This window comes from Musca domestica, unplaced genomic scaffold, assembly GCF_030504385.1.
Source record: "Musca domestica strain aabys unplaced genomic scaffold, Musca_domestica.polishedcontigs.V.1.1 7, whole genome shotgun sequence".
Lineage (NCBI taxonomy): Eukaryota > Metazoa > Arthropoda > Insecta > Diptera > Muscidae > Musca > Musca domestica.
The window spans coordinates 26,351,300-26,423,388 of NW_026712383.1; the positions used below are offsets into that span (position 1 = coordinate 26,351,300).

A 72,089-nucleotide genomic window follows, 5' to 3' on the forward strand; every position below is an offset into this window, starting at 1 on the left:
ACCAAGTCTGAATGGAATCGGATGTTAAATTCCCGTTTTATGAGCTTGATGGATATTCAAAATTTTGAGCCCTTTGTGGTGGAGATACCAGAAGGAGTGGATCGAAATATCCCATCTTCACACCAGACCTTGGATTAATAAAAATATTGCGATGTGTGTAATTTGAAGAGAACCGGATGCTAATTTCAGATTTTATGATCGTTTTGGTTGTTCAAAATTTTGACGCTTTGTGGGGTAGGTACCAGAAGGAATGGTCCGATCACTACCATCTTTACAACAGATCTTGTGTGGATAGAAATATTGAGATTAGTCAAGTCTGAATGTAATCGGATGTTAATTTCGCGTTTTATGAGCTTCATGAATATTCAAAATTTTGACCCTTTGTGGGGGAGGTAACAGAAGGAGTAGATCGATATATTCCATATTCATAGCAGACCTTGGGTTAATAGAAATATTATGATGTGTGTAATTTGAAGACAATCGGACACTTAAATCACATTTTATCAGTTATATAATTATTTAAAATTTTGAGTTTTTGTGGGGGAGGTACTTGATAGAGTGAGCCGGTAATGTTCATTTTCGCACCTGACCTAGCACTGATGCAAATATTAGGATTTGCAAAGTTGGAGCAAAATCCTTTCTCTTTCTATGCAGTAAATTATTTTCTTTGAAAATTTTGACATTTTGTGGGGGGAGGTTCCAGAAAAAGTGGACCGATGTTGCCCATCTCCGAACACGATATAAGTTTGATAATAAGATTATGATGTATCAAGATTGGGCCAAATCGGGTACTCCCTTCGAGCGTTATCGTGTGCAGCTGCCAGAGAGACAGACGGACGGACGGACATCGATAGATCGACTTAGAGATGTCCGTCTGTCCGTCAGTGGAAATCAACCTAGCTTCCGAACGAAATTAAGTAATTTGATAAAAGGTAAGTCAAATGTATATTTTGGTATATGAAAATGGGCTATGTAGGTCCACGTTTTGGTACAGCCCCCATATAACGGTATCTCCCGATATTCGGTATTTTGATGATTTTAGCGACATTATTCACCGGAGTTGTTTCAAATTTGGTATTTGAAGTTCGTAATGGATACCACAGCCTAAGACAGAAAATTTTCAGTGCCGGTTCACGTCTTCGTATAGCTTCCATATAACGGTACCTCCCGATATTCAGTATTTGGATAATTTTAGCGACATTATTCACCGGAGTTGTTTTAAATTTCGTATTTAGAATTCATAATGGGTGATACAGCCTATGACAACAACTTCCGTATGCAAACTCAGGTCTTCGTATAGTCCCTATTTAGCGGTACCTCCAAATATTCGGCATTTTAATGATTTTAGCAACATTATTCGCCGGAGTTGTTTCAAATTTCGTATTTAGGGTTCGTAATGGGAATTACAATCTATGACAGAAATTTGTCTATGCAGGTCCAGGTCTTCGTATAGGCTCCATATATCAGTACCTCCCAATATTCGATATTTTTATGATTTTAGCGACCTTGTTCACCGGAATTGTTTCATATTTGAAGTTTCTAATGGGAACTACAGTCTATGACGGAAAATTGTCTATGCATGGTCCAGGTTTTCGTATAGGCCCCATATATTAGTATCTCCCTATTTTCGGTATTTTGACGATTTTAGGTACAATATTCACCGATTTTTTTTTTCAAGTTTCGTATTTGAATATTGTAATGGGTTATGACAAAAGTTTTCTATGGAGGCCCACGTCTTCGTTTAGACCCCAATATAACGTCAATAATCGGATAATCGGATTTTATTTTTTTGACATTTTCCAAAGTAGTTCCAAATGATGGAGAGTATTTAAAGTTCGGCCCAGCCGAACATAGTTGATTTTTTACTTGTTTCTTTTTAATCGTTCTTCTTCATAAATGGTTTGCAATGCCAAAAATTGTTAGCATTTATTGTCTTTGAAAAATACTAGACAGCAGGGAAAACAATCGACCCAGTAAGTGTGTGACAATAAAATACAACTCTGATTCAAGACAACTTGTCCTGTGTAAACACCACATAACGGTCGGTATGTGATTAATAATACATTTATTAAAAAACATCGCCATTTGAGGAAACTTAACTCTTCAGTGCTTTATTTTTCACTGCTAAGACAATAGGCAAGGGATATAAAAATTCCGAAAGCTATTTTACCAACGTTTCCAAATAGGTATTCGGTGGCTATATCTAAACATAAAGCTCTCGTTTTCCCTTAATGCATTTTGTGTGTGTGTGTATGTATATGTATCCGGGAAAATCTATACAAAACATGAAAAACTTCCACACTTCATGGAAATACAAGAAAACCAACCCAAAGCAACGACAACAACAGCAGCACATCCTAAAGATTTCTTCCCTGTTAACACCACACACTTAGTCTCTGTACCCTCGTACAATGTTTACCGTTAAGGTCAATGCCCGGCAAATGTTTTTTTTCTTTTTTGTCATTTGTTGTTGTTATCATTCTAGTAATAATACCCTCCTCTACAACAGAACACCACCACACCGCAACAGCGCCCAGCAAACATTACAAAATTTACGCACGCACCGAAAAGCGGGCCATAACATAAACTTGTAACAAAAAAAGTCAACGAAGAAAGCAAGCCGCAACAACAACTACTACTACTCTTGGCGTTGCCATCAATGGTAAAGGCATTACAGCAACAACAAAAAAGAACAAGAGCAATTACACATATGAACGGTCCCATGCACACACACACACTAACACTCTCTCGCAACGCCACCATCCATCCATCCACATTTACAAACAATTTACGCACTTGTAAATAAAGAAAGGAAATCATGAAAAGCAAACGACGCATTTCCCTATGTTACGTCACTTTATGTTTTGGTTGGTGGTGTTGTTGTTTTTGGGCCTCCACTTCTTCTGTTTCCTCGTGTGCCATTCTCCAACAACAGAGAGGTGGTGTTAATTGTGTTACATGTATAGCGGGCGGAGAGAGAAAGAGCGAGAGTTTTATTATTGTTACATTGAGTAATGTTTGAGGAGAGAGACAGAGTTTTGTTATTTTTATTACACGAGTGAGAGGAGAAGGTGTGAGAGTGAGTTTTGTAAAGAGGAGACGAGGAAAATGCGTATTAATGTTACAAAAATAACAGGGAAAACAGTATAATGATGGAGTGGTGAGGTGATGAGAGCAGGGCATTGCTTCAATGTCGTTGAGTGAAATTTTATGTTGATATTTGTGCTTTGTGCTTTCTAATGCATGCTGCTGTTGTCTGCCTGTCAGTGGGTCAGGGTTAATAGTGGGAAATGCGAAGATGGGTGAGTGAGAGTGGATTGAGTGGGGAAAGGGAATTTTTGGGATTTCTTATTAGAAGAAGTTACACATTATTTGTTTAGAAAAATATGGGGATATTCGCCAATGTTTTGGGTAATTTCTCGAAGGATGATTTGTGAGGTGAGGATTTTTTTTTAAAGATTTTAACCTTTTTAGGATTTTTAGAAGGATCAATATTCACAAAAACATGGATTTTACAATTTTTTTTAAAGGACCCAATATCTTCAAAAAGCTTGGATTTTTTAAAGATTTTTAAAAGGACCCAATATCCAAAATAAACGTGGATTTTTTAAAGATTTTTAAAAGGACCCAATATCCAAAATAAACGTGGATTTTTTAAAGATTTTTAAAAGGACCCAATAGCCAAAATAAACGTGGATTTTTTAAAGATTTTTAAAAGGACCCAATATCCAAAATAAACGTGGATTTTTTAAAGATTTTTAAAAGGACCCAATATCCCAAAATAATCGTGGATTTTTTAAAGATTTCTTAAAATCCAATATCCGAAATAAACGTGGATTTTTTAAAGATTTTTAAAAGGACCCAATATCCCAAAATAATCGTGGATTTTTTAAAGATTTTTTAAAATTCAATATCCGAAATAAACTTGGATTTTTTAAAGATTTTTAAAAAGACCCAATAAAATCAAAATAAACGTGGATTTTTTAAAGATTTTTAAAAGGACCCAATATCCAAAATGAACGTGGATTTTTTAAAGATTTTTAAAAGGACCCAATATCCGAAATAAACTTGGATTTTTTAAAGATTTTTAAAAGGACCCAATATCCAAAATAAACGTGGATTTTTTAAAGATTTTTAAAAGGACCCAATATCCAAAATAAACGTGGATTTTTTAAAGATTTTTAAAAGGACCCAATATCCAAAATAAACGTGGATTTTTTAAAGATTTTTAAAAGGACCCAATATCTAAAATAAAAGTGGATTTTTTAAAGATTTTTAAAAGGACCCAATATCCAAAATAAAAGTGGATTTTTTAAAGATTTTTAAAAGGACCCAATATCTAAAATAAACGTGGATTTTTTAAAGATTTTTAAAAGGACCCAATATCCAAAATAAACGTGGATTTTTTAAAGATTTTTAAAAGGACCCAATATCCAAAATAAACGTGGATTTTTTAAAGATTTTTAAAAGGACCCAATATCCAAAATAAACGTGGATTTTTTAAAGATTTTTAAAAGGACCCAATATCTAAAATAAAAGTGGATTTTTTAAAGATTTTTAAAAGGACCCAATATCCAAAATAAACGTGGATTTTTTAAAGATTTTTAAAAGGACCAAATATCTAAAATAAACGTGGATTTTTTAAAGATTTTTAAAAGGACCCAATATCCAAAATAAACGTGGATTTTTTAAAGATTTTTAAAAGGACCCAATATCCAAAATAGACGTGGATTTTTTAAAGATTTTTAAAAGGATCCGATAGCCAAAATAAACGTGGATTTTTAAAGATTTTTAAAGGGACCCAATAGCCAAAATAAAAAGGGATTTTTAAAAGGACCCAATAGCCAAAATAAACGTGGATTTTTTAAAGATTTTTAAAAGGACCCAATATCTAAAATAAACGTGGATTTTTTAAAGATTTTTAAAAGGACCCAATATCCAAAATAAACGTGGATTTTTTAAAGATTTTTAAAAGGACCCAATATCCAAAATAAACGTGGATTTTTTAAAGATTTTTAAAAGGACCCAATATCTAAAATAAAAGTGGATTTTTTAAAGATTTTTAAAAGGACCCAATAGCCAAAATAAACGTGGATTTTTTCAGAGTTTTTTAAAAGGACCCAATATCCAAAATAAACGTGGATTTTTTAAAGATTTTTAAAAGGACCCAATATCCAAAATAAACGTGGATTTTTTAAAGATTTTTAAAAGGACCCAATATCCAAAATAAACGTGGATTTTTTAAAGATTTTTAAAAGGACCCAATAGCCAAAATAAACGTGGATTTTTTAAAGATTTTTAAAAGGACCCAATAGCCAAAATAAACGTGGATTTTTTAAAGATTTTTAAAAGGACCCAATATCCAAAATAAACGTGGATTTTTTAAAGATTTTTAAAAGGACCCAATATCCAAAATAAACGTGGATTTTTTAAAGATTTTTAAAAGGACCCAATATCCAAAATAAACGTGGATTTTTTAAAGATTTTTAAAAGGACCCAATATCCAAAATAAACGTGGATTTTTTAAAGATTTTTAAAAGGACCCAATATCCAAAACAATCGTGGATTTTTTAAAGATTTCTTAAAATCCAATATCCGAAATAAACGTGGATTTTTTAAAGATTTTTAAAAGGACCCAATATCCCAAAATAATCGTGGATTTTTTAAAGATTTCTTAAAATCCAATATCCGAAATAAACGTGGATTTTTTAAAGATTTTTAAAAGGACCCAATATCCCAAAATAATCGTGGATTTTTTAAAGATTTTTTAAAATTCAATATCCGAAATAAACGTGGATTTTTTAAAGATTTTTAAAAAGACCCAATAAAATCAAAATAAACGTGGATTTTTTAAAGATTTTTAAAAGGACCCAATATCCAAAATAAACGTGGATTTTTTAAAGATTTTTAAAAGGACCCAATATCCGAAATAAACTTGGATTTTTTAAAGATTTTTAAAAGGACCCAATATCCAAAATAAACGTGGATTTTTTAAAGATTTTTAAAAGGACCCAATATCCAAAATAAACGTGGATTTTTTAAAGATTTTTAAAAGGACCCAATATCCAAAATAAACGTGGATTTTTTAAAGATTTTTAAAAGGACCCAATATCTAAAATAAAAGTGGATTTTTTAAAGATTTTTAAAAGGACCCAATATCCAAAATAAAAGTGGATTTTTTAAAGATTTTTAAAAGGACCCAATATCTAAAATAAACGTGGATTTTTTAAAGATTTTTAAAAGGACCCAATATCCAAAATAAACGTGGATTTTTTAAAGATTTTTAAAAGGACCCAATATCCAAAATAAACGTGGATTTTTTAAAGATTTTTAAAAGGACCCAATATCCAAAATAAACGTGGATTTTTTAAAGATTTTTAAAAGGACCCAATATCTAAAATAAAAGTGGATTTTTTAAAGATTTTTAAAAGGACCCAATATCCAAAATAAACGTGGATGTTTTAAAGATTTTTAAAAGGACCAAATATCTAAAATAAACGTGGATTTTTTAAAGATTTTTAAAAGGACCCAATATCCAAAATAAACGTGGATTTTTTAAAGATTTTTAAAAGGACCCAATATCCAAAATAAACGTGGATTTTTTAAAGATTTTTAAAAGGATCCGATAGCCAAAATAAACGTGGATTTTTAAAGATTTTTAAAGGGACCCAATAGCCAAAATAAAAAGGGATTTTTAAAAGGACCCAATAGCCAAAATAAAAAGGGATTTTTAAAAGGACCCAATAGCCAAAATAAACGTGGATTTTTTCAGAGTTTTTTAAAAGGACCCAATATCCAAAATAAACGTGGATTTTTTAAAGATTTTTAAAAGGACCCAATATCCAAAATAAACGTGGATTTTTTAAAGATTTTTAAAAGGACCCAATATCCAAAATAAACGTGGATTTTTTAAAGATTTTTAAAAGGACCCAATAGCCAAAATAAACGTGGATTTTTTAAAGATTTTTAAAAGGACCCAATAGCCAAAATAAACGTGGATTTTTTAAAGATTTTTAAAAGGACCCAATATCCAAAATAAACGTGGATTTTTTAAAGATTTTTAAAAGGACCCAATATCCAAAATAAACGTGGATTTTTTAAAGATTTTTAAAAGGACCCAATATCCAAAATAAACGTGGATTTGTTAAAGATTTTTAAAAGGACCCAATATCCAAAACAATCGTGGATTTTTTAAAGATTTCTTAAAATCCAATATCCGAAATAAACGTGGATTTTTTAAAGATTTTTAAAAGGACCCAATATCCCAAAATAATCGTGGATTTTTTAAAGATTTTTTAAAATTCAATATCCGAAATAAACGTGGATTTTTTAAAGATTTTTAAAAAGACCCAATAAAATCAAAATAAACGTGGATTTTTTAAAGATTTTTAAAAGGACCCAATATCCAAAATAAACGTGGATTTTTTAAAGATTTTTAAAAGGACCCAATATCCGAAATAAACTTGGATTTTTTAAAGATTTTTAAAAGGACCCAATATCCAAAATAAATGTGGATTTTTTAAAGATTTTTAAAAGGACCCAATATCCAAAATAAACGTGGATTTTTTAAAGATTTTTAAAAGGACCCAATATCCAAAATAAACGTGGATTTTTTAAAGATTTTTAAAAGGACCCAATATCTAAAATAAAAGTGGATTTTTTAAAGATTTTTAAAAGGACCCAATATCTAAAATAAAAGTGGATTTTTTAAAGATTTTTAAAAGGACCCAATATCCAAAATAAAAGTGGATTTTTTAAAGATTTTTAAAAGGACCCAATATCTAAAATAAACGTGGATTTTTTAAAGATTTTTAAAAGGACCCAATATCCAAAATAAACGTGGATTTTTTAAAGATTTTTAAAAGGACCCAATATCCAAAATAAACGTGGATTTTTTAAAGATTTTTAAAAGGACCCAATATCCAAAATAAACGTGGATTTTTTAAAGATTTTTAAAAGGACCCAATATCTAAAATAAAAGTGGATTTTTTAAAGATTTTTAAAAGGACCCAATATCCAAAATAAACGTGGATTTTTTAAAGATTTTTAAAAGGACCAAATATCTAAAATAAACGTGGATTTTTTAAAGATTTTTAAAAGGACCCAATATCCAAAATAAACGTGGATTTTTTAAAGATTTTTAAAAGGACCCAATATCCAAAATAAACGTGGATTTTTTAAAGATTTTTAAAAGGATCCGATAGCCAAAATAAACGTGGATTTTTAAAGATTTTTAAAGGGACCCAATAGCCAAAATAAAAAGGGATTTTTAAAAGGACCCAATAGCCAAAATAAAAAGGGATTTTTAAAAGGACCCAATAGCCAAAATAAAAAGGGATTTTTTCAGAGTTTTTTAAAAGGACCCAATATCCAAAATAAACGTGGATTTTTTAAAGATTTTTAAAAGGACCCAATATCCAAAATAAACGTGGATTTTTTAAAGATTTTTAAAAGGACCCAATATCCAAAATAAACGTGGATTTTTTAAAGATTTTTAAAAGGACCCAATAGCCAAAATAAACGTGGATTTTTTAAAGATTTTTAAAAGGACCCAATAGCCAAAATAAACGTGGATTTTTTAAAGATTTTTAAAAGGACCCAATATCCAAAATAAACGTGGATTTTTTAAAGATTTTTAAAAGGACCCAATATCCAAAATAAACGTGGATTTTTTAAAGATTTTTGAAAGGACCCAATATCCAAAATAAACGTGGATTTTTTAAAGGACCCAATATCCAAAATAAACGTGGATTTTTTAAAGATTTTTAAAAGGACCCAATATCCAAAATAAACGTGGATTTTTTAAAGGTTTTTAAAAGGACCCAATATCCAAAATAAACGTGGATTTTTTAAAGATTTTTAAAAGGACCCAATAGCCAAAATAAACGTGGATTTTTTAAAGATTTTTAAAAGGACCCAATAGCCAAAATAAACGTGGATTTTTTAAAGATTTTTAAAAGGACCCAATAGCCAAAATAAACGTGGATTTTTTAAAGATTTTTAAAAGGACCCAATAGCCAAAATAAACGTGGATTTTTTAAAGATTTTTAAAAGGACCCAATAGCCAAAATAAACGTGGATTTTTAAAGATTTTTAAAAGGACCCAATATCCAAAATAAACGTGGATTTTTTAAAGATTTTTAAAAGGACCCAATATCCAAAATAAACGTGGATTTTTTAAAGATTTTTAAAAGGACCCAATATCCAAAATAAACGTGGATTTTTTAAAGATTTTTAAAAGGACCCAATAGCCAAAATAAACGTGGATTTTTTAAAGATTTTTAAAAGGACCCAATAGCCAAAATAAACGTGGATTTTTTAAAGATTTTTAAAAGGACCCAATAGCCAAAATAAACGTGGATTTTTAAAGATTTTTAAAAGGACCCAATATCCAAAATAAACGTGGATTTTTTAAAGATTTTTAAAAGGACCCAATATCCAAAATAAACGTGGATTTTTTAAAGATTTTTAAAAGGACCCAATATCCAAAATAAACGTGGATTTTTTAAAGATTTTTGAAAGGACCCAATATCCAAAATAAACGTGGATTTTTTAAAGGACCCAATATCCAAAATAAACGTGGATTTTTTAAAGATTTTTAAAAGGACCCAATATCCAAAATAAACGTGGATTTTTTAAAGGTTTTTAAAAGGACCCAATATCCAAAATAAACGTGGATTTTTTAAAGATTTTTAAAAGGACCCAATAGCCAAAATAAACGTGGATTTTTTAAAGATTTTTAAAAGGACCCAATAGCCAAAATAAACGTGGATTTTTTAAAGATTTTTAAAAGGACCCAATAGCCAAAATAAACGTGGATTTTTTAAAGATTTTTAAAAGGACCCAATAGCCAAAATAAACGTGGATTTTTTAAAGATTTTTAAAAGGACCCAATAGCCAAAATAAACGTGGATTTTTAAAGATTTTTAAAGATATTTAAAAGGACTCAATATCCAAAAAAAACGTGGATTTTTAAAGTTTTTTAAAGATATTTAAAAGGACCCAAAGAGGACAATAAACGTGGATTTTTTTAAAGATTTTTAAAAGGACCCAAAGGGGACAATAAACGTGGATTTTTTTAAAGATTTTTAAAAGGACCCAAAGGGGACAATAAACGTGGATTTTTTTAAAGATTTTTAAAAGGACTCAATATCCAAAATAAACGTGGATTTTTTAAAGTTTTTTAAAGATATTTAAAAGGACCCAAAGAGGACAATAAACGTGGATTTTTTTAAAGATTTTTAAAAGGACCCAATATCCAAAATAAACGTGGATTTTTTAAAGATTTTTAAAAGGACCCAATATCCAAAATAAACGTGGATTTTTAAAAGGACCCAATATCCAAAATAAACGTGGATTTTTTAAAGATTTTTAAAAGGACCCAATATCCAAAATAAACGTGGATTTTTTAAAGATTTTTAAAAGGACCCAATATCCAAAATAAACGTGGATTTTTTAAAGATTTTTAAAAGGACCCAATATCCAAAATAAACGTGGATTTTTTAAAGATTTTTAAAAGGACCCAATATCCAAAATAAACGTGGATTTTTTAAAGATCTTTAAAAGGACCCAATAGCCAAAATAAACGTGGATTTTTTAAAGATTTTTAAAAGGACCCAATATCCAAAAAAAACGTGGATTTTTTAAAGATTTTTAAAAGGACCCAATATCCAAAATAAACGTGGATTTTTTAAAGATTTTTAAAAGGACCCAATAGCCAAAATAAACGTGGATTTTTTAAAGATTTTTAAAAGGACCCAATATCCAAAATAAACGTGGATTTTTTAAAGATTTTTAAAAGGACCCAATATCCAAAATAAACGTGGATTTTTTAAAGATTTTTAAAAGGACCCAATATCCAAAATAAACGTGGATTTTTTAAAGATTTTTAAAAGGACCCAATATCCAAAATAAACGTGGATTTTTTAAAGATTTTTAAAAGGACCCAATAGCCAAAATAAACGTGGATTTTTTAAAGATTTTTAAAAGGACCCAATAGCCAAAATAAACGTGGATTTTTTAAAGATTTTTAAAAGGACCCAATAGCCAAAATAAACGTGGATTTTTTAAAGATTTTTAAAAGGACCTAATAGCCAAAATAAACGTGGATTTTTTAAAGATATTTAAAAGGACTCAATATCCAAAAAAAACGTGGATTTTTAAAGTTTTTTAAAGATATTTAAAAGGACCCAAAGAGGACAATAAACGTGGATTTTTTTAAAGATTTTTAAAAGGACCCAAAGAGGACAATAAACGTGGATTTTTTTAAAGATTTTTAAAAAGACCCAATATCCAAAATAAACGTGGATTTTTTAAAGATTTTTAAAAGGACCCAATATCCAAAATAAACGTGGATTTTTAAAAGGACCCAATATCCAAAATAAACGTGGATTTTTTAAAGATTTTTAAAAGGACCCAATATCCAAAATAAACGTGGATTTTTTAAAGATTTTTAAAAGGACCCAATATCCAAAATAAACGTGGATTTTTAAAAGGACCCAATATCCAAAATAAACGTGGATTTTTTAAAGATTTTTAAAAGGACCCAATATCCAAAATAAACGTGGATTTTTTAAAGATTTTTAAAAGGACCCAATATCCAAAATAAACGTGGATTTTTTAAAGATTTTTAAAAGGACCCAATAGCCAAAATAAACGTGGATTTTTTTAAGATTTTTAAAAGGACCCAATAGCCAAAATAAACGTGGATTTTTTAAAGATTTTTAAAAGGACCCAATAGCCAAAATAAACGTGGATTTTTTAAAGATTTTTAAAAGGACCCAATATCTAAAATAAACGTGTATTTTTTAAAGATTTTTAAATAAACCCAAAGAGGACAATAAACGTTAATTTTTTGAAGATTTTTAAAAGGACCCAAAGAGGACAATAAACGTTAATTTTTTGAAGATTTTTAAAAGACCCAATATCCAAAAAAACGTGGATTTTTTAAAGATTTTTAAAAGGACCCAATATCCAAAATAAACGTGGATTTTTTAAAGATTTTTAAAAGGACCCAATATCCAAAATAAACGTGGATTTTTTAAAGATTTTTAAAAGGACCCAATAGCCAAAATAAACGTGGATTTTTTAAATATTTTTAAAGGATCCAATAGCCAAAATAAACGTGGATTTTTTAAAGATTTTTAAAAGGACCCAATATCCAAAATAAACGTGGATTTTTTAAAGATTTTTAAAAGGACCCAATATCCAAAATAAACGTGGATTTTTTAAAGATTTTTAAAAGGACCCAATAGCCAAAATAAACGTGGATTTTTTAAAGATTTTTAAAAGGACCCAATAGCCAAAATAAACGTGGATTTTTTAAAGATTTTTAAAAGGACCCAATAGCCAAAATAAACGTGGATTTTTTAAAGATTTTTAAAAGGACCCAATAGCCAAAATAAACGTGGATTTTTTAAAGATTTTTAAAAGGACCCAATATCCAAAATAAACGTGGATTTTTTAAAGATTTTTAAAAGGACCCAATATCCAAAATAAACGTGGATTTTTTTTAAGATTTTTAAAAGGACCCAATAGCCAAAATAAACGTGGATTTTTTAAAGATTTTTAAAAGGACCCAATATCCAAAATAAACGTGGATTTTTTAAAGATTTTTAAAAGGACCCAATATCCAAAATAAACGTGGATTTTTTAAAGATTTTTAAAAGGACCCAATATCCAAAATAAACGTGGATTTTTTAAAGATTTTTAAAAGGACCCAAAAAGGACAAAAACGTGGATTTTTTAAAGATTTTTTAAAGGACCCAAATGAAAAGGATTTGTCATATATAATTTGGAGAGTTTTCAAAGTCCTTTGTTTCAGTTGATTATTTCCTTTTCCTTTCTTACAAACAATTGAGATGTGAATAATTTATTTCCTTTTTCCTAATAACTACCAAAAATAGTTTCGGAAACTAAGTTTATGGTTATGTTTCCAACTGTTAATGACCGTGAAAATTGTCCAGAGATTATGTCAACAAACATATGCCCCCCCCCCCCCCCCCTTGTCCGTGGCAGACATTTATGTTGGCTTCCAGACTAATGTAGTTACCCCTCGCCCCCATTCATTCCTCATAAAAACTTCCAAAGCTCTATGAAGTTATTTGCCTTTGGGGGACAATTGCAAATGTTTGTCTATTTTGCTTACATTGCAGGGTGGGTTTCCTAGAAGGGTTGGATGGCACAAAACTAAAACTGAAACTATTTCTCTGACCTATTTTATGGTATTTCATATTAAAATAGTCTTAAAAGTTTTTTAACTTAAGGGTAGTAAAATGTGGTCGAAGGGGATTTAGAAAAAGACGAACATTTTGTGAACAGTTAGAAATAGAGATTTGGAGGTGATTATATTAAAATATAAAAAATTTAAATAAAATATTTACCTCAAAAATCCTTGAAAACGTTTCTTAGATTTCAAATCAGTTTGTCCCTTCGTAGGTGTAGCCACTTCGTTCCTTAAAAATTATTTTTTTATTTTAAATACCATTTTTCCTATACAAAAAACCCTACCAACCATTCCCCCTTTTTTCCACCCCCCAAACATCCACCCAGAAATTTGATTTTCAAAAGCTTCCAAAACAACCCAAAAAAGTTCATTGAACTCCGCCGTGAAATGTGGTGGTTTTTTGCCTTCCCGGCAATTTCCCCAAAGAAAATCAAACAAAAATACTCAAAACATGTCAAAGGAAAAGCCAAGTTTTCTTGGAAAAAGCTATGTTGTCCACCCACCAAAAAAAAATACGAACACCGGTAGGCCAATAACTTTTGCTACCACCACCTCCACCATCATCCACAAAAACTGCACCATCACCATGTATACCATTAACAACATGCAATCAATCTATTACCACCCACCCCCACACTTGGGGGGATGGTGTGGTGTGGAGAACTCCAACAGCTTACCGGCAAAACATAAACAACAACATGGGGATGGGTGCAACTATTTTTATTCGGTCAATAGGCAGTTTTTGGAAAATTTATGACACGAGGCTAAAAGATATTATGGCACGAGCCTTGGAGGTAGAAATTTATAATGGATAATTTATAAAAAAATATATATATAAAAAAATAAATATAATTAAAAAAAGTATTTAGGCTGGTTTAAAAAATGTCTAATTTTTCAAAAATAAACAAAAATTTTTTTCAACAAAAATTGTTGATATTTTTCATGGTACATATTCAAGATACGAATTTCTTTTGTTTAGAGACCCACAATGAAATTCGATTTAGAATATTTCTTACATTGACACTTGGTCCGAAAACTGAAGTTTTAAGGGAGATTTTGACTTAGAATTGAAACGTGTTGAATTAGCAGTAAAAACATAAACACATAAATTTCACTTTTAATACAAACTCTTCGAATGTAATTTTCTTAAAAACTATTAAACCTAGATATAAAATTTATTCTGGGACTTATCGTAAAATTTTGTATAGAACATGTCTCTCTTTGACACTTTCTACATGAAACGAAATTTTATTTGACTTTCAGGTGTCAACTCGAAAAAAAACCGAGAAAAAATTGATTAAAAACTTAGGTAATATTTTCGAGTTTTTTGGCAAAATTAAGACAATTATTTTTTTGATATCTAGTGGAAAAAAGTTTATTTTCTTTACTAACCTATAGTAAAATTTTATGAAGAATAATTTTGTCTTTAACACTCTACCCAAAAAATGAAGTTTTAAGGGAGTTTTGACCCAGAATGGGAACATGTTAAATTAACCGTAAAAAAAAATAAACATATATGTTTTAGTTGTGGTACATAAATTTCGATTGTAATTTTCTTGAAAACTATTAAACCTAGATATAAAATTTATTCTGAGACTTATAGTGAAATTTTATGTTGAATAATACTTCTTTTGACATCTACTGCCTAAAATATGACTTTATGTTACTTTCAGGCATTAATTCGAAAAAAGGCCCAGGAAAAATTGATCAAAAAATTAGGAAATATTTTCGATTTTTTTGGCAAATTTAACGGAAATATTTTCTTGATATGTAATCTAAATAGAGATATTTCCCCTTTGATAACCTATAGTAATAGTTGATGAAGATCAATTCTGTCTTCGACACTTTCCCTAAACAATGAAGTTTTAAGGGAGATTTTAATTCAGAATTGAAACGTGTTAAATTAAAAGTAAAAACCTAAACACATAATTTTAACTTGTAGTACATAACATCCGAATGTAATTTTCTTAACAGCTATTGAGCCTAGATATATAGTATATTCTGAAATTAATAGTGAAATTTTGTGTAGAATATTTCTTCCTTTGACACTATGCGCATAAAATGAAATTTAATGTTTCTTTCAGGCGTCAACTCGAAAAACGCCGAGGAAAAAATGATCAAGGAAATTAGGGAATATTTCGCGTTTTTTTTTTTTCAAAATTGATGCAAATGTTTCCTAGGTATCTAGTCGCAATAACAATTTCATTTCTTTGGTAACCTATAGTGAAATTCGATGGAGAATATTTTCATCTTTAACACTTTACCCAAAAAATGAAGTTTTAAGGGAGATTTTCACTTAGAATTAAAAAGTGTTATATTGGCATTAGAAAACGTAAGCACATATTATTCACTTGTAATGTATAAATTTCGAATATAATTTTCTTAAAAACTATTAAACCTAGATGTATAATTTATTCTGAGATTTATACTGAATTTTTGTGTAGAGTATTTCATCTTTTGACACTTTCTGCCTAAAGTAACATTTAATATCACTTTCATGCATCAACTCAAAAAAGACCCAGGAAAAGTTGATCAAAGGTATTAAAACATGTTTTCGCATTTTTGGCAACAGTGATGGCAATATTTTTTAGATATCTAATGAGAATATTGACTTCATTTTTTTAGTGACTAATAGTAAAATTTGGTGAAGAATAATTTTGTTTTAAACACTTTCCCCAAAAACTGAAGTTTTAAGGGAGATTTTGACATAGAATGAAAACATGTTAAATTAACAGTAAAAAAGCAACCACATTATTTTCAGTTGTAATACATAAATTTCAAATGTAATTTTCTTAAAAACCATTAAACCTAGATATATAGTTTATTCTGAGATTTATAGTGGAATTTTGTGTAGAATATTTCTTCCTTTAACATTATCTGGCTAAAATGAAATTTTATGTTGCTTTAAAAACACCAACTCAAAAAAGGCCCAGAAAAAGTTGATTAAAGAAATTCGAGAATATTTTTGCGTTTGGCAAAATTGATGCAATTATTTTCATGATATAAAATTGAAATAGAGATATCTTTTCTTTGGTAACCTATAGTAAAATTCGATGAAGAATAATTTTGTCTTTAGCACTTAACCCAAAATCTGAAGTTTTGAGGGAGATTTTGACTTAGAATGGAAACATGTTAAATTAACAGTAAAAAAGCAACCACATTATTTTCAGTTGTAATATATAAATTTCGAATGTAATTTTCTTAAAAACGATTAAACCTAGATATATGGTTTATTCTGAGATTTATAGTGAAATTTTGTGTAGAATATTTCTTTCTTTATTTCTTTGACACTATGTGCCTAAAACGAAATTTTACATTACTTTCAGGGGTTAATTCTAAAAAAGTACGAGAAAAAATTGATGAAAAAATTAGGAAATATTTTCTCATTTTTTGGCAACATTGATGTAAATATTTATTAGATATCTAATGGAATTAGAGATTTCATTTCTTTGGTGACTTATAGTTAAATTTAATAACGAAGAATTTTATCTTCAACACTCTCCCCAAAAAATTAAGTTTTTAGAGAGATTTTGAAATAGAATGAAAACATGTTAAATAAACAGTAAAAAAGCAACCACATTATTTTTAGTTGTAATACATAAATTTCAAATGTAATGTTCTTAAAAACGATTAGACCTAGATATATGGCTTATTCTGAGATTTATAGTGGAATTTTGTGTAGAATATTTCTTCTTTTGATACTTTCTGGCTAAAACGAAATTTGATGTTACTTTCAGGTGTCAACTCGAAAAAAGGCCAAGGAAAAATTTATCAAAAAATTAGGAAATATTTTCGCGTTTTTTGGCAACAATAATAGAAATATTTTCTAAGAATCTAATGGCAATAACAATTTCATTTCTTTCGTAACCTATAGTGAAATTCGATGGTGAATATTTTCATCTTTAACACTTTACCCAAAAAATGAAATTTTAAGAGAAATTTGGACATAGAATTGAAAAGTGTTAAATTGGCAGTAAAAAACGTAAGCATATATTATTCACTTGTATTGTATAAATTTCGAATATAATTTTCTTAAAAGCTATTAAAGCTAGATGTATAATTTATTCTCAGATTTATTTTAAAATTTTGTGTAGAATATTCCTTCCTTTGACATCCTCTGCATAAGTTAACATTTAATGTCACTTTCATGCATCAACTCAAAAATGGCCTAGGAAGTTGATCAAAGATATTAGGTCATATTTTCGCGTTTTTTGCAACAGTGATGGCAATAATTTTTTAGGTATCTAATGAGAATATTGGTTTCATTTCTTTAGTGACTAATAGTAAAATTTGGCGAAGAATAATTTTTTCTTTAACACTTTTCACAAAAAATTAAGTTTTACGGGAGATTTTGACTTAGAATTGAAACGTGTTAAATTAGCAGTAAAAAACGTAAGCACATAATTTTCACTTTTTATATATACATTTCGAATGTAATTTTATTAAAAACGATTAAACCCAGATATTTAGTTTATTCTGAGATTTATAGTGGAATTTTGTGTAGAATATTTCTTCCTTTGGAATTATCTGGCTAAAGTAAAATTTTACTTGACTTTTAGGTGTCAACTCGGAAATTGGCCAAGGAAAAAATGATCAAAAAATTAAGAACTGTTTTCGTTTTCTTGGGAACACTTATGCAAATATTTTGATATGCAGTGGAAATAGAGATTTATTTTCTTTGGTAACATATAGTAAAATTTGATGAAGAATAATTTTGTCTTTAACACTTTGCCCAAAAAATTAAGATTTAAGAGAGATTATGACTCATAATTAAAACGTGTTAAATAAAGAGTAAAACATGCAAATACGTAATTTTCACCTGTAATACATACATTTCGATTGTAATTTTCTTGAAAACTATAAAACCTAGATATATGGTTTATGCTGAGATTTATAGTGGAATTTTGTGAAAAATATTTCTTTCTTTGATACTTTCTGACAAAAACGAAATTTTATGTTACTTTCATGCATCAAATCGAAAAAAGACCCAGGAAAATATGATCAAAAAAATGGGAAATATTTTCGCATTTTTTGGCAACATTGATGCAACTATTTTCCTAACATATATTGAAAATGGAGATTTCTTTCCTTTGGTGACTTATAGTGAATTTCGACGAAGAATAATGTTGTCTTTAAGACTTTACCCAAAAACTGAAGTTTAAAGGGAGATTTTGACTTCAAATGGAAAAGTGCTAAATAAGCAGTAAAAAAGCAACCAAAAAGCAACATTATTTTCAGTTGTAATATATAAATTTCGAATGTAATTTTCTTAAAAAAAATTAAACCTAGATATATAGTTTATTCTGAGATTTATAGTAAAATGTTGTGTATAATATTTCTTTCTTTGACACTATCTGCATAAAATGAAATTTTAAGTTTGTTTCAGACATTAACTCGAAAAAAAGCCAAAGAAAAATTTATCAAAAAATAGAAAATATTTTTGCTACATTGATTCAATTATTTTCTTGATATCTAATGAAAATGGAGATTTCTTTTCTTTGGTGACTTATAGTGAAATTTGCCGACGAATAATTTTGTCTTTGACATCATACTCCTAAAATAATATCTTTTATGAGATTTTTGCTTATACTTAATTATAGTACGCCTTTAACCCGGGTGAGATGAAAAAACTGCAACCAACTTCAGACTGCTGTCATTTCTAATCCACTCGTCCGACAGCTGTTAAAATTATTCTAGTGACAGCTCATTATATTGTTTACAAGCCTTCAAAAGCATTATGGTGAGAATTTTCCAGAAAAAAAGTTATTCATGATGGAAATTAAGCGTGATAGTGTGAATTCTTTATATTGTGCAAGAACTTATACCGCAACAGAAAGAAAATAGACTCAAAAGAGCTAAAGAGTTGCTTCGCTTGGCCGAAAGTGGTGAACTGCCGAATTTTGGGTTTTCTCAGATGAGAAAATTTCAAACCATCATAATTCTCGTATTGTTATCTGTAATATTGCCTGAAACTCTTTGTACTTAAAATGAACGGATTCTAAGGAATCTTAATTCGAAAATTTCCAAAAATTTGAAGGAGAGGGGAATTTTCCCCCTCCATTTAGGTTACTTTGCGATGTAAACTTTAAAAGCCCCGATATGTTAAAAAAATGATAAATTCAATTTACATATGACACTGACATGAAGTGTAAACTAGCCTCAAGTAGAGGTCAAAATCCTTCAAACTGTGAATAAGGTGGGAAATTTTGGCCCTCTATTTAGTTTACTTTGTGATATAAACTTTCAAAATGCCGAACCACGTTTCTTCTATTGTTAGCTCTACTTTCATAATTTACTGGATTTTTCCTCTGATTATTTTTTGTGCTACGCAGTGAAATAGTAGCACCGCCTCAAAGTATGCCATAGAAATGGTAAATATACAAAACATGAAAAATTCACTTTACATATGACACCAACATGAAGTGTGAACCTACTTCACGTAAGGCTTTTTAGTTATTTTTGTTGCTGGGAAATGGAAAAAAATAGTTCTGGATGTTCTGAGAAAACTGGCAAAAAATTTTGAAGAAATTAATTTCACAAAAAGAAACAAAATCAAATATTTTGCAAATTTTCCCAAAACATCCAGAACTATTTGTTTTTTACATTTCCTGCCAACAAAAATTATTTCATACCGACAAAACACATTCCCCCAAGAAAATATGTCGCGGTGTCAATGACCGTTACAGGCAGAATTTGAATATTTAAATGGAATTGGAAATAAAAAGAAATGCCATAGAAAATAATTTACAAAGTATTGGCTGAGTGTATGTGTGTGTGTTTTTTTTCTGACACCACATGCGAATGCCTCCCATTTCAATTTGGGAAATCTGAAACACAAATGATATAATGCACAATTAATAGTTATTTGTTGTTGTTGTTTTTTCCTTTCGAAATGGAACAAAAACAATATTAATTCAATATTGTGTTGGGAAAATTGATGAACAAAATTAACTAATGATTTCATAAAATAACAATGAGTGAGCAGCATATTCGGTATTCGACACTTGGTGGCCCGCGTGTTCCTGTCCCTCCATCCACTAAATATTCTATTACACTTTGCACGACAGCCACCGAAAAGAAATGGTTTCCCTCATTATTCGAAGTGAAGAAAAAAAATCCAACTACATTCTATTTCAAATCAGAGAGAGCAATGAACTTTTCATTTGTGTCCAACGAAAACGGAAAACACGAAAAAAAAATAAATGAAGAAAATTGAAATAAATGTTTAATTGGTGAAAATTGTGTCTGAATAATGTCATTGCCTTAATAGATGTGGTTGCTGTTGTTTTTCTGGCACTTCAAGTGTTGGAGGTGGAGCCGGCCATTTGTGTTCAGTTCACTTTATTCGACGAGGCATATTTTTGAACAATGGGAGGGAGGGGGAGTTGTTGTTATAATAGAAATTTTGGAAATATTTTGATTACTACTGTCGTCTTAGTGCCATGGAAGAAGTAGGAGAAAATTGGTGGAGGGGGAAGATTTTCCAATAAGAATTGCTGTTCAAGGAAGATTTTTTGAAGTTACAAACCATGAGACAAATATGGATTTTCCAAAAATATATTTTTTTAAGGACATTTTTATATTTTACCCACAAACTTAAATTTTTAAAAAAATATTTTTAAAAGTGATTTTTTTAAAATATTTCTCAACAATTTTCGAGGAGCTTAACACAATTCTTTAAAAAATAACTTTCAACGATTTAAAGTGTTTTTTTTTTATTTTTCAATGATTTTTAAGGCTATAACGCGGTATTTAAGTAATATTTTTAAGGATTCTAGGGTTATAAACAAAATTATTTAGATACAAATTTTAAGAACATTAAGGGGAATTTTTCAGGATTCTAGGGTTATAAACGAAGATGTTTAAATACAAATATAAAAGCCATTAACGTAAATTTTTAAGAAATATTTTTCAATGATTTCTAAGGTTATAAAATGTATTTTTTTAAAATGTGATTTTTTTCTATTGAATGAATTTTTTAAGAATATTTAAATTTTAATAAAGAATGTCATTTAATTTTCTAAGGTTATACAATGTATCTTTTTAATTTGATTTTTTTCTATTGAATGAATTTTTTAAGAATATTTAAATTTTAATAAAGAATGTCATTCAATTTTTTTTTTTTGAAAATTTTTCAAGGATTTTGTAAACTTATTAACTTTATTTTGGCTTAAGGTCAATTGAAAAACATCAGTGTTTTCTTTTTATAATTTTGATTTTTATTTTCCGATATTTCGACTGTCTTCGACAGTCATCTTCAGGGAAAAATATTTTTATTGAGAAAAGCAACAGTCTTGTTTCACCGTCTATGCTAAACTGAGTTGAGTTGTAAACTGAGTTTAGCATAGACGGTGAAACAAGACTGTTGCTTTTCTCAATAAAAATATTTTTCCCTGAAGATGACTGTCGAAGACAGTCGAAATATCGGAAAATAAAAATCAAAATTATAAAAAGAAAACACTGATGTTTTTCAATTGACCTTAAGCCAAAATAAAGTTAATAAGAATCAATATACAGGTCAACAATAAAAAACAACAACATAAAAATCACGGAAAGATTTTGTAAACTATTAATTGAAGTTTTTCATGAAAAACTTTTCAAGGATATAAACAAAAAGATTTTTAAGAATAGTTTCCCAGAGATTTCATGTCTACGCAAAGCAATTATGTACGAATTACGCATAAGAATAAATATATGATATTATATCATTTAAAAAGTTCCAAATTTAAATTAACCGCCGAAATTTGATTGATTTTGGTACTATTGAACAGTTTTATCAACTGCTATCGTTTCACAGTGAATAAAAGCAATCACTGGGCTCTGTTATCATTTCAATGTGAAATGCAACGCCGTTAATTCCAAATATTTTCGACACCTTCAGGTTTTTTTGATCATTTTTTTTTCTTTCTATGACGACCGCCCCTTTGTTTTCTTTGACCATTGTCTCTTTACCGTTTCTAAGTTAAAATTAACCGTCGAAATTTGATTTTGTTATTATGGAACAGTTTTATCAACCGTTATCATTTCACAGTGAAAAACAGCACTGCCCCGTTTGTTATCATTTCAGTGTGAAATTCAACGCCGTTAATTTCATAAGAATCCGGCTCTTTCAGCCCGTTTTCTTTATTTGACCACCTTCTCTTTGTTTTTCTTTTCCAAACTAAAATTTACCGCAAAATAACGATTGTTTTTGGAACTATTGGACAGTTTTATTAACAGATATCATTTCACAGTGAACATCAGCATCCTGGGTTCTGTTATCATTCAGTGGAAATCATTTTCTTTCATTGACCACTTCCTCACTGTTTTTTACTAAATTCAAATTAACCGCCGAAGTTTCATTGATTTTTGTACTGTTTAACAGTTTTATAAACTGTTCTCATTTCATAGTGAATAACAGTATCATTGCAGTGAGGAATTCAACGCCATAGTATCCGTTATATTTTGGCTCTTTCAACGTCTTTTAATCTTAAATCTTTTCTTTGACTACTGTCTCTTTATTCTCTCCCCATTCGTAAGCTTTACCTTCATTTTATTTTCTGTTTCATTTTTAGCCGGCATTATATCTTATCCTTCATATTCGATTTGTTTGGAGAGTTGAATTAAAAAAAATATATTTATATAATAGCATTTAAAAATTCTAAATAGGAAATAAACGGTTGAATTTTGATTTCTGCGATAATGGATCAGTTTTATCAACCGTCATCATTTCACAGTGAATAATAACACCCCGGATTATGTTGTCATGTCAATGTGAAATTCAACGCCGTTAATTCCAAAAACATCAGTCTCTCTTTTATGTTATATTTTGTCTTTCTCTTTGTTTTTTCCCAAAATAATATTTACCGCCGGAATGTGATTGTTTTGGTACTATTGGACAGTTTTATTAATATATATAATTTCACAGGGTTCGGTTGTCATTGCATCCCCGGGTCATTGCATTGTGAAATTCAACGCCATTAATTCCATAAGCATCCGGCCCTCACAGACCCTCTTTTATCTCCTTTTCTCTCTTTGACGACCGCCCCTTTGTTTTTCTTTTCTAAATTGAAATTAACCGGCGAAATTTGATTGATTTTGGGGTTATGGAACAGTTTTATCAACTGCTTTTGTTCCACAGTGAATTACAGCACCCCGGGTGGTGTTGTCATTTCAATGTGAGATTCAACACCATTAGTTCCATAAGCATCCGGCCCTTTCAGACTCTCTTTGATATGTTTTCTTTATTTGACCACAGTCTCTTTATTTTTCTTTGATCGCCGACTCTTTCTTTTTCTTTTCCAAATTATAATTTGTTAAACTTTGGTACTGTTCAACAGTTTTATCAACAAGTATCATTTTACAGTAAATAACAGCAACCCCGGTTTCTGTTATAATTTCAGTGGAAAATTTAACGCCGTTAATTCTATTATCTTTCGGCTCTTTCAATCTCCTTTTTATCTTTATTTGCTTTCTTTGACCACAGTCTCTTTATTATACCCTACACCACAAGGTGGTCAGGGTATTATGTCTTTGTGCATTTGTTTGTAACAGGCAGAAGGAAACGAGATGATCTGCATAGAATCACATTCTGAGTCGATTTATGCATGTCCGTCCGTCCGTCCGTCTGTATTGTATTTTTGTAAACAAAGTACAGGTCGCATTTATTGCCCGATCCAGATGAAATTTTGCACAGATCATTTGTTTGGCCCAAGGACGAACCCTATTGAAATTGGAGATAATCGGTAAAAATTTAGATATATCTCCCATATATATCTTCGTCCGATTTGCATTTTATTGTGCACCAAATGTGTAATATCAGCCCGAATTGTATGGAATTTTGCATATACACCCAAATTAGGCCTGAAAATAAGTATGCCAAATTTGATCGAAATCGGTTCAGATATAGCTATAGCTCCCATATATCTTGTTCATCACATTTGTTATTTTTGTCCTCCGCAGCCGTAATATGCACTCTGCAACAACAATATTTGGGGAAATATATCAAATACAGCTCAAAAATATATTTGCTAAATTTTATCGAGATCGGTTCAGATTTGGATATAGCTCCTATGTATAACTTCGTCCGATTTACCTTTTATTGTGCACTAACGTCTAATATTTGTCTAAATGAGATGGAATTTGACACTTACGACCGAATTGAGTCTAGAAGCTTGTATGTCAAATTTGGTGAAGATCGGTTCAGATATAGCTATAGCTTCCATATATATTGTTCATCCGATTTGATATATTTGTTACCCACCACCGTAATATGCACTCCGTAACAATACAGTATACAATATATCAAATACAGCTCAGAAATATCTTTGCCAAATTTTATCGTGATCGGTTCCGATTTGGATATAGCTGCCATATATATATTTATCCGATCTTAAATTAATTGTGCACCAAATGGGCAATACAAATCAGTATTTAAAAGATACAAATGCTTCTGGATATTTAGTCCTTTGAACTTTTAACTATAGTTATAATCATAGCTTGTGTGGTTGAACTCTCCCATAAAAACTTTTAATTGGTATGAGGAGCTCTACTAAATTAGTAAAGTGGTGTAGGGTATCATAAAGTCGGCCCCGCCCGACTTTAAGACTTTCTTTACTGATTTTTCTTTTCCAAATTAACATTTACCGGTGAAATTTAATTAATATTAGTACTATTGAACAATTTTATTAACAGATATCATTTCACAGTGCATAACAACATCAGCAATAACAGTTCTGTTATCATTGCAGTGCGAAATTCAACGCCGTTAATTCCATAATATTTTGTCTTTTCCAGCTTCTCTTTTATCTTCTTTTTCTCTCTTTAACCTCCGTATGTTTATTTTTTTCCTTTTTTATGTTCAAATTAACAGCCGAAATTTAATTTTTTGATTATGGAACAGTCTTATCAACGATTATCACTTTACAGTGAATAACAGCAACATCGTTGTCTTTCACCATTTCAGTGGGAAATTCAACGCCGTTAATTCCAACCTCTTTTTATCTTCGTTTTCCTCCATTGACCACCGTCTCTTTGTTTTTCTCCGCTGATTCGTAAACTTTTTTGGTCATTTCATTTTCTTTTCCATTTTTAGCCGGCATTATGTTTTGTTCTTCGTATTTGATTTGTTTGGAACGTTTTTAATTTGGGTCGGACCAAAAAATAAAAGTTGCAAAATTGAAGAAGACGTGCTTGCGTTGGGCAACAAATGGAATGGATTTATTAATTTTATTTGTAAATGGATCCATTGTAAATAAGAAATAAATAGTGTATTATACTCTTGTGTTGACATCTATTGTAACAATTGGAAAAATACAGTTAGTAAAATTAATTTTACGGCAAAAAATTGTTATTGCTACGGGCGCCATGGGCTTGTACCATTTGTGTTATTATTAATTGTATTAGTTTTTTATGTTCAATAATATATAGATTTCTGCGATTATTGTTAGTCACATTGTGCGAAAATTTAATGGAAAATTGAAGAATGAAAACGCATATACGGGTGGGTGTGTTTTTCTTGCCATACAGCTCTTTCAAACTGAGCTAAGTTGTTATTTCAGGGCAAAGTTGAAGTGCAGCCGCTTTGCATCGAATGCAACAAATCTTAAAATAACTCTAGTTTAATAAACCATCTTTTTGTTTTTTGAAACAATTTTCCAAAGGTAAGTTTTTATACGTAACCCCGATCTTGTAGACCCGGACATTCGATTCAAATATCCGGGCTCTTCCCCAAGAAAAAAAAATACTTTGCTGGAATCAGGTAAGGGATACCTACCTCTGGAAACATTAAAAAATGAAAGTTTTTACTATTCTAGAATTAAATCCAAATATTGAATCCGCTGAGCCTCTTATAAATGACATCTTCCACTGTAAAAAACAAGGCGATCAGGGTAATCAGGGATGAATATTGTCAAGACTTTTGCGATACTCATTGGTTACTAACCTTCTCGAAAATGTGCAAAGTGTTAATTGACAATTGTCACAACTGCTGTTGTTGAAAGGAAGTAGTGGAGAAACTATCCTGCGCTGATACGACGTACACTCTGAAAGTTTTAAGTCAGCCCCTTACTTCATAACTTCTCTGAGGCAACATAAATTAATCTGGAAGGCCTCCAAATGTTAATCAACATTGAATTTCCGATATATGCACCAGTATAACATTTAAAAACTTATTTTACAATAATAATTTCGGCACCAATCAGATCACATCCACCCCGTACAACAACCAGCCAAGTTTAGGTATTCCTTTTAGAACACAATGGACCAGCAGGTCACCGAGTAGAGTGGTGGTTAAAACAACCATGCATCCTTTAACCTAACCTAACCTATAGGTATTCCTTTTAGTTAAATCTGACGTATGTAACATCGTGACAAACTGATTCATCCCAATTTTGTGCTGTTGGCCAATTATGATGCTCTCAAGCAACTAGGACATGAAGTGCTAGAATAGAGTTTCAAGCCCTTTAATTTCTTCTTTATAGATCGTCAATATGACTGGCAGAAATTGTAATTGGGGCCGAGTGGGCCTGCCCGCCCCTGAAAAGGACAATCTTTAAAGAATTTTTTCTTGAAAATAAATTTTGTTTTGCTCGGGCTCCCAGAAGGACATTTCTGGCTACATTGGTGTTTTATCCAGCCTTTCTCCAGATGCCTGTTATTTTTGTGGTCTCAGAAACCAACAGTTCTAAGCAAACTGGAAAAAATAAAATCCAACTAAATAATAATTCTTTTCTAATTTTTTTCCACTTTTCTTTTTAGACGACCAGACCCCAATAACCGTGGTGTTATCAAGGTGAATAATAAGGCTAAAATAATAACATGAATCACCGTGGCAAATAATTGACAAAAATTAGATCAACTAAAACCCTAGAACTGTTCACTTCGCTCTATTTGGTGAATAGTTCAACCTAGACCGAAAAGAGAAACCAAATCATGGATTCCATTCCAAACACAACGAAGACATAATTCAATTAGTGATAAAAACCCAACAAAAAGTAACGAACAAAACAAAAGCCACTAACGAAAAAAGACCACAAACAACCAATAGCAACAATGAAAACGAGACATAAACGCATTTACAAATATGCCGCTGTGATAGCCGGCGTTTTCCTTTTAGATTTTTTCGGTGTATTCACACATTTCTTTGAATTGGAATATGAAACGAAATTCCACTATCCCATGGATGGTGATGTGCTGAAGTATGCCGAAGCTCGCAAAAATAAACAAAGTCATATCGACGATGGAAGTGAAGAAGTGCCAAATCCCATTAATTTATACAATTTTACATTTCTACATCAACGCCAATGCGATGCTGTGGAAGCCAAAAAACCACAATTGACGCTGTTGATCAAATCAGCACTGGGCAATGTGGAGCGACGTGAGGCCATACGACGTACCTGGGGCTATGAACAACGATTTTCCGATGTCCATATACGTAGGGTGTTTCTGCTGGGTGCCAGTATGGATTCCAAGCTAATGGATATTGCCGACCGAGAGGCTAGAGAATATGGTGATATAGTGCAATCAGATTTTATTGATGCTTACTTTAACAATACCATCAAAACCATGATGGGCTTTAAATGGGTTGTGGAACGTTGTCCGAGGGCCCAGTATTACATGTTTGTCGATGATGATTATTATGTGTCCATGAAAAATGTGCTGCGTTTTATAGCTCATCCAGCTTTATATCCAGAGAATGCCATATCATTGAACAGCATGTGGGAAAAGAAAGCCAGTGCCGAGCATGAGAAACTATTTGCTGGTTTTGTTTTCCAATCGAGACCGTTGCGCCATAAATTTAGCAAATGGTTGGTTACTCTCAAAGAGTATCCATTTAATCGTTGGCCTCCCTATGTTACAGCGGGAGCGTTTATTTTATCCCGAGCAGCTTTAACAGATATTTACTATGTCAGCCAGTATACCAAACATTTTCGTTTCGATGACATCTATTTGGGTTTGGTTGCACTGAAGGCTCGCATCAATCTCACCCATTGTGGAAATTTCCATTTTCATCGGCCGCGTTATAGCGGTCCGGATAGTTATCGTTTTGTTGTGGCTTCGCATGAGTTTGACGACAGCCATGAAATGGAACGTATTTGGAATGAATGCCGATCATCAAATTATGCTTAAAATATATTGGTTGTTACACATCCCGAAGGACAGAATGACAGACATGCAAACAAAAATACAAATTATTCCAAAGGTTGAATATACAATTTATTTAAAATAAATAATACATTTAAAGTATTTAACATATCAAGAAAAAAACAAGTTCTTAAATAATGTTAGGGGAAGATCTAATCTTGAATTTAATTTAAAATTTCGACGAAGTTTTAAGTTTCATTATTTAAATATAGAAAAATTTCGATATTTTTCTTTACGAAAAAAACTTCGATGAAATTTTTATACTTTTCTGTACGAAAAAAACTTCCATGAAATTTTCGATATTTTTCCGTATAGAAAAATTTCGACGAAATTTTGCTATTATTTTTGTATAGAAAATTTCGACGAAATGTTGCTATTTTTTCGATATAGAAAAAATTTGGACGAAATGTCGATATTTTTCTGCATATCGACGAAATTTCGATATTTTTCTGCATATAGAAAAATTTCGACGAAATTTTGCTATTTTTTCGATACAGAAAAAAATTTCGACGAAATTTGTCTATTTTTTCAATACAGAAAAAATTTCGACATTTTTTCCGTATAGGAAAAATTTCGTCGAAATTTCGACATTTTTTCCGTATAGGAAAAATTTCGTCGAAATTTCGACATTTTTTCCGTGTAGGAAAAATTTCGTCGAAATTTCGACATTTTTTCCGTGTAGGAAAAATTTCGTCGAAATTTCGACATTTTTTCCGTGTAGGAAAAATTTCGACGAAATTTTCGATAGTTTTCCGTATAGGAAAAATTTCGACGAAATTTTCGATAGTTTTCCGGTATAGGAAAAATTTCGTCGAAATTTCGACATTTTTCCGGTATAGGAAAAATTTCGTCGAAATTTCCACATTTTTCCGGTATTGGAAAAATTTCGTCGAAATTTCGACATTTTTCCGGTATTGGAAAAATTTCGTCGAAATTTCGACATTTTTCCGGTATAGGAAAAATTTCGTCGAAATTTCGACATTTTTCCGGTATAGGAAAAATTTCGTCGAAATTTCGACATTTTTCCGGTATAGGAAAAAATTCGTCGAAATTTCGACATTTTTCCGGTATAGGAAAAAATTTTGTCGAAATTTCGACATTTTTCCGGTATAGGAAAAAATTTTGTCGAAATTTCGACATTTTTCCGGTATAGGAAAAAATTTTGTCGAAATTTCGACATTTTTCCGGTATAGGAAAAAGTTTTGTCGAAATTTCGACATTTTTCCGTTATAGGAAAAAATTTTGTCGAAATTTCGACATTTTTCCGTATGGGAAAAATTTCGTCGAAATTTCGATATTTTTCCGTATGGGAAAAATTTCGTCGAAATTTCGATATTTTTCCGTATGGGAAAAATTTCGTCGAAATTTCGATATTTTTTCCGTATGGGAAAAATTTCGTCGAAATTTCGACATTTTTCCGGTATAGAAAAAATTTCGTCGAAATTTCGCCATTTTTTCTGCATAGAAAAAATTTCGTCGAAATTTCGCCATTTTTTCTGCATAGAAAAAATTTCGTCGAAATTTCGCCATTTTTTCTGCATAGAAAAAATTTCGTCGAAATTTCGCCATTTTTTCTGCATAGAAAAAATTTCGTCGAAATTTCGCCATTTTTTCTGCATAGAAAAAATTTCGTCGAAATTTCGATACTTTTTTCATATAGAAAAAATTTCGTCGAAATTTCGATACTTTTTTCATATAGAAAAAATTTCGTCGAAATTTCGATACTTTTTTCATATAGAAAAAATTTCGTCGAAATTTCGATACTTTTTTCATATAGAAAAAATTTCGTCGAAATTTCGATACTTTTTTCATATAGAAAAAATTTCGTCGAAATTTCGATACTTTTTTCATATAGAAAAAATTTCGTCGAAATTTCGATACTTTTTTCATATAGAAAAAATTTCGTCGAAATTTCGATACTTTTTTCATATAGAAAAAATTTCGTCGAAATTTCGATACTTTTTTCATATAGAAAAAATTTCGTCGAAATTTCGATACTTTTTTCATATAGAAAAAATTTCGTCGAAATTTCGATACTTTTTTCATATAGAAAAAATTTCGTCGAAATTTCGATACTTTTTTCATATAGAAAAAATTTCGTCGAAATTTCGATACTTTTTCCATATAGAAAAAATTTTGTCGAAATTTCGATACTTTTTCCATGTCGAAAAAATTTTATCGAAATTTCGATATTTTTCGGTAAAGGAAAAATTTCGACATTTTTTCCGCATAGAAAAAATTTCGTCGAAATTTCGACATTTTTCTTCATAGGAAAAAATTTCATCGAAATTTCGACATTTTTCTGCATAGGGAAAAATTTTGTCGAAATTTCGATATTTTTTCTTCATAGGAAAAAATTTCATCGAAATTTCGACATTTTTCTGCATAGGGAAAAATTTTGTCGAAATTTCGATATTTTTTCTTCATAGGAAAAAATTTCATCGAAATTTCGACATTTTTCTGCATAGGGAAAAATTTTGTCGAAATTTCGACATTTTTTCCGCATAGAAAAAATTTCGTCGAAATTTCGACATTTTTCTTCATAGGAAAAAATTTCATCGAAATTTCGACATTTTTCTGCATAGGGAAAAATTTTGTCGAAATTTCGATATTTTTTCTTCATAGGAAAAAATTTCATCGAAATTTCGACATTTTTCTGCATAGGGAAAAATTTTGTCGAAATTTCATATTTTTCATTTTATTTTTTTTTCCAACAAAAATGATTCCGACGAAATTTAACATTTTTTTTTCAATAAAACTGATGTAATATGATCTGATAACATGAACAATTTGTTCCAATTATACTGCCATCTATATTTCAACACTCACAAATAACCACAGCACATAAGCACAGGGTGTATCATTGAAAGCACAAATTGATAGTCTGAAACACCCTACAACGCAATATATGACATCACACAACAGTAAACAATGAAAGTAAATTTGTTTTTTTTTTCTTCGCCCATTTTACTGTGGCGCTCACAACTGTTGTTACGGTGCACCTTTATTGAACTTATTAATGTTGAATCAAGATCCGATCCTTATACATTGTCTTTATTGAATTTGAACCATTTAAATCATCAATTTAATTAATTGTACGTCAAATAGGTGACACATCTCCGGTCTAAATCCTACTTTAGTGCCCATTCTCCAACCATGCCGCCCGGCAACCACCATAATTATAATATGCCGCCGGTTCCGGATCGGAGAGATCATCATACATATCAGAATCTCTAGCCCATGCCGGTCCCAATTCCTTTGCCACCACAACCGTTCGCCAAAATTCCATCCGTTCACGTCGCAATAATTCATCACGCAATTTCACCACCCATTCGTTGTAATCACTTGGACAGTAATAGGCAGCATTTCTTTTATGCTTTTCAAGCAACGTAGCCGCCAATTTTTCCTTGGCGCCTACCTCCTCATCATTCGCATATTCGCTAAACAACAGCTTCCAGACGGCATCACGAGCGGCAGCATCAATTTTAAGCCAAATGTCTTCTTTCATTTGATCCGGTACATAGAGATCGGTCATCATCTTTTCTTGCATTAGCTGTTCATAATACTCCACGGGATTCGTTAGGGATAGTGTGGCATCGAAGTCGCCGAAATCATCTGGTACACTTTCGAAACTGTCTTGGGACATTGCTACTCTGTACTGTACTGGCGCTCACAATTGAGAGTGTTTAATTCGTACTTATATGATATGTCAGCTGTGAATATAGGATACAATCGACGAAAGGAGTTGCCACAGTGTTGATGCGAAATGTCTGTTAAATTTGGGAAACTTTGAGGTCACATTCAAATTGCAAAATTTGCGGACGCATTCGTATCCCTAATCGAAAGGTCGCCGAGTCACAATCGGGAACACGCTTATAGAAAAATACAAAATGGCGAAAGGGACGCCTTTTTGAAATTGGAAAATTTTTTTTTTAAAATTCAGAAAAAATATATAATCAGGTTTATCTAAGGTATCGAACTTTTTCTGTGTTCCGACGGTGTTTCTGAAATACGGCCTAACATCTTCACGGGAGATAGATTGTTTTCCCCCAAAGCAATTATTAAATTGAAAAAATTCAAATTTTGGACTGAGTATTTTCATACCCTCAGCCAAATGGCTACAGAGGGTATATATCATTTGATACGGCCAAAACCGGTTTTAGACTCTAGGTTTCAAATACGTTTCAAGACATTTGGGACGATCTGGCGATGTCCGTCCGTCCGCCTGTCTGGCTGGCACGCACGATAGCTCTCAAAGGGAGTATCCAATTTGGTCCAAACTTGGTACATCATAATATTATTATCAAACTTAGATCAAGTTCGGAAATGGGCAATATCGGTCCACTCCTTCTGGTATCTCCCCCAAAAAAGATCGAACATTTTAAAGAAAATATTTTACTGCACAGAAAGAGAAAGGATAATCCGATTTGATCTAACTTTGCAAACCCTAACGTTTGCATCAGTGCTAGGTCAGGTGCGAAAATGGATAATATTGGTCTACTTCATTAAGTACCTCCCCCACAAAGGGTCAATATTTTGAATAATTATAACACTTATAAAATGGGATGTAAGAATACAAGTGTCTTTAAATTATACACATAACAATATTTTTATTAACCTAAGGTCTGGTGTGAATATGGTCGGTCCACTTCTTCAGGCATCTTCCCCACAAAGGGTCAAAGTTTTGAATATTCATGAAACTCATAAAACACGAAATTAATATCCGATTCAATTCAGTCTTGGCAGATCTCAATATTTTCATCAACGCAAGATCTGATATAAAGATGGTAGAGATTGGATATTTCCTTCTGGTACCTCCCCCCACAAAGGGTCAAAGTATTGAATAATAAAAACGATTATAAAATCCGAAATGAACATCCGGTTCTCTTCATATCTCACACATCACAATATTTTTTATTAAGACAAGACCTTATTTGAAGATGGGACTTATCGGTCCACTCCCTCTGGTATCTCCCCCACAAAGAGTCAAAATTTTGAATATCCATGAAGCTCATAAAACGATAAATTAACAACCGATCCCATTCAGACTTGGTACATCTGAATATTTCCATCAACACAAGATCCGTTATAAAGATGGTAGAGATCGGACCATTCTTTCTGGTGCCTCCTCCACATAGGGTTCACGATTTTGAAAAACAAAAGGCTCAAAGCGGAGTAAACATTCAACTCTCTTCAAATTTCGCACATCCAAATATTTTTGCTAACGCAGGATCTGTTTCGAAGATGATATATATCTGCGAACCCCTTTTGGTACCTAGCCCACAAAGGGTCACAATTTTCAATATATAATACAATACATGAGGAGGCGAAGGTCTTACTGGTGCGACAGCATAATAAAATGCTGTCAATGCAATACCTGTTTGGGTGTTACAGACAGAGCCATCCGAATCACCATAGTCAACCTCCGCCCAGGCACATAAGGAAACATCTTCATGATCTAGAGAGAGAGGTACCGATCCTCTAGATCAATAGGCCTGTCAAGCGGGACTGAATAGTAACGCGGTCTCAGAAGTCATGATAGGATATAGAGTGAATTCTGTACTAGGAGACCATCCCCCTCCCATCGCAGCTGAAGAGCGAGTGTAGTATTTGCTCAGATAAGATCCGGATTATCCAGCCGCCTCAATTCGTATTGGGCCCCAAATTGAAAGCGATGTGCAGAACATCTGTCCAGCTTGTGGCACAGGTCCACATGACACGCTGCACCTATTACGCTGCCCCGCCAAACCTTTTCAACTAACTCCAGTAACGTTGTGGACCCTATCTGTACAGGTTGCCTCCTTTTTGTGGCTGAACTTAAAAGCAGAACCCGATTGAAAGGGAATAAAAATGATTTGTGATCCACACTATAACCACTTTAGTCTGTTGGCTAACTAAAGAATAACTGCTGGTTCACTGTCAGAGAATGAAAACAGATCGTACAGAATTTGCTTCCCCACAAGCCTATGTCTCACATCGAAGATATTTGAACAGTGCCAGAGTAAGTGCTCGACCTTCAGAGCCTGTAGTCATCGGTGTCGTCGTCACATTACTTTGAAGTCTAGACCCCTATGCTACGGTGACCTGAGATCATTTCAACTCCAAATTTTAGGTCTGACTTGCCCATGGAGATGAGCGACCTTGCCACTTCGCAGAGGGTTTTTCGGTCAAATTTTCTTTAAAATATTACATCCCCTTTCACTCAGCCAGTTTTTTTGAAAACGGACGGAGTACAGGGTGAGATGAATAAACTACAACTAACTTCAGACTGATGTCATATCTAAGCCACTCGTCCGACAGCTGTTAAAATTATTCCAGTGAAAGCTCATTATATTGTTTACAAGCGTACAAAAGCATTTTGGAGAATTTTCCAGAAAAAAGTTATTCGTGATGGAATGCTGTCAGGGTCACTTGACTATTCTGTTGCCATTAGATTTATTGATTTTTTAATAGCAAAGATTTCTTGGTATCAGTTGCCATCCAAATTAGCTGTAATTTGAGTTTTCTGCTTCTCGGTGTGTAGATATACTCCTCACAAACAAAAAAAAATATTCATTGTAGGTCCACTTTGTGGTATTGGACCGATATAATGAAGAACCTTGATTTTTTGGTCTTTTGGACAAATCTATTACAATTTTCAAAAAAAATCAGTTGCAATTTGACGTTTCCTTTCGATTAGTGGATCGTTTAACTCCTCAGAAAAAAAATACTCAATTTGGGCTAACTTTTTGGTTCTGGTCCCATATATAACAGTTCCGGGAGGATTAAATCAACTGTAATTTTATATTTCAGCATCTTTATCCGGTCCTAATTTCAGGGATTTCAAGGATAGCCATGGGTAGGGCATAAAAAGTTGGTCCCGTCCCAACTTAAGGTTGTTTTCCTTTTCAAAGTATATCAATAAATTCCCAATAATTCTAAAAAATAAAATATATTTAAAATATAAAAATTTAAAGAAAAAAAATCAATTGTTTTTAGTTTTTAAACATATTTTTTTACTGTTCCCATGACATATTTTTTCTCCTTTATTTTTGTTTTTCTATTTTAATAATAAAAGTCAATAATTTATTCATATTCACATTCATCTCTCTTTAGATTTTGTTTGAAATTATAATGGAAATTCAAGTTTCGAATTGAAAGATTTCTATAGAAAAAGAAAACAAAATGTGATTTAAAATTAAACTAAGCAACAGAAGAATAAGGCTATGAAATATAGATAGAAAAATTGTCAATAATACCTTTAACGATAGCAGTAATGCCTTAATAGGGGAAAATAGGGTGGGTAAGAATATTACAACAAAAGACTAAAATTAACCAAACTTTGTATGAAAAAGTAATAATAATAAATAATTTCAAGTGATAATCGAAGCATTTTGCTCCACAAAAATATGGGTATGGAGTGTATGTGTTTCTTGTTCGACTTTTGAGGTCAAAGGGCTGTGGTGAGGTGGCGGTAGTGGGAGTGGGGAGAAAATATTGAAATAAATTTAGCTTAGACTAAACATTTTCAATACACATACACAATATAAAATAACACAAAAAATGTATATAGACCCCACAACATGAAATATTATTAGAAATTTAAATATAAAGTCCTTTTCACTGCTTCTTTTTTGTTTCCAATTTCTTTGTTAAGAAATTCCGACAAACGTATGTAGGTATGTAGTACAAAAAAGAGCTAAAGAAACCCTTGAAAGGCTCTGGTATTTTTTGTTTCTTTATTATTGTTTTGGTGTTCAAACAATTCTTCATCGCTTGAATTGCTTTTGTTGTTGTTGTTGCTACTGCTGTTGTTCTTTGTATTATTGTTGTGTTGGAACAGCTTGAGGTGCTGGTGCCAAACGGCTAATAAATGCAATGGCCGTGTGCACAACTTTCCCCACTATGCTTGGGGAGCGAGCTGCCAAAGCTTCGGCGGTCATGCGCAATTCGGCGAATGCATTTCTGGTATAGGGATTGCGACGAGAACTGTAACGCATAACGAGGAAATGATAATACATAATGGGTGTCATAAGACCAGCTCTACCCCTGTAACAAAGAGAAGTAAAGGAATTAGTAAAGAAAAAGGGTTTTGAGTGAGACGATAGGAACTTACATGAATGTCATGACTACAGCCAAAGGCATGATGAAGATTTCCGAGAAGGAAGCAGCCTTCAAGATATTGCCAGCTTGGAATTCAACCAAGGAAATAAGGAAACGGGCACCCCACCAGGAGTTTTGTCCAATAATCTGTAAACAAAAAGGGGAAAAGATTAGTATTTTGAGGTTTTCTTCTCATAGTGGAGGACAATTGGTCCTCTTCCCATAGAAGGGCAATTGGTCTTCTTCTCACGGAAAAACAATTGGTCTTCTCATGGAAGACCAATGGATCTTCTCACAGAAGACCAATGAGTCTTCTTATAGAACTCCGATGGGTCTTCCCATAAATGGCTGACGGGTCTTTTCATAGAAGACAGACGGGTCTTCTCATGGAAGACTGATGGGTCTTCTCATAAAAGACCGATGGGTCTGCTCATAGAAGACCGATGGGTCTTCTCATAGAAGACCGATGGGGCTTCTCATAGAAGACCGATGGGTCGATGAGTCTTCTCATAGAGGACAGATGAGTCTTCTCATAGAGGACCGATGGGTCCTTTCAAAGAAGACCGATGGGTCTTCTCATAGAAGACCGACAGCCCTTCTCATAGACCAGTTGGTCTTCTCATAGAAGACCGACAGCCCTTCTCACAGAAGACCAGTTGGTCTTCTCATAGAAGAACAGTTGGTTTTCTCATAGAAGAGCAGTTGGTCATCTCATAGAAGAGCAATTGGTCTTCTCATAGAAGAGCAATTGGACTTCTCATTGAAGAGCAATTGGTCTTCTCATAGAAGAGCAATTTGACTTCTCATTGAAGAGCAATTGGTCTTCTCATAGAAGACCGATGGGTCTTCTCATAGAAGAGCAATTGGTTTTCTCATAGAAGAGCAATTGGTCTTCTCATAGAAGAGCAATTGGTCTTCTCATAGAAGAGCAATTGGTCTTCTCATAGAAGAGCAATTGGTCTTCTCATAGAAGAGCAATTGGTCTTCTCATAGAAGAGCAATTGGTCTTCTCATAGAAGAGCAATTGGTCTTCTCATAGAAGAGCAATTGGTCTTCTCATAGAAGAGCAATTGGTCTTCTCATAGAAGAGCAATTGGTCTTCTCATAGAAGAGCAATTGGTCTTTTCATAAAAGACCGATGGGTATTCTTATAGAAGACCGATGGGTCTTCTTATAGAAGTCCAGTTGGTCATCTTATAGAAAGCCAGTTGGTCTTCTTATAGGAGACCAGCTGGTCTTCTTATAGGAGACCAGTTGGTCTTCTTATAGGAGACCAGTTGGTCTTCTTATAGGAGACCAGTTGAAAGGCCAGTTGGTCTTCCAGTTGATCTTCCCATTGAAGGCCAATTGGTCTTCCCATAGAAGACCTGTTGGCCTTATCATAAAAGGTCAATTGTCTCTCTCATCTTCATCGTATACTTACATCCAACAATTTCAGTGAATAACTCGAAGCATGCAGAATGGCAAACAATACAATTGGCGCCAGGATCAACAATGTTGGCTGCACATTCAAGAATATCAGCGAATACATGAAATAATGACAGGAATCTTCGACAAATAATCGAGCCAAGAATTCACGTGAAAACGTAAAGGAGGGCAGACGTTGATGCAAACGTAACGCTGAGATAGCTGCATTTGAGAGTAGAACTTTATTGAAGGCACTCTGTTTGGTGCCAAAGATGGGCAGGACATAGAAGACCGCAAAGATGATGGCCAAAATACGTATCAGCCACATGGACACGTCAACTTTGTGGCCCTTAAAGTGTTCGATCATTTTGGCGGGTACATTGTTGGCTGTTGGTGGCGGTGTATTTGAATTTGATGATGTGCCATTCTGTTGATTGTTATCGTTATTATCGTCACTCATTTTGTTGCTGTTTGTTTAGGTTTTGTGTCTGGAAAGAAAAGAGAAAATAGGAAAAAATTGATTAGAAAAGGGCTTGTTTTTTAGAAATTTTGAAAAAAAAGAAAACAAAAATGATGATGAAAATCCCTTATGGTATTGTTAAACAAATTTGGGTACATTGTGAAATTATGTGGTTTTTATTCCCTTGGCTTTGTTTTTGCAAAACAATTAATTGATTCAATTTATATTTATCAAATGGTTTTCTTGTTATCAGTCTTTTAGTTGTTTAAAATCCCATAAACTTATCGCTGATAAGTCAAAAAATGTGGAAAGAATTCTAGCATTTATGCACTAAATGGCCTTGCTGAGGGCCACATTTCACAAAAAAGCAAAAACAAAAAGTAATTGTTGATGAGGTCGACTATATAATCCTCAACATCACGCATCAAAATATACGTTAGTACTTTATTTTAAATAAAACATTTTACATTATAAAGAAATAAACAATAAACCTGTTATATTTAAAGGATTTTCATGAGAAGTCAAAAAGACCAAAACATGATTTTTTGGAAGGAATGTTAGGGGACCAAAGGAAATTAATCGATGGACTTCTATACTAAGTTTAAGAGGATCCAAGGAGAACATCTTCCTCTTTTAAGATTTTAAAAGTACTCATTATTTTTGAGAGGATACAAAAGTTAAAAAGTATCAGTCGGATTGCCGACAGATAAACACCGGCTCGGTTGAATATTGATTTTTTTATTGGATTGGCATGCGTTACGATTATTCAAAATGTTGACCCTTTATGAGGGATGTACAAATGGAGTGGACCAATATTTTTCATTTCGCACCTAAAAGAAATCTGATATGACTATACTATTCCTACTACTTCCTCCACTTTTGAACATTTGTGGAGGAGGCTTCTGGATCGGTACCCCATATTTATATTAAGTTTATGGTTGATAGAAATATTGAAATGCCTTATGTTTGAAAAAACGCAGATTTTTTCGCATCTTCAAAGGGTTATAATTATACAAAATGTTGACCTTTTACGAGGGTGATACCAGGAGTGAGCCGATACGTTCTATATTCACAATAGATCTAATGTAGGTAAAGCAAGTAAAAAAAAAAAAAAAAAACATTAAGTCCGGGCCGAACTTTTATACCTTTCACCATTGGGTAAAGAAAACATTTTTATATAAAAGTATCTGAATTCAAAAGTGTTTTTTATTATAAACTACAAATACCAGCAAGACCGTTTGGACTATGCTTTTGAAAAAAAACCATAATGTGGGAGAGTCCGTTGTTATGCATCGAGAATTGTCATCTTCTAAATATTTTTAAATACCAAATTTGAAACAATTTCGTTGATAAATGTTACTAATATTATCAAAATACCGAATATCGGTGGGTATTGTTATATGTGCCCTATAGAAAAATCTAAATATTCAATGTTCTGCCGCCGGAGCTAGAACCCATTATGACCTACAAATACCAACCTTTACGACAATTTCGTGGAAAATGTGGCAAAAATAATGAAAATACTGAATATCGGTGGGTATTGTTATATGTGCCCTATAGAAAAATCTAAATATTCAATGTTCTGCCGCCGGAGCTAGAACCCATTATGACCTACAAATACCAACCTTTACGACAATTTCGTGGAAAATGTGGCAAAAATAATGAAAATACTGAATATCGGTGGGTATTGTTATATGTGCCCTATAGAAAAATCTAAATATTCAATGTTCTGCCACCGGAGCTAGAACCCATTATGACCTACAAATACCAACCTTTACGACAATTTCGTGGAAAATGTGGCAAAAATAATGAAAATACTGAATATCGAGAGGTACCATTATGTGGGAGCTCTACGAAAACGTTGACCTATACATACTATGTTCCGCCACAGGAGCTAGAACCCATTACGAACTACAAATACCAATTTTTGGACCAGTCCGTAAAAAAATGTGGCAAAAAAATCATCAAAATACCGAATATTGGGAGGTACCGTTATATATATATACAATATGTAGCCACTGGAGCTAGAACTCATTATGATCTACAAATACCGTGAAAAAATATGGCGACTATACCAAAACGTAGACCGACATACCTCATTTTCAATATCAACCATTATAGAAATAATGCAAATTGTTCAGACAAATGTTTAAGCTCTACGTCAAATAATGAGGGCTGTATCATGATATCAACAGACAGACAGACAGACAGACATACGGGCATCGTAAAATCGACTTAGAAGTTTATGCTGATTATGAAGATATATGTATACTTTATGGGGTCTATGACGAATATTTAAGGTTGTTACAAACGGAATGACAAAGTTAATACACCCTACTTTTCAAGTTGAAGGGTATAACAAGTTAAGAAGTATCAGTCGGTTTTTTCCAACAGATGCGTATCCTTAGCCAATGTATGATTATTCAAATATATTTCGTATCGGATCTAAAAAAAATATGATATAAATATCGCGACGTGAGAGTTTTGGACTATTATCGACTACTTCCTTCATTTTGTGTAAGATATGTGATAATTTTGAAAATGTTAAAATGTATATGAGTCTACTATTTAGTTTTCACACTTCATCCAATACAGATAAAAATATTGGTATAGGCAAATTTACAAGAAAATCGAATATTTATACCCAATTTTATTCGAAATCATAAATACCGACAAATTCCATATTCATATCAGGTTTCTGGTTAAGAGAAATATTTAGATATAGCAACTTGTAAAGAATCGCCCAATTGTTTCGCAAGTTATAGAAGGGTTGGCAGATATATATCATCTTCACAACAGATCATATGTTAGCAAAAATGTTTGTATATGGGCAATTTGAACCCTATGTGGGGGAGATACCAGAAGGAATGGATCTTGTGTTGATGGATATATTGAGATGTACCAAGTCTGAATGGAATACGATGTTAATTTCGGGTTTTATGAGCTTCATGGACGTTCAAAAATTTTGTGGGGGAGGTACCAGAAGTAGTGCGCCGATATGTCCCATCTGCACAGCAGATATTGTGTTAGTAGAAATAATGGGATGTGTGAAATACGAAGAGAAACGGATGCTTATTTCGGATTTTATAATCGTTTTTGTTATTCAAAACATTGACCCTTGTGGGGGTGGTACCAGAAGGAATGGTTCGATCTCTACCATCTTTATAACAGATCTCGTTTTGATGGAAATATTGAGATATGCTAAGTCTAAATGGAAACGGATTTTAATTTCGCATTTTATTAGCTTCGTGAATATTCAAAAATTTGACTCATTGTGGAGAAGGTACCAGAAGGAGTGGACCGATATGTTATATTGTTCACACCAGACCTTGGGTTACTAAAAATGTTGTGATTTGTGTAATTTGAAGACAACCGGACTCTTGCATTCCATTTTATAAGAATTATAATTATTTCAAATTTTGACCTTCTGTGTTGGAGGTACTTGATGGAGTGGACCGATTTTGTCAATTCTCGAACCTGACCTAGCACTGATGCAAATGTTAGGATATGCAAACTTCGAGGAAAATCGGATTATCCTTTCTCTTTCTGTGCAGTAAATTATTTTCTTTGAAAATGTACCAGAAGGAGTGGACCGATATTGCTCATCTCCGAACTCGACATAAGTTTGACAATAATATTATGAGACCAAGTTTGGATCAAATCGGATACTCCCTTCGCGCACCAGCCAAACAGGCGGACGGACATCGCTAGAACGACTCCAAATGTCCTGAAACTGATTTGGTCCAAATAGAACTAGGGTCTAAAAACGTTAATTCGATGAGGCATGTTTTGGCCGTATCAAATGATATATACCCTCTGTGGCCATATAGCTGAGGGTAATATAATATCCTGAGCTTTGATTCTTGCTCTACGAAAAGTTTCCCTTTCCTGTTTTTTTTTCGTTTGAAGTTTATTTCATTTACGATAGATTTTCATTCCACATTTTCATAGAACGAGAATTGAGCCCGTGTACTGTGTTAAAAATTCCGGCAAATCGCCAAGTCCAAAAAAAATCGTACCCCAATTAAAAAAAAAATACTTTCTTTGTCACATATATTTTCCATACTATATATTCTATTTTTAGTTCTATTAATATTCAATTCATCTTAAACTTTAAAGCAGTTAAACCAGCAGTTTTAGAGTTCAAAAGTCGCTATTGTTTATAGGCGATATGTCATTTGTTTTGAATTTTTAATAATCCAAAGTGTTGTCTCGATTCAAGTATTTATTTTAAATTGCCACAATTAAAACACAAACACACACACACCCGCTCAAAGTTCAACAAACATATATGAATTCAAATTTTAGGATTTTCCCATCGAAAAAAAAAAAACAAAATAAATATTAAAATATTTTTAAGCGTACCGTTATAATTAAAAAGAAAGAATTAAAAAAAAATTGGAATTTAACAACTGTTTTTCATGGACAAACTCTATTTCTTTAACGAACCGCCGATCAACCGCTCTTAATACTCCGCACCACAAAACTGAATGAAAAAAAAAACATGATAAACGAAATTATCGACAGAACTCACAGAGTAGGTAGATAGGCAGGCATCGGCGGTGGCGGCGGCGATGTTGGGTTGGTAAATATACAAAAGTCGTTCGCTCTCTCACTCCAATAAATGAGTACGGTTTAACAACGAAAAAGTTAAGTTATTAACATTTTAAATAAACACCAAGTAAATGGGTCTTTAACAAGTACAGGTAAATACAAAAAAAAAAAAAATGGAGACAATAAAAGTATGAAATTATGTACGTACATATGTGTTTCTGGTAGGGAGAACACCATATATCGAAATGCTTAAAAAGCGGTATAAATGTACCTTTAAAATTCTTCCCGACAAAAAAGTGGTTTCCAAATATTAACAAAAATGATGATAACGCCCGCCACCAACTTTATGTCTTATCAGTAAAATGGGTTTTTATCTCTATCATTATTGAGTGAGTAAGTGTGTGTGGAGAGTTACAAAATAAACTGGAAATATAAGTAAATTTGAAAATCGCTACAGGTTAACAACAGGTAAATGAATTTAATATCTCGCTGAATGTATTATAACATGCCGGTATGCTCTTATTGGAATTCATTGGAGGGTGTTGGAGTTAAACGTGGGTGGTATGAAAAGCGAGCTAGTTGTGTACTTTTTTGCAGGAGGCTAACCCCTCCAAGTACCCTGACTATGACCTGGAAAGCAATTTGGATAGTATTGAAATCGGGGAATAGGAAGGGAGGTTAACTCGACACAATTTCCACTGCAGAGGACCTGTGCCGAACAAATTCGAATCCCCCAAGAGGACGTAATAAAAAATAAACCCAAGAGGACGTCAATAACAAACTATGACCTGGATTGAACAGCATAAAATCAAGGAAGAGAAAATGGGTTCAACTTTATCGACTAAGGGGAAAAGAGTTGACGATACAATTTCGGGTCGACAACATGCCATACAAATCGCCACACTAATCTATTATTCCTAGAATATAATGGACAATAATTCACTTATTTCACAAAAAGCCAATCTATACTGAATGAAATCGAAAAAGAGGTAATGCAGTCTGCTTGATCGAGAGAGTAGGAAAGAGTTGAATTTTATAAGATTTCTTCTCCAAAGGGTCCTTTATTGGAAATATTCAATAGTAAACCACTTCAGAGGGAAAATACCATTAATGAAGATTTTATATCAACCAATGATATAGATGCTAAGTAATCTATAGATTCAAAGTTATGTTGTCGTGTTTCAGCGAAAATATTTGAGTCTCGAACAAGTCGAGCACGCTAATACAAGTCCTTTCCAGGCTATGGAGGAGATGTAATTGAAACACTTGTCTACTTTACTGTCCAGAAGTTTTTTTGTGAAATATAAAGTACTCATCTACACATGATTGTCTCCCGGGAGGTGGTCTATATTTGAAAAGATTTATCCGCTCTCTCTCTTCAAGAAATGAAGCTACATTCGCTGAGCCATACAGACCGAGAGTCGCTTCTCTGAAGAAAGCTCCGTCATGTGATTCAATACCAATATACGAAGTTCAGTGTCCAGTGGCAGAAGATAAGATCGCACCCCCTTCAAATAAAAAATCTGAGAGGTGGAAGGTGAGGACAAATGTTGCCGTGTTGATTGCGACCATAAGTTTGTGTATTTTAAATATTTAAAAAAAATAAACCACTTCCGTTGGTGATAGTTGACAATAAGTATTTCCAAGGATACCAAGGTTATTTATTGTAACACCCAATCAACGACAAGGCGGGCTCTGGGAAGGTAGTGTCATGGAGGCTGTGTCACTAAAGGACATCCTATACAGGGTTGAAAATCCAGTTCAGAATTACCCTACAACAAAGCAATATTCTGAGACCTGGCTACGGACAAGCATCATGATTGAATGGCAAAGCGCGTTGATTGGACTGAAGCTCTGGGTAGGGACAACGTCTCTACGTTGAATGTCGAGATGGGGGACAGGTCCATTCAACGGCAGAGGAAGTGTCTGTTCGAACACCTACAAAAGAGTGAGGACCTGCGTCTACGACAGGGGAGTGTTCTTGATGGATTCATAGAGTGCAAAAATGACAGAATTACACTCGAACCAGATTGTATAAAAAACCCGACAGATGTTGATTCCTTCCTTGAAGTCATAATGCTCTATATGGGGAAAGGATAAGAAGAAGAAAAGGAATGTCGAAAATAACTGCAACAGATTTGCTGCCGGTAACGAGTGTTGAATTTTAGAGATATTAGGTTGAAGCTAATGTACGTGAAGTTTTTCCAAAGAAGACCATCTGGTCCGAAGACAGAACCACATAGGTAGGAAGCAAAAACTATATTTTTTCGGTTACGTTCAATTTCTCATCGATCTAGCAATAGAGTCCGTGTGAAGCCGAATTCATCGATGACATATTATTCTGAAAAAATTTAAGGCAAGTGGTGGAATCGCAAAAAATCATAAGAAGTGTAAGGTTAAGTCTTCCCAATAGGGATAATTAGCAGTTTCTAAACGAGGGAGTATCAAAGGATACCTTTTTTTTAGATCACAGAAAAATCATCGTACAGATCTTCATTAAGGAAGACCATCCAAATCTTTGGTAACTGAAGGTATTTTTATAACCTTAGCCTTACAGAGTATATCATTTGAGCCCAGATTTAAACCCTAGGTGTCTTTTGACAAAATCCCTTTTAGGACATTTTGAGTCGATTTAGCAATGTCGTACTCAAAGCGAGCATCCAATTTCGTAAAAATCTGGTATATCTAATATTTCCATCAAACTTGGGTCTAGATCGGAGATGGATAAAGACGGTACAATCCTTCTGATGACTCCCACACAAAAAGTAAAAAATTTCGAAGAAAATAATTTATTTTTTAAAAAGCAAAGGGTGAAACCGTTTTCAAACTTTGCACATCTATATATTTCAAAATCGGTTAACTTTTTCAGGGAACTCCCCCACAAGGGCACAAAGTTTCGAATAATTATAACTCTCACAAAAAATAATGTAAAAGTCAAAAGTTAGGCGGGCCCGATTATATGACACTCTACACCACTATGCATATTTAGTTGAGCTCCCGTAACAAACGAATTTATTTGAAGTAGACCACACCACCTATCAACCTGTGGCTTTAGAACAGTTATAATTTGATTTCAGAGGGATCTAATATATGGGAGACATATCCAATTCTAAATCGATTTTCACTAAATTTAATGAACTTGCTTCTGGACTAAATTCGGTTGGATATGCCAAAATTCAGATAATTTGGACGTATATTAGTCATTAATGAACAATGATGAACCGTTCTCGATTAAATTTGTCAGAGGTATTTCTGGCCTGTATCTGATATCTTTATCATTCTTGTGGAGTGCGTATTACGCATGTGGGGGACTAAAAGACCAAATTGGATGAAATATATATGGGAGCTATATCTAAATTTGAAACAATTTTAATAGGGTTCGTTCCTGGGTTCGTTATTGTTTGGAAAATTTCATCTCAATCGGATAATAAATGCGACCTGCATTTTGCTCACAAAAATACATGGACTGGCGGATGCACGGACATGTATAAATCGACTCAGAAAGTGATTCTATGAAGATCCTCAAAAGAAACTATGGGCCTATCTCGCTTCCTTCTCCATGTTACAAACAAAGGCACAAAGACGTAATACCCTCACCACTATGTGGTGTAGGATATAAAAACAACTTCGCCATATACTTCCTTTTACATTAAATCTAATCAGAATATGGGATATGCCTGTCCAAATCATCTGACACCTCCCATACAAAGGCTTAACACTGTCCAAAAAATTAAACGTATATGTAGAATATAGTTCAAACCTAACGCCACGGATTAAGTTTCAAAATAAACGATTTAAAAATTTGTAAAAAATGGCCAAAATTTATATATACCCCAAAATTATTTTCGAGTTTTAACAGCGACATAAAAAATCATTTTTATGTAGACCACAATTAAATATTCCAAATATATTTCTCAAATATTTGTATAAAAAAATACTCCAAAAGCAATGCTTACGAAATTGACTTTTGATATTTATTATCACGTTGCTTTCTTTTTTCAATGGGAAATTAGCATAACCCGTTTAAAATTAAGTTTGAATACCGAGTATTTCTAATACAAAGGTTTATTGTTGAAATTATTGAAAAATTAAAAAGATACGTGTTGCAACTTAAAAAAGTAAATACAAACAAAAGCAAAAAAATCCGGTTAACAGATGCACAATTTACAAAACACCAGCGGTAGCAAAGTGAGAAGAGCTGACTATTATTTTGCCAAAACCACTAAACCCACATTTAAGAAGGTAAAATAATGAAATTGAAACTTGTCTGCTGTAGCCAAATACAAAGATTATATAAAAATACGAAAAAAAAAAAGTGAGAAATAAAAGTTGAAAACTAGTTTATTACGAAGCCATTCATCCATCCATCTATTCATATACGCAATTTCAACGAATACACAATAATGGAATTTGTTTTACGATTTTGAACGAGGGTGGTTTGAGAAGTGTGAGGTTTATGGCATCATTTAAAAAAATTGGAATTTATTGGTATATTTTGAGAGACGAATGATGAATTTATAAAAATGTATACTTCGATGGCAATATGGATTCGTTTTAATAATATCAAGTTGTAAAAAATCGCTGACTTTTTTCGCAAGTTATGACAGATAAAATTAATGAAAATTGTGACCCTTTGTGGGTGAGGTACCAGAAGGGGTTTGCCGTTATATATCATCTTCACAACAGATCTTGTGTTAGCAAAAAAGTTTGTGTGTCAAATCTGAAGATGCTTATTTCGCTTTCTATGAGCGTTTTGTTTTTCAAAATCTTGAACCCTATGTGGGGGAGGTAAGAGAAAAATTGGTCCGAGCTCTGCCATCTTTATAACAGATCATGTGTTGGTGGAAATATTGAAAGTCTCAATGGAATCTGATGTTAATTTCGCGTTCTATGAGCTTCATGGATTTTCAAAAATTTGACCCTTTGTGGGGGAGGTACCAGAAGGAGTGCGCCGATTCCATCTTCACAGCAGATCCTGCGTAAATAGAAAAAATATGATGTGTGAAATATGGAGAGAATTGGATGCTTATTTGGAATGTTATAATAGTTTTAGTTATTCAAAACTTTTGGTTATTCTAAACTTTGTCCTTGTGTGGGAGAGGTACAAGGAGGAATGGTCAGATCTCTACCATCTTCATAACATATCTTGTGTGGATAACAATATAGAGATGTACCATGTCTGAATGGATCGTATGTTAACTTCGCATTTTATGAGCTTCATGGTTGTTCAAAATTTTGAGCCCTTTGTGGGGGAGGTACCAGAAGGAGGGCACCGATATATCTAATCTTCACAGCAGATCTTGTATATGTATAAATAATGGGATATATGAAATATGAAGAGAAGCGGATGCATATTTCGAATTTTATAATCCTTTTGGTTATTCAAAATGCTGACCCTTTGTGGACGAGGTACCAGAAGTAATGGTCAGATCTCTACCATCTTTATAACAGATATTTTTTGATGAAAATATTGAGAAGTACCTAGTCTAAATGGAATCTGATGTTAATTTCACTATTTATGAGCTTCATGGATGTTCAAAATCTTGACCCTTTGTGGGGGAGGTACCAGAAGGAGTGCCCCGATTCCATCTTCACAGCAGATCTTGCTTTAATAGAAAAATAGGATGTGTGAAATATGAAGAGAATTGGATGCTTATTTCGGATTTTATAATAGTTTTAGTTATTCAAAATGCTGACCCTTTGTGGGTGAGGTACCAGAAGAAATAGTCCGATCTCTCTCAAATTTATAGCATATCTTGTGCTGGTGGAAATATTGAAGTTTACCAAGTCTGAATGGAATCGGATGTTAATTTCATATTTTATGGGCTTCATTGATATTCAAAATGTTGGCAGTCTGTGGGGGAAGTACCAGAAGGAGTGCGCCGATATATCCAATCTTCACAACAGACCTTGTGTTAGTAGAAATAATGGGATATGTGAAATATGAAGAGAACCGAATGGTTATTTCAGATTTTATGATCGTTTCGGTTATTCAAAACTTTGATCCTTTGTGGGAGAGGTACCAGAAAGAATGCTCCGATTTCTATCATCTTTATAAAAGATTTTGTGCTTATAGAATTTACATTCGATTCTATTCAAACTTGGCACATAAGTTTGAATAGAATCGAATGTAAATTTCACAATTTATGAGCTTCATGATTGTTCAAAATTTTGAGCCCTTTGTGGGGGAGGTACCAGAAGGAGGGCACCGATATATTCCACCTTCACAGCAGATCTTGCATATGTATAAATAATGGGATATATGAAATATGAAGAGAAGCGGATGCATATTTCGAATTTTATAATCGTTCTGGTTATTCAAGACTTTGACACTTTGTGGGGGAGGTACCAGGAGGAATAGTCCGACCTCTGTCATATTTATAACATATTTTGTGTTGGTGGAAATATTGCAATTTACCAAGTCTGAAAGAAATCGGATGTTAATTTCGTATTTTATGAGCTTCATCGTTATTCAAAACTTTGACCGTTTGTGGGGGAGGTACCAGAAGGAGTAGACCAATATATTCCATCTTCAAAGCAGATCTTGATTTAATAGAAATAATGGGATATGTGAAATATGTAGAGAACCGGATGCTTATTTCGGATTTTATAATCATTTTGGTTATTCAAGACTTATACATATAATGGACTCCTTAATTCTTTCCAAGGCTTGCCGAATCCGGAACAAATAAAAGGTCAATTTCATTGTCCTTAATTATAATAATTCTTCAGATTTAATTTTTGTTTCAGGTATTTTACTTTTTTTCCAATTTTCCGGACAAACTGCAAATATAAACGTTCACGCCCAACACCAAAGAATAGAGGAAACAACGACAACAGTTTTTTTTATTTCCAAACAACAACCTGTGGGCGATTAAAATTCAATTAAACGACACATTTGTTTAGATTGTTTTTTGTGGTCGAAAAGAAAATCAACAATAGCTTAAATAAAAGTTCAAAAGAGAGGAATGAAGGAGAGATGGGCAAAGAGAAGCAATGACATAAAAGTCAATAAGCAACCATGTGAATTATGTCAAATCATTTTATAGCTACCTTCTTCAAAAAAAAATGGAACAAACTTTGATATCTATGCATGTATTTGGCTGGCGCTTTTTATGAACCACATACGTATAGGTACGCCATCGATTTAATTAATAATTAGAAGCAATCAATACATCATAATGGGGTTAGTCGTGGTGGTCGTTTTTTAAATTTTCATTTTCATAGCCGCTCAAAATGTCTGAGAATCAAACCACCCACAACACACATTTTGTGGCTTTCATCGCAGCGACGAGGAAAAGTAATACCAACACTTGTGACTATTACTGTCGCAAGTTCAGTTGTATTCGATAGAGGGTGGGTGGTCGACTTTTTTGTTATGTCTTTGAACAAATGGAATAGAGTGTGGTTGTGGAAAATGAAAACCTTGACCTTGTTTTTTCTTCGAAATGAAGGGTGCATCATTGATTGATACCGGAAAGTGAACTTTTGGTGAAGTAGGCGAAAGATTTATGAACACAGGAGAAGGTGATCTCTAGGTGAAGTAATTTACTGAAAAGTAGAAATAAGGGAGAAGAGGACGAAACACAATAGCGGGCCTGTTTTAGCAAAATAGTACAGCTTGACTCCCTCTCTGTTGAAGACATTGAAAAGGCTTCTGGATCATATTAAGAAAGCAATAAAATAAACAATCTAGGAGAATGAAGAAAAACGTTTGGGACAAAATATAGGGAACTTAACTCCGGCAGAATTCCTTGAGATAGAGTGATAATTTTACAATGTAAAGTGGGAAGGGACACGTACTTTCGCTTTCATGACGACGAAATTCTTATAGACTAACCAATCCAGGCATTGAAAAAGTTCTTTGAAAATTGTTGGAAGAAAAGAAGTTGAGCTCTCTCAATTCTTCTAGGTCCTCTTGGATTCATAGCAGACATTTTTCAGTTTTTGATCGAATTAAAATCGTTATCTGAGTTGATGCTTGTGCAGTTGATAACTTTTTTTTATAGAAAAAGGTGAATTGAATGCAGGCAGGGTGCTTTTTTACAACAGTCAGATCGAGGCCTTTGTAATTGGGTGGGAGGATTAAAAACACAAAAGATGGTAGGATTGAAAGGATGGCGATTTATGCTACTGTGGGGATAATAAAAAATGCGAATAGCTTTGGTTTGATAGGTTATTAAAAAACCAGTGAGGAAAAGTCAAAAGTCGGGCGGGGTCGACTATATGATACCCTACACCGCTATGCATATTTAGTAGAACTCCCGTAAAAAAAAAAAACAATTTATTTTAAGTAGATCATACCACCTATCACCATTTGGCTTTAGAGCTGTTATAGTTTGGTTTTAGAGGGAACTAATATATGGGAAGTACGGGGTGAGATGAAAAAAACTGCAACCAACTTCAGACTGCTGTCATTTCTAAGCCACTCGTCCGTCAGCTGTTGAAATTATTCCAGTGACAGCTCATTATATTATTTACAAGCGTACGAAAGCATTTTATTGAGAATTTTGAAGAAAAAAAGTTATTCGTGATGGAATTCAAGCTTGATAATGTGATTTCTTTATATTTGGCTGGAAAACCACGACTGGCTATCGTTAGAGCACTCCAGCATTTAAATGTGAATAAAAAAACAGCAACATCAGCAGAAATGGTTCGAAAAGTAAAGAAGCGACTTAATCGAAACCCGCGTCGCAGTGGCGGAAAATTGCTCATGAGCTGAACATATCGCAATACTCCATTCGGCAAATATTGAAAAGTGAGCTCGGGGTGAGGCCATTGAAATTCCAAAAAGTTCAAAAATTTATACCGCAACAGAAAGAAAATAGACTCAAAAGAGCTAAAGAGTTGCTTCGCTTGGCCGAAAGTGGTGAACTGCCGAATTTGGTTTTCTCCGCCTCCGATGAAAAAACATTCGTTGCCAAGCAGTTTGTAAACAAACAAAATGATCGTGTTTACTTGCCAAAGAGGTCAGGTGAAAATGTGAAACTTCGGTTGGCCACCAGAACTCAAGCGCTGGGCATGGTGATGGTGTGGGCCGCCATAACAGCCGATGGTCGCTCTCCACTCGTATTAATCGACTGTGGCATCAGAATAAAAGCCGAATATTATCGCGAAAATATTCTGGAGGTTCTATTACAGCTTTGGGCACGTAAACATTTTGGCCGCAGACCTTGGACATTCCAACAGGACTCAGCACCATCGCACACAGCACGCGCCACCTAAGAATGATTACAAAATGAGCTTCATTTCCAGCGCACAATGGCCACCAAAATCTCCGGATACCAATCCGTTGGACTATTGTGTCTGGAGTGTTTTCGAAGGCAAGGTTGGCACTAAAAACAACCAAAGTGTCTATCACCTCAAGTAAGCGCTTCGCCGGGAATGGGCCAAAATACCGCAGAGCAACATTCGGGCATCGTATGACGGCTTCATTGGCCGTTTAAAGGGCATAATTCGTGTCAAAGGTGACCAATTCGAATAAATCTAAACTTATTCTAAAATCTGATGCTTCCATTCAATAAAATTTTTAAAAAATGGCGTTTGACTTTGTTGCCGTTTTTTTTTATCTCACCCTGTATATATGGGAGCCATAGCTATATCTGAACCGATTTTCACCAAATTTGACGTAGTTGCTTCTAGGCTGGTTTCGGTCGTACGTGCCTAAATTTACTTCATCTGGACCGATATTAGCCATTTGGCACACAATAAACCTAAAATCCGATCACAATGAAATTTTACAGAGGTATTGTTGAGCTCCATAAGTTATCTGGTGCCAAATATTACTCTTGTGGAGTGCATATTACGCATGGGAGGGACTTAAAACCCCAAATCGGATGAAACATATATATGGGATCTATACCTATGTCTGAACCGAATTTCTCCACATCTTATTTACTTGCTTCCAGACTGAATTCAGTCGGATGGGCTAACATTCAGCTCATTTGGATTGATATTGGCCAACGAAATTGTTTGAAAATATATATGGCAGTTATATCTAAATTTGAACCGATTCTCACCAATTTCAATAGGGTTTATCCTTGGGCCAAACGAATGATGTTTGAAAATTTCATCTCAATCGGAAAATAAATGCTACCTACATTTTGTTCGCAAAAATTCATGGACAGACGGACGAAAGGGCGGACTGGCATGCATAAATGGACTTAAAAAGTTATTGTATTTTTATGGTATTAAAGATGGTTGTTATGGTTGTTTCAACCTATGACAGAAAATTGTACATGCAGGTCCATGTCTTCTTATATCTCAAACATAACGGTATTTCCCTTTTTCGGCATTTTGATGTTATTAGCGACATTATTCAATGTAATTGTTTTAATTTTCGTATTTGTAGGTCCTTGAAGGTACAGCCTATGACAAAAAATTTTGTATGCAGGTCCACGTCTTCATATAGCCTTCATTTAAATGGAATTTTTCGACGACATTTTCTCAATATTTTGCAAGTTCCTTCTATATGGTGTAGGGCATTGGAAGTTCAGCCGGGACGAACTTAGCTGCTTTTTTTTTTCTTGTTGAACTTCGTTTCACATTTCTATAGAGAAATAATTTCAAGACCGATTGCATGCATAATCTCTGCGGCAGCAAAAATCTGTTTTGAATAAAAAAACTGGATTTTGAGAAAATATCACAACTTTCAAAGTCCAGGCAATTGTGTTTGCGTTAAGCATGTAGTTATATATAGTTATATTACAAACAATATGCAATTAAATTAAATGATAATGCATTTGTAATATAAAGAAACAAATGGTTGGAAGGGGAGGTGATTGGAAGCAATTGGAAATAACATAAGGGTATCCCTTAAAGCGAATTGTATATGGTTAATTGATCTTGATTCTTCAATAAAAGATGTATCAGCGTACATAGACACGTAAATGATTCCATAAAGTCTTCAGATTTCACAAGAATATCATCACCACTCAGTTCAATGACCTGTTTACATTTATGTATGAGATCAGTGATTTCATTTTTTGCATAGGCCACAAACAAGCAGTGAAGAAGTGACAAGGGGCATTGGATTGTCACAAAGAAAATGGTAGATTGGCTAGCTGGCTGACTGGCTCATTAAAAATATTCAACGTCACAAATTTTAATTTAACCTCAATTTTTATGCTACCTATTTCGGGGGGGGGTTGTGTGTTAACTGCTCTTCGTAACTAACTGCTGCTGTTTTCAACTTTTCCAAAAACAAACAGAAGGGGATTTCATGTTTTCACTGCTGTTGTTGTTCCCTCCCCACATCACAGCACACGGCAGACAAGTGACCCAAATTGATTTTAATCTTGTTTTCCTTTTTTTATAGCCCGTCGTCCATCAGTTCCGCACATTATTTACATTGTAACTGCACTTTGATACATTCCTCGAGAGTTTAATTTTCTCTTACATTCATTCAACACATTAGAAATTATGAATATGTATGAAATATGCTGGTAATTGGCCCTATTTATGCACAATCCACAATGCCCGACCACTTGCTTTCAACGGCAATCGATCAGCCAAAATAATTTCCACAAACTTCCATTATCGTTGGGATTTTAATCGGCTATGTAAATGGAAACTTTTAACTGCCATTTATTTTCAATTATATTACTTACATTATTTTCTGCTACGGGCTATCGGAATTTGTTTAAAACTTTAGCTCTATATGCACTACGTAAATGAAAGAAAAAAACTAACTTATTTACGCACACACGTCAGTTGTATTGTCAATTAGGGTTCACTAGGTATGATAGTGTCATGTGAGTTGGGAGCTGATTTTAATCGGTGTTTCTGACATAAAATAAAGAAAATTAGTTAAAAATAAGGGGAAAAGGACCGTTACATTTAATAACAAGTTAAATTTCATATAAATATTTTAAAATTTATATTTAAAATAGATGGAAATGTGGGGGAGTTGTATCTAGTGGTACCTAAGTATTTTATTGTAATCATTCACAATAGTGTCAACATTTTTAAGGACTCCTGGTCACACCATAAATTAATAATGTATAATTGCATAAAAATGGTGAGGGAAAACTACAACAAATACAATTCAACAACAACAACAATCGTATATAAATTAATTATAATGAGTTATACTATCGTCAGAGTTGGAGATACAAAATTGCAAATAAAACAAAGACATTTGAAAACAAGTAAAAAAACCTTACGTTAGGCCGTGCCGAACTTTAAATACCCCCCACCATTGGGTAAATAAAACATTTTTTTATAAAAGTATCTGAATTCAAACGTGTTCCACTTTAAACTACGAATACCAGTGAGACCGTATGGATAATGGCGTAAAACTTTTCAAAAAAAAACCATAAAGTAGGTGAGGCCCGTTTTCGTATGGCTCCAATATAAGGATTGTCATCTGCCAAATCTTCTTGAATACCAAATTTGAAACAATTTCGTGGACAAATGTGACTATGATTATAAAAACACGGAATATCGGTGGGTATTGTTATAAGGGGCTATACAAAAACGTGGAGCTATACAAATAATGGTCCGCCAGCGAAGGTAGAACCCATTATGAACTGCAATTACCAATTTTTAGACAAATCCGTGGAAAAATTAGGCGAAAATAATCAAAATGCCGAATATTGGGGGTATATATGTGCGCTATATGATAACGTGGACCTATACACACAATGTTTGGCCAACGGAGCTAGAGCCCATTACAAACTACAAATACCAATTTTTAGACAAATCCGAGGAAAAATGTGCAAAAATCATCAAAATACGGAATATTGGGAGGTACCGTTATATGTGCCCTATATGAAAACGTGGAGCTATACATACTATATTTCGCCACAGGAGCTAGAACTCATCACGAACAACAAATCAAATTTTTGGACAAAACCGTGGAAATATGTGGCAAAAATCATCAAAATACCGAATATTGGGAGGTACCGTTATATGGGGGCTATACAAAAACCTAAAACCATACATACAATGTTTCAATGTTTCCATTGCGAACTACAAATACCAATTTTTAGACGAATCCGTAGCAAAATGTTGCAAAAATCATCAAAATACCGAATATTGAGAGGTACCGTTATAAGGAGCCATCGGAGCTAGAGCCCATTGCGAACTACATATACCAATTTTTTTAACAAATCCGTGGAAAAATGTGGCAAAAATCATCAAAATCCCTCCCAATATTTGGGGAAGTAAAGTAATATGGGGCTATACAAAAACGTGGACATATACATACAATGTTTCGCCACCGGAGCCAGAACCTATTATGAAGTAGAAATATCAATTTTTAGAAAAATTCGAAGAGCAATGTGGCAAAAATCATCGAAATACCGAATATTGGAAGGAACCGTTATATGATGGATATACCAAAACTTGGACCGATACATCTGATTTGCAATAATAACCCTCCTAGACATAATACACATTGTTTAAGCTCTACGTCAAATAATTTGGGCTGTATTGTGATTTCAACAGACAGACAGACGGACATCATTTAATCGACTTAGAATTTTATGCTGGAATATATATACTTTATGTGGTCTACGACGAATATTTAGGGATGTTACAAACGGAATGACAATTTTAATATTAATAAAAGTAAAAAATCACGACAGACCCCGTTAAATTAAGAAAGTACACCAGGTTTGCAAAAGCTATTACAATACACCTATAAGTCTGTCTACTTTCTGCCAACATTATTTAAAATGAGACACGATGAATAGTTTTTAATTATTTTGAATTTGTTGTTCACATTTAAATTGAACAAAAAGGCACAACAAATATGAAAAAGCTGGATTTATTAGCATATTTCCTCAAAAATCTGGATTTTCCCTTAGAATTGTTTTTAAAGCTTTTAAATTATGCTAAACAGTCGAAAATCAGGTTAATTTATTATCTGTGTGCTGTTTATATGCCAATTTCTTATGGTAACCCATAAAGTAATAAAGTTTGATGTGTGGCCCGCCCACTTAAGAAGTAAATAACAATTTTATTGTGAATGTATATTAAACCGTTATAATGGCACATTGTCAGCAAACTGGCCACACATTAAACCGACAAATATGTGAGCCGCCATAAATTCTCCGCTAATAACAAAGGTATACCTTTAACAAATAAATTGTCATTCACAATAACTTTAATAACAATCAGACTTTTTTTGCGACAAAAAACGTGCGAGCTCAGCCACAGTCAACAAAAACATAAACATTGAATAGAAATTCTACTAAAAACAATGGAAGATGATGATATTTGTTTACCGGCCGATACAATGGCCATTCTTCAGCAGTTTCTAGCGGAAAAGGCCCAAAGGGAACAAGAAGAAATGCAGAAAGTCGAACAAAAAGCTGGAAAGGATGCCGAGTTTGAAGAAGACTGGGTGGGTAGAAATGCTTGGTGTGTCGGCAATTAAGATGTGATGGAATCCAGACCAAGGCTCCGATTTGATTAGCAAGCCTTTAGTCTCGATTTGAAAAGAGTATTTAATAGCTTTCTCTTATTTCCAGCAACTAAGCCAATTTTGGTATAGCGCCAAAACCAAACAGACATTGGGATCTGTGGTGTCACAATTGGTGCAGGCCAGCAATGAAAATTCAAAAGGATATAAAGTAGCTCTGCTATCATGCCCATCATTGTATGGTACCATTAAAGAGATACATGAAAATGGTAAAACCATCTAAAATTATGCATAACTCCCACTTAATTTAAATTTGTTATCTTTTTAGTAAACATATTTGAATACGACAAACGTTTTTCGGCCTATGGGGATGATTTTGTATTCTATGAATTTAATGAAGCCGACACAACGGACTACCTGAAATCCTTGTGGCAGAGTTATGACCTCATTATAGCCGATCCGCCTTTTCTTTCCGAAGAATGTATAACGAAAATATCGAAAATTATTAGAAATCTTCTTAAACCAAATGCCAAAATCATCTTTTGCTCGGGTGAAGTAGTCGAACAGTGGTTGCTGCCCTCACTGCCGGGTGTGAAAAAGTGCAATTTTCATCCAGAACATGAACGTAATTTAGGCAATGAATTTGTATCCTATGCCAATTTTAATTTGGACGATTTTATAAAAACGTAATAAACAAATTTTATTTATAAGATTTTTTTTTTTATAAAATATACTAGCCGTTTTGGATCTGAGTTTTGAGAATGAATTGTAATAAAGCCCTTACGAAGAAGATAAAGGAAGTTTTAAAGGTTTTGCCAGGAACGATGTTAAATTTCCTCTAGCAGGAGATAGTATTATTAGCAAGAAAGAATAGATCCCTTGCGGATCGTAGACCCACTCGCAAGTGACATATTGGCATACATCTCCGGTTTCTTTTAAAAATGCTGTCCGCCTTTGACATTTAAAAGATGCATGTTATTTCTGTTTTAAAATCATTGGGTTTGGCGCTTTGACTTCGACATAAATATGACCTGTAATTATACTGCAATATTAGATTCAATTCCCTCGCATTCCAAAATAACTCCAGTATAAATACATCTTTCACTTCTCTCTTATTGTTAGTAAATAATTTAATGGATACTTTTTGTGTGTGTATGTTTAACATTTATCTTGTTTGTTGTTCATTGTTTTGTTATTAAAGCTAAATGCAAAAAATTGTGTTTTTATTTCAAGACAATGCAAATGAGGGCTGATTATAATCGTATATCTATTTGGCTGCTTCGGCTTCTTTGCGTTGTTGTACCAATTCACGGAGGCCATCCTCTTGATCCTTTAATGATTTCAACAAGAATTCCTTCTTTTTGCTCAGCAAATCGATGGCTTTGTCGCATTTATCCTGTTTGGCTTTGAGATCACCGCGCATATCTGTGACATTGGTCAAGACAAACATGCGGCCCACCGACAAATATACTCTGCAAAGAACAACAAATTATTAAGTGTTTAGATCCATTAAGCATTTCCCTCACTTACCTTGTGTCATCGGTCAAATCACTGGTACCCTTCTCTGTCAGCTGGTATTTTTGTTTGCCGGTCTTGACCATATCACACTTCATATCGATCATGTTGATTTTTTTGGTCGTTTCGATTTTATTGATTTGCATTTCGGTGAATGCCTATAAAGGATGAACGAAAAGAAAAACCATAAATTTAATAGTTCCCCTCTGGCCCGTGACTCACATTTGCAGGCTAGGCCATTTCAAGGCTCTCCCGGCTACTTACTTTTTTCAATTCCATATCCATTTGCTCCATTTTGTTGTATTTGTGAGTTCTGTAATAGTTTCAGGGGAATTTGTATTAATTTTCATTATAAATTTAATAAATAATACAACATCTGCAAGATTTACCTTTACCTAAAGACCAAGACCAATGAGATTTTTTTTCTGTAATATGTCAAAAATTATTTGACAGCAGGGAGCATGTCCAAAAACAGTGTTGGTAAACGTGCTTTTGTATGGAAGGGAGCACGAAATGCAGCATTGACGTTAAGGGTGCACTAGGCGCGAAAATGGCAACAATGTATTATGTGGACGGATATGGATAAAATTTAATAATAATATTAAAGGAATTTAAGGCAATATTTCATGACATTTTTAGACACTAACCAGCTATAAACGTGAATTTTTGTCTAACAATAGTTGTGTTCCAGAACCTGCAAATTAGTACTAATTAGCACTAATTCTGCTACAACGCGTTCCCGTACTCCAAAAACTAGCAAAACTTGCAGCTCTCTCGAGAACAAAATGGCGCTGAGTGGTGCACATTTCTGCTTGTTTTAGCTACATGAATTTGGCCGAGCAGAAATGTGCATATTGTAAATTTGACATTTAATTGGCAGGGCTAACAAGGTTGAAAAATGTATTGATACATTTCAATAAAGAAAATGATCAACTTGAAAACTAAAGGAAAAACTAATATTTGTCGTGCAAAAAACAAAAAGAGAAAATATGGAGCAACTGATGTATTCACTTTTGGATGATTCCAGCAGTGAAGAGGACTGGCTGAATGAGGAATCAGATTATTAATTATTATTATAAATTATTAATTTTAACTTATCGTCTTCAATACTCATTTTTTAAATGTTGGCGCTCTTTTCAGTAAGGTTTCACCAGTCCGATTTAGGCTGTTTACTTTTGGAATTTTGAATTTTGACATTTTATCGCATTTCTGCTAATTTTCCGTTCCCTTACTTTTTGAGCAAACCTAAATGAGAATGACATTTCGAACTGTTCTCTCTTCTGCTAGTTTTACTACTAAAAAAGTACTGGAACACAACTAATATTCCAAAGACTGTAAAGGAACCACAAACGGTGCTTTTAAGCAGTCATTCTAAAGCACGAGAGAGTTACAGAAACAACATCAACAACAACAACATTAACACAAGCACCTACAAAGCCACCAAGGTTAAATCAAGCAAATAAATAATAAAAATTATTAAGAATTGCTAATAAGTCAATAACCGTATGAATTGCTACATATAAAATTAGTAAGAATTTTAAATAGTTCAACAGACCGAAAAAGAACTGTAAAATAAAGAATTGTTCAATAAAAGAATTGTTAAATAAGCATATATTTAAATTTCAAAGAATTGTAAACAGGCCACCAGCTATAGAATTACTAATAATTTTATAAATTGTCAAAATGCAGTTATTGCAATTTTCACTTTAAATAAGTTTATAATCGTAACTTTCATTTTAATTATTGTTTTCAATAAAGAGGAGTAATTTTTGAGCAACCAACGAATAAACTTGTGTTTTTTTAATACTCGGATTACTACAAGAATTAACTGGCGCAGTCGGGTAGTTCTGGTTCCTGCGCTACAAAAAAAAAAAAAATTAAATAAGTGTTGTGACGGTTTATCGCAAACGAAAAAAAAGCGCACGGAATTACATAGAAGACGAAGGATAATCGTCTGAAAAGAACAGAACAGAACCAGCATCCGTGACGGATCATCACGAGGAAAAGCAGAACCAACAAGAGAGGACATCTGTACGGACATCTGCCAAGGAAAACTACTTTAAGGACAACCGATTCCAGTCAACGTTACCAACAATAATGTCAATAAGAACTATAATTTTAATATTGTAAGTGAAAATTTCTATTATTACCAAATTTATTGTGGAAAAGTGCTAGAAACAAGCAATACTATTAAATATTTTACTAAAAGATAAAATAGAAACATATTTTAAAGATTCAAGATTCAGTTTAAAGACTAATTGTAGTATAGTGTAATACTAATACTAAATTTTGCAACATTGCATAAAAGTGAACGCCTGTCAAATTACATTTCACTTCCTTCTTCTTAATCTTGTCTTTTAAGTAAGCACAACATATTTCTGTAATGTAAAATACTTTAAGAATTAATCTAAATAAAACTTGAAATATATATGAACTAATCATATTAAGTGGCGACGAGAAGTAAATGACGGAAGAAGAGAGAGTATATGTGCCAGAAACAAAAAGGATGGCTACCAGATTTGGCGATTTGTGTTCCTTTAATGTTGCTGCTGGCAAATGGCAGGTATATGAGGAACAAATGCAATTTTTTTTTATGGCTAATGGGTTGGACGATGATAAAGCAAAAAAGGCCATATTTTTGTCATCATGCGGAACAGAAACATATGCTTTGCTCAAGTCTATTGCGACACCAGAAAACATCACGGATGCTTCTTTTACCTTCGACAAAGCAATAACTCTACTAAGGAAACATTTTTGTCCACACGCAAATATAATAATTCAGCGTTTTCAGTTTTATCGGAGAGACCAGCAAGAAGAAGAAGAAATTCCAGAGTATTTAGCGGCTCTTCGTAAATTATGTCAACATTGCGATTTCAAAGACTTAGATGAAATGCTAAGAGACAGATTGGTTTGTGGAATGAGAGACACGAATTTACAGAAAAGGTTGCTAGCTAACGAAAAGTTAACGTTGGAGGTAGCAGAAAATGAAGCAATTGCTAATGAAGAGGCACAAAAAAGTTTAACAACACTGAAGGGATCCACCAATGTACCAGTGGTAAACAGAATAGGTAACAGAAAGGTGAATAAACAAGATGAAATGAAAAGGTGTTTTAGATGTAATGGCAATCACTCAGCTGATACTTGCCGTTTTAAAAACGAACAGTGTTTTTTCTGTAAGAAACAGGGGCACATAGAGAGAGCGTGCATAACCAAAACAAAAAAGAAGAAAACACATCATTATCAAAAACATCACCGTTCGAGTGTGAATCAAGTTTCAGATCAAAAAGGGGGAAATAAAGAGTATGTTTTGACGGTCTCGAGTCAGAGCACATCTTCGTTTGTGAGAGAAATAAACATATACGATCGACCTGTAAAGATGGAAATTGATTCAGGTGCCAGTCATTCTATAATGAGCCAGAGGAGGTTTGTTGAACATTTTGGAAAGATGCGATTTGAAAAGAGCGATATCGATTTGCGAACGTGGGGAAACGACAAGAAACTGTCAATTGTTGGAAAAGTGTTGGTTCCAGTTAGCACGGCTAAATTTAATGGTAAATTGTGGTTACTAGTGGTATCAGGTGATGGCCCATCACTGATAGGAAGGAATTGGTTTCAAGATTTGGGAATACAAATTATGAGCAGTTGCAATAACATCGGTTCCAATGTTCCAGAGCATATTGGTGAATTTGAAAGTGTGTTTGATGAGAGTCTTGGGGACTACAAAGGAGAGAAGGTTAAACTCCACGTAAAGGAAGGAGGTAAGCCAAGGTTTTATAGATTCCGACCAGTACCATTTGCATTAAAACCTAAAATAGAAGTGGCTTTGCAACAAATGATGGACGACAAAATAATTCGACCAATAAAGTATAGCGAATGGGCAACACCCATCGTCCCTGTGGTGAAACCGGATGGCAGTATTAGGATATGTGGAGATTACAAGTGCACCGTCAATCAGATTTTGTGTAATGAAACATATCCACTCCCAACAAACACAGAAGTCTTTGCAACATTATCCAACTGTAAGTGGTTTTCAAGTTTAGATTTGGATAGAGCGTACACGCAAGTAAAAGTAGATGAGGAATCGGCGAAGATTCTCACTTTAAATACTCATAAGGGATTATTTGAAGTAACCAGATTACCTTTTGGAATTTCAACAGCTCCAAGCATATTTCAAAGAATGATGGAAAACATTGTGGGTGATGTTCCAGGTGTGGTGGTTTACTTGGACGATATTTTGATTGGAGGTTCGACGATGGAGGAAATGTGGTTACGAACGAAAGAGACACTGCGACGCATACAAAACGCAGGCCTCAAACTAAAGAAAACGAAATGTGTATTTGCTGTGCCAGAAATAACATTTTTAGGATTTATTATAAACCAGAACGGAGTCAAGCCAACGCTTGAGAAAATAAAAGCAGTGTCCGATGCACCGGAGCCTACCAATAAACAACAACTTCAAGCGTTTTTAGGATTGCTAAATTTTTATGATCGTTTTTTCCAGAACAAGGCAGATTTATTGGAACCATTATACAGGTTGCTAAAGAAAGATGTTTTGTTTAGATGGGGTAAGGAGCAGAGATCCAGTTTCAGTAGAGCAAAGGAGATTTTAAAATCTGAACAAGTACTAGTGCACTATTCACCAGAATTACCTTTGATATTGTCCGGAGACGCATCGCCATATGGAGTCGGGGCCGTTCTCGCTCATGTGATGCCAGATGGAAGAGAGGCACCAATAGCATTTGGTTCAAGAACGCTGCAACCAGCAGAGAAGAATTATTCGCAGCTTGACAAAGAGGCACTCTCTATTATTTTTGGAATAAAGAAATTTCATCAGTATTTGTGTGGCCGGAAATTTACGATTTATACGGATCATAAACCATTGCTGGGACTCTTGAATCCTTCTAAACCAATTCCACAGCATATTTCGCCCAGATTATTACGATGGTCGTTAATGATGGGAGCATACAAATACGAAATTGAGTATAGAGAAGGAATGAATAATCAAAACGCAGATGCTCTTAGTAGATTGCCGCTGGTGAGTGATACAAGTGTTCCGCCAGATTATAACGTTTTATATTGTATAGAGGGCGAAGAACAATTTTTAGTAACAGCGAAGGAGATATCAAATGCAACCAGGACTGATCCAATATTGTCAAAAGTAATTTGGCATATTCAAAGAAAGTACAAAAAATTATTGGCAGATTCAGATGACTTAAAACCGTATGCTGCAAGAGTGAATGAACTTTCTGTAGATGGTCAATGCTTATTGTGGGGATGTCGAGTAATTATTCCACACAAACTTCGAGGCAGAATATTAGCAATGCTCCATGAAATACATCAAGGAATAACAGCAATGAAAGCAATAGCTCGCAGCTATTTTTGGTGGCCGGGATTAGATAAAGATATTGAAATATTAGCAAAAGGATGTGAAAAATGTTGTCAACAAAGTAGAAGCCCACCAGTTGCAGAACCGAAAAGTTGGCCTGAAACACAGAGGCCTTGGTCCAGATTACATCTAGATTACGCAGGTCCATTTTTGGGGACGAACTTTTTGATTGTAGTAGATTCTCACTCAAAATGGGTGGAAGTAAAAATGACAAAATCTATTACGTCAAATAAAACAATTGAACTTTTGCGAGAGATATTTTCTACTCATGGTATACCTGACACAGTGGTGACAGATAATGGCAGAAATTTTATTTCGGAGGAATTTGAAGGATATTTGAAGGGGAATGGGATTTACCATGTACGGACAGCACCCTACCACCCTTCATCGAACGGACAAGCGGAAAGATTTGTCCAGACCGTTAAAAATTTTTTGAGGAAAGTGAAGACAAATAATTTGCATAAAGAGCTATCCAACATACTTTTACGACTTCGCACAACACCAAATAGCAGCAGCAATATTACTCCGTCCGAGATGCTAATGGGGAGAAAGATAAAAACATTGATGGATCACATACATCCAGCCAGTTCAAAATCAATAAAGGGAAATACACCAGAAAAGCCGGTGAGGAAGCTTGGAACAGGTGAGAAGGTTTGGTATAGGAATTATGGCATTGGAGAAAAATGGTTACCAGGAACAGTTCAGTCAACCGGATCACGAAATTATGAAATTCTAGATGGAGATAACATACAATCACGACATATAGACCAACTACGCACACGTTTACCCGATACATCTGCATCTCCAGCCTTAAATGAAACCAGCAGTCAGCAAGTAGGAACAACTGTCGAGCCAGACCAAAATATAGTTCCTGATTGTTTGCCATCAGAGGACACATCCGCAATAGTAAGCGATACGGCGACAACAAGTCAAGAAACAGTGTCTACATCAATCCGCAGTCGTCCAGCACGTCAAAGGAAAGCTCCTCTGAGATATGGTGACTACCTGATGGGGGAAGAACTGTAGTATAGTGTAATACTAATACTAAATTTTGCAACATTGCATAAAAGTGAACGCCTGTCAAATTACATTTCACTTCCTTCTTCTTAATCTTGTCTTTTAAGTAAGCACAACATATTTCTGTAATGTAAAATACTTTAAGAATTAATCTAAATAAAACTTGAAATATATATGAACTAATCATATTACTAATAAAAGTAAAAGTGAAAACTTATATTGTGAACAAATATAAAACAATTTAACCGTGTTTTTCAAAGAAAAGAAAAAATAGATAATATTTTAAATAATTTACCTATTAAATATTATTTAAGTGAATATATTTAAATATAAACATATATATTTCGATATTATAAAATAATTTTGCTTTCTAAAGAAAATAATTGATTGAATTAAAGAGAAAAAATAAGCATATGCGTAAATTTCGTCCTTATACTATCCCAAGAACCCTTATTCCTATCCCAGAATCTGAAACCGATATGAGTATCAGTCAAAATAATCAAAGTGGTGTAATGAATTCTACGAACAGTTCACCCTCGACAGAAAGAAATATACTGGATTCCTTAAGAATCCCAGATGCTGTCAAGGATCTTCCAAAATTTGATGGAAATCCGAGATTGCTATACGATTTCATAAGCAATGTGGAGGAAATACTTACAGTATTAACACCCATTGATGGCACCCCTCTTGGCAAGATGATTTTAAGGTCTATACGTAACAAAATTGAAGGAGAAGCAAATGAGATTTTGAATATGTATAGCACAGACTTGAGCTGGCAGAGCATTAAAAATAATCTCATATTACATTACTCTGATAAACGAAATGAAACTTCATTGATTCGAGACTTACACCTACTAAAACAAAATAATAAGACACTTGAGGAATTTTATAGTTCAGTTGTAGAGATCCAAGCTTCAATTAACAATAATCTGATGATACACGAGGTAGATGCCAACATAATAAAAGCTAAACGAGATTTATTTGATAAAATGTGCCTTAACACATTTTTATCTGGACTTAGAGAACCATTAGGCTCTTCCATTAGGGCTATGAAGCCAGATACTTTACCGATAGCTTTTTCATACTGTATTACCGAACAAAACATGTTTTATATAAGACAAGAAAACAGGAACATTTTGAAAAGGCAAGAAACTTATAGACAGTACAATTCACAACATTCTTACCCTAACATTAAAAAACCATTCACTCCAAATCATTATAGACAACAAAACGCGATTTATAGTCCACCTATGCATTTCAATAGACCACAATTACCAATGAATCAACCATTTAATAGACCCCAATTAAATTTACCAACACCAATTAATAGACCTCAGTTAGCACAGAATTTTTTACCAACACCTATGCAAACACAATACCCTACAGCCACAAACAATCAAAACCAATTTAGCAATTTTAGACAACAACGCTTAGACAGTAACACAAATTTTCCACCACCAGAACCCATGGACACTAGTTCAGGCTATACTCATCTAAGGAATAATAGTGGACAAACACGTAGATTTCCAAGAGAAGTACATCATATTGACCATAACTATAGGAACTTTAATACCTATTCAGATCCTGTAAACTATAACATTCCTAATTATTTACCTGAGTTGGACAATTACAACGAGATAGAGGATGTACAAAATTTTCAATTAGATGCCTCCAAAACCCAACAGGATACCTAGACATAAACAAACATGGCACTAACCTGCCTTACATAAACATTTCATCTCCATTTGGGCGTCCACTCCGTTTTCTTATAGACACAGGCGCATCAGCATCCTTTATAAACCCAGAATATACAGGAAAATTAAACATAGAAAACTGTGCACCAATAATCATAACCACTGTGTTAAACAAACACCAATTGAATACAAAAGTTAACATCCCTATGTTCATAGAATTCCGAGAATGTGGAATCCTGGAATTCTTTGTCTTTAAATTTCATAACTATTTCGATGGTCTCATTGGACTCGATATACTTACTAATTTAGGTGCAAAAATAGACCTCGAGAAAAAGCAATTAATTACAAACAATTGCTGCATCCCTTTGTCTTTTAAACCAAACTTAACTTCCGGTAAATTTCTTATATCACCAAAAACTAAAGCAATTATGAAAATTCCTGTAGATTTAGAAAGTGGCGATTTCCTAATCCCCACAATATCAATTAACCCAGAAGTAACCATTTCATCTGGTATGTACAAGGCTGAAAACTGGTACAGCTTCGTTGAAATAAATAATAAGTCAAACTCGGACAAAATAATTTTAATCGAAAACCCAATTAAAGTAAATCCAATAAAAAATTCATATTATAGGGAAATTAATAATATAAGCTTCGAACATATTCCTGAATTTCAAAGCCCTAAGTTACTGGACAATCTTAGAATTGATCATTTGAATATGGAAGAACAAAAGGTTATCACAAAACTATGTAAAGAATTTGAAGATATTTTTCTTCAAGATAATCAGTCCCTTACCTTCACCAATAAAATCAAACACAACATTGTCACAAGAGACGACATTCCTATTTACACAAAATCATATAGATACCCCCATATCCACAAAGAAGAAGTAAAAAAACAAATTTCAGACATGTTAAATCAGGGTATCATACGGGAAAGCTACTCACCATGGAGTGCACCTGTTTGGATAGTCCCAAAAAAAGCAGATGCTAGTGGGAAAAAAAAGTGGCGTTTAGTTATTGATTACAGGAAACTAAACGATAAAACAATATCAGATAGATACCCAATACCAAACATAAATGAAATACTGGACAAACTTGGCAAGTGCATGTATTTTACCACATTGGACTTGGCTAGCGGATTCCATCAAATAGAAATGAATCCAAAAGATATTCCCAAGACAGCATTTACAGTAGAAAATGGGCACTACGAATTTGTGAGAATGCCCTTCGGCTTAAAAAATGCACCATCAACATTTCAACGGGTGATGGATTGCGTTCTTAAAGATTTGATAGGAACAGTGTGTCTTGTCTATTTAGACGACATCATTGTCTATTCAACCTCACTCCAAGAACATTCGGAAAATTTAAGAAAAGTTTTTGAAGCCCTTAGAGAAGCTAATCTTAAGATTCAATTAGATAAGTCTGAATTCTTACATAAGGAATGCGCATTTTTGGGCCATTTAGTGACCACAGAAGGAGTAAAACCAAATCCTGACAAAATAAAGGCGATCCAAAACTTTCCTATACCCACAAATCAAAAAGAAATAAAATCGTTTTTAGGTCTACTAGGTTATTACCGTAAATTTATTAAAGACTTTGCCAAAATAACAAAGCCATTTACAGCTTGTCTGAAGAAAAATAAAACTGTTATAGTCGACGATAACTATAAAAAAACGTTTGAAATTTGTAAACAACTCTTGGTAAATGACCCTATCTTACAATATCCAGATTTTTCTAAGCCTTTCAATCTTACGACAGACGCAAGTAATTTTGCGCTAGGAGCCATTCTTTCGCAAGGACCTATAGGGAACGACAAACCGATTTGTTACGCAAGTCGCACACTCACGACATCGGAAATCAATTACTCAACAATAGAAAAAGAGCTCTTAGCCATAGTTTGGGCTACAAAATATTTTCGACCATACCTATTTGGTCACCAGTTCAGAATCATAACAGATCATAAACCACTCACATGGATTATGAGCCTGAAAGAGCCAAACTCTAAATTAATAAGATGGCGATTGAAACTAGAAGAATTCGATTATGAAATTATATACAAAAAAGGCAAACTAAACACAAACGCCGATGCCCTTAGTCGCATAAAGACTGACACATCAGTCAATCTAAACATAAATGCATTTGATACAACGTCAAATCAAGCCACTTCTGGTAGTACTATTCACTCTGCAGAGGAAAACTGCGATGATGGTATTCCGATTTCGGAAAAACCAATAAATGATTTTAATTTACAAACATTATTTAAGACAGGAAACTCTAATTCTCACATAAAACAAGAAGTAGTTTTTAAAAACAAATATAGAAAAACATTTACATACCCCAATTATACAGAGGAAATTATAACACAAATTTTTAAAAATCATCTAGCGCCCAATAAAACCACGGCAATTTTTACAGATAATGAAACTTTTCGCATTATTCAAAATGTATATTCCAAACATTTTGCACAAAGCAAAATTTTTCGTTTAGTTAGGTGTACTGAAATAGTAAAGGACATAAAAGAAAACGATAATCAGGATAAAATCATTCAAGACTATCACGAAAACAATAATCACAGAGGCATACAAGAAACCTATGACCACCTAAAACGCGAATATTACTTTCCATACATGAAATCAAAGATAGCTCAAACAATAAATAATTGTACTTCATGCCAAAGACTAAAATATGATAGACATCCTCCGAAGAATAAGTTTGAAAAACCTCCCACACCTGTAAAACCATTAGATATAATACATATAGACATTTACACGATTAACAGCAAAAATATTTTAACCATTATAGACAAATTTTCCAAATTCGCCGCAGCATATACTCTAACAGCGAGAAACAGCCTTTGCGTTATTAAATCTTTAAAACATTTTCTTAGCCTGCATGGCATACCTAACAAAATAGTTTGTGACCAAGGAACCGAATTCACATCAAACATATTTAAAGACTTTTGTCAGCAATACCAAATTGACCTACACTTTACATCTTTTCAACAATCTTCTAGCAATTCCCCCGTAGAAAGACTCCATTCAACATTAACTGAAACTTACAGATTAATAGTCGAGAAAATTAAAGAAAAAAAGTTAGAAATGGATCATGACGACATCCTAACAGAAGTTCTTATAACCTATAATAACGCAATACATTCTTCTACTAAAATTACACCTTTCGAACTTTTCTATGGAAGAACCTATAAAATTAACCGTCAAATTACATTTAACAATGAACACGAATATCTTTCTAAAATTAATCAATTTCGAACACAACTCTACGAATCTATTAAGGAAAAATTGGAAACCGACACGGACAAACGCATAGAAAAACTTAATGCAGACAGACAAGATCCACTAAATTATGATGTAGATAACTATATATACAGGAAGGAATGTAGGAGAAACAAATTAACACCGAGATTTTCTAGGCACAAAGTGAAACAAAACAACAAAGCAACATTACTTACTACACAAAACACGAAACTTCACAAATCAAAAATAAGAAAAAAACAATTTTCATAATCTTTTATTTCAGATTAATACCCATGATACACACACAAACACTGGAGATACACAATTTAAAAGACACCCAGGGATTATTACAAATAAAACTGGGAACTGCTAAAACAATAATTGACTATATCAACCTTATACATATAATGAAATTAGATTCTTATAAGGATAATGTCATGAAAATTGAGGAATCTGTCAAACAATTTACTCCCACATATTACAACAGAGATTCCTTAAAGGTAACAAAATTTAAACTTAAAGACCTTAAGGATAAATTGAATTCAATAACTCCTAAATACCGCAGGAAAAGAGGATTATTTAATGGTATAGGTTCAGCAGTTAAATTTATCACAGGTAATATGGACGATAATGATGCTCTCCGTATTAACCAGGCTATATTTAATCTAACAAATAAATTACAAACTGAAACCAGTAAACAGAATATACTTAGTACTAGAATCATTGAAAGAATAGAAAATATCACAGACCACATAAATAAAGAACAAGATATAATAGTAGAGTCAATAAAGAATTCTCAAAATAGCATAAACTCCAACTCAAGACTTATAAATGATATGCAGTATTTAAATCAGATTAATTTCCACATTGATTTACTGACAAATCATATTAAAGATGTTTCTGAAGCGATGACATTGTCTAGCCTCGGAATTATACCCAAGATGATATTAAATACGCAAGAGTTAGAAGAAATAGGGAACAATTTAGAGAATCAGTCAATTAAAATTGATACAACAGAACATTTATATGAACTCTTATAATTACAGGCATTTTACAATGATACCAATATCGTTTTTAACATTCAAATTCCCCACATCCCATTAACCAATTACACAATTTCCCATACAATTCCTATACCAATTAATAAAACAAAAGAAATAGTTATAAAACCTTACACAATTTATAATAATAATAAAATTCAATATTTCGAAAATTTATGTAAGAAAATCGAAAACATATATTATTGTAAAGAAAGTTCACTACAAGAAACTATGGAAAATTCTTCATGCTTTGGAAAAATCATAAGTAATTTAGAAGCTAATTGTAATCTCAATAATATAGGCCAAATTACAGAAATATCACAACCTGAACAAGGACTTGTGTTAATAAAAAATTTACCGACCACAGAAATGAAAACATCATGTAACTCCGAAAAACATAATATTGAAGGCAACTTATTAATAAATTTTAAAAACTGTAATGTTATTATTAACGGAATTATCTACGAAGATAACCCAAACATATATTGGGACGATTTTATTGTAAAACTACCCACAGAAATAAACATAAAACCTTTGTCTACAATAGAAACTTTAAATATACCTAAACTCAAAGAGTACCATCTAGAAAATAAGTTAGCCATCGAAGAGTTATCAAACAATACAGAACTTCACAGACACATAAATTATGGAACTTTAATGTTAATAATTGGAATTGTAATTTTCACCTATATAATGAAACAGAAGACAAAATTAGTGGTAAATGAACTTCCCGCCAATACTGTTGTCGCTTCTGACCATCAATTCTTTTGGCCATCGCTCCATACTAAGGGGGGAGGAGTTACAGAAACAACATCAACAACAACAACATTAACACAAGCACCTACAAAGCCACCAAGGTTAAATCAAGCAAATAAATAATAAAAATTATTAAGAATTGCTAATAAGTCAATAACCGTATGAATTGCTACATATAAAATTAGTAAGAATTTTAAATAGTTCAACA

General features: G+C 33.1%; 6 protein-coding genes across 8 annotated transcripts; 3 read left to right on the forward strand and 3 right to left on the reverse strand.

The window, feature by feature from the left end:
- The first annotated feature begins 25,363 nt into the window (after positions 1-25,363).
- LOC101894886 (beta-1,3-galactosyltransferase brn) lies at positions 25,364-28,474 on the forward strand. The gene is made up of 2 exons (XM_005189380.4): positions 25,364-25,521; positions 26,963-28,474. Exon 2 carries the CDS (start codon positions 27,257-27,259, stop codon positions 28,331-28,333), a length of 1,077 nt encoding a protein of 358 aa, XP_005189437.2. The 5' UTR covers positions 25,364-25,521; positions 26,963-27,256; the 3' UTR covers positions 28,334-28,474.
- Positions 28,475-31,484: 3,010 nt separating this feature from the next.
- On the reverse strand, positions 31,485-31,994 carry LOC101895393 (uncharacterized). Its single transcript, XM_005189383.2, has one exon. It carries the CDS (start codon positions 31,992-31,994, stop codon positions 31,485-31,487), a length of 510 nt encoding a protein of 169 aa, XP_005189440.2.
- Positions 31,995-35,349: 3,355 nt separating this feature from the next.
- LOC101895049 (Krueppel homolog 2) lies at positions 35,350-54,605 on the reverse strand. 2 transcript variants are annotated; one of them, XM_020038902.2, is made up of 4 exons: positions 54,461-54,605; positions 37,854-38,325; positions 36,444-36,577; positions 35,350-36,376 (listed from the first exon to the last, which is right to left on the reverse strand). In XM_020038902.2, the coding sequence occupies exons 2-4, from the start codon at positions 38,295-38,297 to the stop codon at positions 36,151-36,153; spliced, it is 804 nt and encodes a 267-aa protein (XP_019894461.1). In that variant the 5' UTR covers positions 38,298-38,325; positions 54,461-54,605; the 3' UTR covers positions 35,350-36,150. The 2 variants fall into 2 exon arrangements, with proteins under 2 accessions (XP_019894461.1, XP_011294952.1); XM_011296650.3 differs by lacking the exon at positions 54,461-54,605 and adding an exon at positions 42,663-42,813.
- A 2,359-nt stretch (positions 54,606-56,964) lies between these two features.
- Positions 56,965-57,931, forward strand: LOC101895571 (protein-lysine N-methyltransferase CG9154). Its single transcript, XM_005189384.4, has 3 exons — positions 56,965-57,201; positions 57,329-57,488; positions 57,548-57,931. Exons 1-3 carry the CDS (start codon positions 57,058-57,060, stop codon positions 57,907-57,909), a joined length of 666 nt encoding a protein of 221 aa, XP_005189441.4. The 5' UTR covers positions 56,965-57,057; the 3' UTR covers positions 57,910-57,931.
- Positions 57,932-58,324: 393 nt separating this feature from the next.
- On the reverse strand, positions 58,325-59,230 carry LOC101895221 (prefoldin subunit 1). 2 transcript variants are annotated; one of them, XM_005189382.4, is made up of 4 exons: positions 59,124-59,230; positions 58,999-59,047; positions 58,750-58,892; positions 58,325-58,691 (listed from the first exon to the last, which is right to left on the reverse strand). In XM_005189382.4, the coding sequence occupies exons 2-4, from the start codon at positions 59,026-59,028 to the stop codon at positions 58,487-58,489; spliced, it is 378 nt and encodes a 125-aa protein (XP_005189439.1). In that variant the 5' UTR covers positions 59,029-59,047; positions 59,124-59,230; the 3' UTR covers positions 58,325-58,486. The 2 variants fall into 2 exon arrangements, with proteins under 2 accessions (XP_005189439.1, XP_019894460.1); XM_020038901.2 differs by having other exon boundaries at positions 59,130-59,199.
- Positions 59,231-61,012: 1,782 nt separating this feature from the next.
- On the forward strand, positions 61,013-65,273 carry LOC109613536 (uncharacterized protein K02A2.6). Its single transcript, XM_059129932.1, has one exon. The coding sequence runs from the start codon at positions 61,199-61,201 to the stop codon at positions 65,144-65,146; it is 3,948 nt and encodes a 1,315-aa protein (XP_058985915.1). The 5' UTR covers positions 61,013-61,198; the 3' UTR covers positions 65,147-65,273.
- Positions 65,274-72,089: the final 6,816 nt, after the last annotated feature.

Excerpts from the sequence above, each read along its gene's own strand:
- LOC109613536 (XM_059129932.1), top strand. The coding sequence starts at position 61,199 with ATGACGGAAGAAGAGAGAGTATATGTGCCAGAAACAAAAAGGATGGCT.
- LOC101895393 (XM_005189383.2), bottom strand. The coding sequence starts at position 31,994 with ATGTCCCAAGACAGTTTCGAAAGTGTACCAGATGATTTCGGCGACTTC.
- LOC101895571 (XM_005189384.4), top strand. The coding sequence starts at position 57,058 with ATGGAAGATGATGATATTTGTTTACCGGCCGATACAATGGCCATTCTT. Across the intron at positions 57,202-57,328 it reads CCGAGTTTGAAGAAGACTGG|CAACTAAGCCAATTTTGGTA; the intron begins GTGGGTAGAAAT and ends TCTTATTTCCAG. Across the intron at positions 57,489-57,547 it reads TAAAGAGATACATGAAAATG|TAAACATATTTGAATACGAC; the intron begins GTAAAACCATCT and ends TTATCTTTTTAG.
- LOC101895221 (XM_005189382.4), bottom strand. The coding sequence starts at position 59,028 with ATGGAGCAAATGGATATGGAATTGAAAAAA. Across the intron at positions 58,893-58,998 it reads TGGATATGGAATTGAAAAAA|GCATTCACCGAAATGCAAAT; the intron begins GTAAGTAGCCGG and ends CATCCTTTATAG. Across the intron at positions 58,692-58,749 it reads GATTTGACCGATGACACAAG|AGTATATTTGTCGGTGGGCC; the intron begins GTAAGTGAGGGA and ends TGTTCTTTGCAG.
- LOC101895049 (XM_020038902.2), bottom strand. The coding sequence starts at position 38,297 with ATGAGTGACGATAATAACGATAACAATCAACAGAATGGCACATCATCA. Across the intron at positions 36,578-37,853 it reads ATTCACTGAAATTGTTGGAT|ATTATTGGACAAAACTCCTG; the intron begins GTAAGTATACGA and ends TTTTGTTTACAG. Across the intron at positions 36,377-36,443 it reads GCTGTAGTCATGACATTCAT|GGGTAGAGCTGGTCTTATGA; the intron begins GTAAGTTCCTAT and ends TCTTTGTTACAG.
- LOC101894886 (XM_005189380.4), top strand. The coding sequence starts at position 27,257 with ATGAAAACGAGACATAAACGCATTTACAAATATGCCGCTGTGATAGCC.